The sequence below is a fragment of the Papaver somniferum genome, unplaced genomic scaffold (genome assembly GCF_003573695.1).
Source record: "Papaver somniferum cultivar HN1 unplaced genomic scaffold, ASM357369v1 unplaced-scaffold_21, whole genome shotgun sequence".
In the NCBI taxonomy this organism is placed as follows: domain Eukaryota; kingdom Viridiplantae; phylum Streptophyta; class Magnoliopsida; order Ranunculales; family Papaveraceae; genus Papaver; species Papaver somniferum.
The window spans coordinates 13,860,272-13,932,360 of record NW_020631041.1 but is presented as its reverse complement, the minus strand read 5'-3'; the positions used below and the strand labels follow the sequence as shown (position 1 = coordinate 13,932,360).

General features: G+C 39.7%; 3 protein-coding genes and 1 pseudogene across 3 annotated transcripts; 2 read left to right on the top strand and 2 right to left on the bottom strand.

The window, feature by feature from the left end:
* The first annotated feature begins 12,870 nt into the window (after positions 1 to 12,870).
* On the top strand, positions 12,871 to 13,266 carry LOC113339637. Its single transcript, XM_026584877.1, has one exon. It carries the CDS (start codon positions 12,871 to 12,873, stop codon positions 13,264 to 13,266), a length of 396 nt encoding a protein of 131 aa, XP_026440662.1.
* A 591-nt stretch (positions 13,267 to 13,857) lies between these two features.
* Positions 13,858 to 14,695, bottom strand: LOC113339942. The gene is made up of 2 exons (XM_026585162.1): positions 14,562 to 14,695; positions 13,858 to 14,450 (listed from the first exon to the last, which is right to left on the bottom strand). Exons 1-2 carry the CDS (start codon positions 14,626 to 14,628, stop codon positions 13,885 to 13,887), a joined length of 633 nt encoding a protein of 210 aa, XP_026440947.1. The 5' UTR covers positions 14,629 to 14,695; the 3' UTR covers positions 13,858 to 13,884.
* A 10,881-nt stretch (positions 14,696 to 25,576) lies between these two features.
* LOC113339815 lies at positions 25,577 to 47,248 on the top strand (annotated as a pseudogene).
* Positions 47,249 to 52,911: 5,663 nt separating this feature from the next.
* On the bottom strand, positions 52,912 to 53,708 carry LOC113339960. The gene is made up of 2 exons (XM_026585175.1): positions 53,598 to 53,708; positions 52,912 to 53,489 (listed from the first exon to the last, which is right to left on the bottom strand). The coding sequence occupies exons 1-2, from the start codon at positions 53,659 to 53,661 to the stop codon at positions 53,050 to 53,052; spliced, it is 504 nt and encodes a 167-aa protein (XP_026440960.1). The 5' UTR covers positions 53,662 to 53,708; the 3' UTR covers positions 52,912 to 53,049.
* Between the last annotated feature and the right edge of the window lie 18,381 nt (positions 53,709 to 72,089).

The window sequence follows — 72,089 nt, the reverse complement described above, 5'->3', positions numbered from 1 at the left end:
CTAAATAAACCTTTCATGCCAGGAGTGATGCTAATTTTAGGAAAGGGAACTTGGGTTCAGTTTGCCTATGAAGGAATTCCGGTGTTATGTTTTGTCTGTGGTTTTCCAGGACATGTTTTTCGAGAGTGCCATAACTCCAATGGTTTGAACCAAGTTTTGCAACAGAAAAAATTCATAAACTTTCCCTATTCAAAGCTTAATGCAAAAATGAAGGCAACAAATTCAAGAGGAACACGAGTCAACTGCATGCAGGATTATCGTACTTCTCAGACCCTATTAGGAGAATCTTCTGCATCTGGAGTAGAGATGACAAAGGATCTCAGATCACATATCCACCATGATGCTACAAAGGTACAGAAAGATTTCTCTGAGTCAGGAAAAGAAACTCAGAAGGGAGTATCTCATGAATCGGGGATGACTGAGTTGGAAAATCCTAACAACACGGCTACATTCCCATCTCAGTTATCGGAGGAAATGATTCGACGAGGACTTGCATGGATCACGGTAATCCTAACAACACGGCTACTGCAACAAGCAAAACATCTCAGCCGCCACAAAACAGCAATACAGATTGTGCCAATGCAGTTTCTGCTGTTAAAGCGTCTGAGAAGATAAAGAATGTCAGAACAAGTACCAAGGAGAAGAACCAGCTGCATGCCACGTCAACTCAGCCTGACATGTCATTCTCATAGGCCACGTCAGCCCTACATGACACGTCATCCATGGATGCTACACAACTGTTTAGCCAGTCAGCACAGTATGACAAGTCAGCCAACCCTTCCACGTAGGATATGCCTTCCAAGTCATCACTATCTGCCATGGGGGAAATACCTGGCGCTCCAACCTTGCTGACCACGACTGCAACACCTGAAAATCCTACCTTGCCGTCCATGCTAGCTCTGCTTGTCCAACAGTCCAATGGATCCATATCTAAAGGTGGAACTACCCTGAACCATCCTCATGGCGCAACAAGTTCATAGCCCATTAACAAAGGTAATGGAAAAGCAGCCTCAGAAGATATGGAGCCCAATGAATCTGCATCAGTGGATCAGTTAGTGCAGCCGGTTCAGGACCCGAATCAACAACCAAAATCCAAAAACGGTATCAATTGTATGTTAACTTTCTTTACCCCTAAATATACTAAAGTTCTGTTGAATGAGGTGCAAAACAGGGCATGCATGTCAACTTTCTAGTTCACATGGAGAAAGGCAAACCGGAGGTAACAGTTACAACCACCACTGCACCAGCTTTGAGAACTTACAAGAGAAGAACAATTAGAACTCCTACAAGGCTACTAGAGCATTTGATGCTCCCTAACACTCCAGAATTTGCAGCTCAACCACCACCTGCCAAAGTCCGCAAATTTGCCTCTATATCACAGTTGGAACAACAACAGAATGCTACACTTAGAACCCCAACTTTTGAAATACCAACTGTGAGACAACAAAAGCCAAGGAGTGCAAGAAACATATTTCAACAAGCAAGAACTGTCAAGGCCACTAATCAAAACATTCATGCAAAGGAAACCAAGAAAGTGGAGCGGAACGAAGGACATAACACTAAATCTACTGCAACTTCATCCTCGGCAAATCCAGCTTGGAGACTGTCCATTGATGCAAGGACTATCGCTGAAGCAGCAGAAAAAATTGCGCGTGGTGTTGGCTTTAACCAACACACGCAGAAGCCATGAGATACTTAGATTGGAACTGTCAAGGCGTCCACAATGCCTTGACGGTTTCTAAATTACGTGATTACACACGTAAATTTAGACCTTCTCTTTTGTTCTTGTATGAAACTTTAGCGACTGTGTCACACATGACTTTTTTGAGTACTTCTTTAGTTTTTTTTTTGGTTCTTTTGCTATCACTTGTGAGGGACATAAAGGTGGCCTCTGCTTGATGTGGACATCCCACCTTAATGTCTCAGTTTTAGTAGCTAATCAGAATGTTATCCATGCCTACATCACTCCAACTCAACCTCAGCTCACACCTCCTTGGATGTTTACTGGAACATATGGACCTCCACAACCTGCACCAAGACATGTTCTTTGGCAAATCTTTGATGACTTGATCTCTCCACCAACCATTCCTTGGCTCCTTATGGGAGACTTCAACGGAATTATTGACCAACAAGAAAAGAAAGGAGGCAGGCCCGTCACTAATGGTCAGGTTAGATTGTTCAATAATTTTATAAACTCTCATGGCCTTATTGATTTAGGATTTCAGGGAGACTCTTTCACTTGGACCAACAATCAAATGGATGGTAACTTCATCATGGAAAGGCTAGACAGAGGCCTTGCAACACAACTTTGGCTAGATAATCACCCTCAATCACTTCTCAGACATCTCCCAAGAATTGGATCAGACCATGCTCCACTTCTGCTCAATGAAAAAGCAATTGCAAGAAATTACACAAAACATTTCCGAGTTGAACACTTGTGGTTTCTTTATCCACAAATGAAGGACGTGGTGCTTACAACCTGGCAACAACAATTTTCTCAAGAGGAGGCATCCTATGTAGGACAGAAGCTTCTTACAAGAATGCAAGAAACTGCATTGGCTTTGCAAAAATGGCACAAACAGACTTTTGGGCATCTACCAGATCTTCTTGATGAGTGCCAAATAATGTATATATTTATCCCTTTTTGTTGGCATTTAACTCATCTTTTGTGCATTAATTCTACATTTTATCCCATATTTTGTATTTTCATTGTTTTCAAGAATAAATATTTTTATTAATTAATTTTGCATTTTTAGGTAATAAATAAAGTTCGGATGAGTCGCGGAGCAAAAAAGAGCAGAAAAGTAGTGAAAAGCCGGGAGAAATCACGCAAGGAAGCCGCGAAGAATGGTGCGCACAACCTCATTTTCTACACACAAAAACGCATCCGTTCTCAGCCATCAGATCAGTTCTCAGAAGCATCCGACGGTCGCTCCTTCATAGATCATCAAAATCTGAAGTCTCTGCCAAGCACCACAACGCTGAAATTCCAAGCCTTCAGATTAGATGATAGTTGAATCCAACGGTTGCTCCCTTGCTGTTCATCAAAGTTTGATATCTCCGCCTTACACTACAGCACCTAACCTAATCTAGCACCGTTCGTTTCGTTGTATCCCTTCATCCGACGGTCGCTCCTCGCTTGCCTCCGCATTACCGCCCGATCTACCTACCATCTCCACACCCCACGGCTAAGCATCGCAAGACATCGAAATATGATGGGCCGCCTCACACTCAAACAACCTAACCCTATACCCATCAAACCTAACAGACCTTACCCAAGTCTCATCTTCCTCCTTCGAGCAGTCGAGCTCTGCTCCTGCCATGTCCGCCACCTTACCCTGCCCCGCTCAACCACCACCTCAACCACCACCATCTCCTCTCAAATCAACCAAGCACCATAACCCATCTCCACTACTATCATTACAACCTATCTAGCCACCTAATTTCCCATTTTTATACATGTTTTTCTCAAAACCCTAACGTGTGAAAAATTGGTAAGTTAGGTGAGTTAGGAGAGCAATTGGAGGCGTGGAGAGGTAAAGGAGTACAAATGGAAGCATGGGTCGAGAAGAATTGGGAGTTATCACATCAAATTAGGTAAAATATCTAACCCTAATTTTGACTGATTTGAGGGAAACTTGTAGAACCCTAATTGAGTGTTGTGGACTATAAATAGCCTTGTGGGTGTTGTTGTAAAACTTTATCTCTGGACTAGCCAGTGTATCCCCATGAGGGATGGACTAGCCAGTTCCTCTTGGGTAGATTTTTCTTCCCTGTTCTGTATTTGTAGACTTAATTTTAATTTGCAATTTTAATTCCAAATTCAGTTTTAGTTCATCATGTTTTCAATTCATGTGTTTTCTATCCATGTTTTTCCATGTTCTGTGTATTGTTCAATTTCTCCATTAGTTGTAATGTTAATGTTCCTGTTAATGTGCTTGTTTTCATATTCTGTTGATGTTCCTGTTAAATGTGCATGTTCCTGTTTAATGTTTAGTTTTGTGCTTAATGTTAGTTCACTGTTAGTGCCATGTTTAGCTCAACTGTGTTTCAATTCATTGTCAAGAAGTGATGGAATGTTAGGCTAGAAGCTTTGAAGCATTGTTTTGATTGAGCAATGGGAGAAATTAGTGCTCATAGCAAGCTAATTCTCTTTCCCATTCCATTTGTATGCTTAGGATGCATTGTGTTGATTGAGCATTGGGAGAAATTAGTGCTCATAGCAAGCTAATTCTCTTCCCATTCTATTTGAATGCCTAGAGCCATTGACTTGGCTTTGTTTCTTTTTCTTATTCATTTTCCTTAGCTATCTCCACATCCCTGCCCTTGGCCTTAGGCCTTGGTTTGTATTGTCATCTTTCTTTGCTGTCTAGTATTTGCTTTGTTTAGTTCTTGGCTGTTCTTTTGTTTTCTGTTTTGCTTCCATCTTTGGCCATTGGCCACTGTTTTTCTTCCTCCCATCCTTTTGCCCTGTTATGCTTCCCTGAGCAGCCTGCATTACCCTTCTACTGCTGCCTCCCTTCCACTGCTTGTGCAGCTGCTGTGCAGTACTGCTGTTGCTGCTGCTTTCTTTGCCTTGTGCTGCTGCTGCTGCAACCCTGTTGCTGCTGCTACCTTTTCCCTGTCTGCTGCTGCTCCAAAGCTTGGCTCACAGCAATCCAAAGCCCAGCTCACAGTTCACTTTCCAAGCTAAGGCCTGTCACTGTCAAGCCCAAATCCAAAAGCCAACTGAGCCCAAAGCTCACTTCAACACTGAGCCCAAGTTCAGTTTACTGAAACCAAGCCCAGTTCACAAGTGAACTGTTAAGCCCAGTCCACAGTTCTCTCCAAAAGCCTAGTGTACTGATAGGCTAAAGCTAAAGCCCAGTTCATTCCCAAAAAAACCCACTAAGCCCAAAGCAAATTTAGAGCCCAATAGCAATTTAGAGCCCAAATAGCTAAACACTACAAAACACTCCCAATCTCTGTGGATCGACCCGTACTTGCACGAGCTACAACTGACGACCGTGCACTTGCGGTATTACTGTAGGCCCGCGTTTTATTACGCTTAATTTTCACACTCCTTTGAGGCCTACCAAGTTTTTGGCGCCGCTGCCGGGGATTGGTGCTGTGTTTTTCTTGTTGTTTTATTAGCTATTTTTGCATTTCACTGCATAGCATTTGCATCTGCATCTGCTTCACTTCATTTGCTGTTGGACCTGCTGTTCTGAACCTGTTTTTCCTCTGCTGGGACGCCACCAAGGAAAAGAACCAAAGCCCAACTGGGTTTTTGCAACAATATCAGAGCAGCTGGGCTGTGCTTAAAAGGTAACCCATTTAAGAGAACCCGAATTGTGGGCTTCCAATTTTTTTAATTGTGGGCTTGTAATATTAAAGCCAATTTTTGGGCTTCTCTTATTTTCTGTTGGGTTTGTAATAATTTATTTGTGGGCTTGTTTGTTTAATTTGTGGGCTTGTTTAAATTCTTTCATTGGACTTGTATTTTGGACTCTGGGTTTAAACCCAGCTGAGCTTGTAACCGATTGTGGGCTTGTTTCCACTCAAGAGTGGACCTCGAAACCAAAGTTTTAAAACAAACGTCGGGCCTTAACCAACTGGGCCAAATTAAACTTTCAAAATTAAAACTTAGTGTTTCATGGGCCGCAGCCTTCCTTCCATTCCATTAGAGGACAAACAGTGGGCTTGCTCCCATTCAAAAACCAAATTTTATTTTCTTTTTTAAAAAAAAAAAAAAAAAAAAAAAAAACAAAAATTTCCTTTGCTCCCATTCAAAAACCAAATTTTATTTTCTTTTTCTAAAAAAAAAAAAACAAAAAAAACAAAAAAAAAAAACAAACAAAATTTTCTTTTGCTCCCATTCAAAAACCAAATTTTATTTTCTTTGTTTAAAAAAAAAAAAAAAAAAAAAGTTTTATTTTTCTCCCATTTAAGTCCAATTTTAGTGTTTTGAAACTTTCCATGTCTCTACACTTTTTCTTTTGGGTTGATCCTCAACTCTTTAGACTTTTGGTGTATGGTGATTTTTTTGTATATAATCCAGTAGATAAAATTTCTTAAAAACCCTTTTGTTCCTTTTGTATATATTTTGCTAATCCAATATGATCTCGGCTGAAATATGTTGGATTTTTGCCTTGAATAACGGAGTTTTAATTCTGCTTTCGCCGAAATCGGGTATTCTCTCTCCTTTTACTCTACTCAGCATGTCCCTTTCCATATGTTGCATTTTAATTCTTTCCATATTTTGAAACATTGAGGACAATGTTTAGTTTAGGTTTGGGGGTATAGAGTAGATACCATGATAATTTGCCATAATTGAAAACGAACTCCTTCTTCTTTTTGAAAAAATTGAAAAATTCCAAAAAAATTGAAAAATCAAATTCAAAAAAATTAAAAAATTAGAAAAATCATAAAAATGGAGCTCATTTACCTTGAAATGTTGACTCTTGTGCAAATATGTATTTTTATTAGGAGTCTTAGTCTAGATATTTAGGCACCCTGATTCTAGCACAATTCACATAGTGATAAGAAATTTGCACGCGCACGATCTACCAATACATGTATGGCCTCGATCTTCAAGGTGTTTGATAGGAAGTTACGATTGCCAATCACTTTAGAATACTGAACGAAACTTGACTAGCTTGTTCTTTGGTTGGTTGGGATAGAAGGTGGAGGTTACATCAAGAAAGACAACCATCGAATTTAACTGGGTGCATCAAAAAGGGCTACCTCTTGCAAAGTGTCATGTAATCTTTTGTTTCCTTTTGTATATGTATCAAAAGTGTTTCCTTGTTCTAAAAAAAAAAAAAAAAAATATCAGAAAAATACAAAAAAAACAAGTATTTATCAATTCCATCATCTCTTGTTCCAAAAATAAAAAGAGAGTAGTCAATGTAAATAAGAGTCATGTAAATAGTCATTTTGTTGTTTCATTGTAATAAGCAAGGAGGGTGTATGCCATTGATGTACAACGCGAGTAATTGTGAAATACCTCCAACTCATTCACAATTCTCGTAAAGTCCGGACAGCTAGCTAGATTTCGACCTCAGTTCTTAGCCTGAGAAACTATCTCTTGGTGATTAGTAGTCATAACTTCAGATCTTTCTTTACACATGTGTAGATACACTTTACACTCTTATCACATGTCTTTTTTTTGTTATCAGTGCTAGGATTGTGCCTTCGATAGCTAGATTGACATCACCATTTTGCTGTGAGCTTAAACTGTTTTGCACATGTCACATTTGATGGAATCTGAGCTTATTTTGACCTAGAACTTTGTAGGTACGTTCTAAGCAAACCTTCACGAGACTTCAACTCGTCCACTAGGGACACTTAGTGGTTTAAAAGGCTTAGTGCATACGCTAAATGCATTCGAGAGACCAGCGACAGTGGTATAGTTAGGATTTCCTTAGTTTTGTTTTACTTGAGGACAAGTAAAATTCAGGTTTGGGGGTATTTGATGAGTGCCAAATAATGTATATATTTATCCCTTTTTGTTGGCATTTAACTCATCTTTTGTGCATTAATTCTACATTTTATCCCATATTCTGTATTTTCATTGTTTTCAAGAATAAATATTTTTATTAATTAATTTTGCATTTTTAGGTAATAAATAAAGTTCGGATGAGTCGCGGAGCAAAAAAGAGCAGAAAAGTAGTGAAAAGCCGGGAGAAATCACGCAAGGAAGCCGCGAAGAATGGTGCGCACAACCTCATTTTCTACACACAAAAACGCCTCCGTTCTCAGCCATCAGATCAGTTCTCAGAAGCATCCGACGGTCGCTCCTTCATAGATCATCAAAATCTGAAGTCTCTGCCAAGCACCACAACGCTGAAATTCCAAGCCTTCAGATTAGATGATAGTTGAATCCAACGGTTGCTCCCTTGCTGTTCATCAAAGTTTGATATCTCCGCCTTACACTACAGCACCTAACCTAATCTAGCACCGTTCGTTTCGTTGTATCCCTTCATCCGACGGTCGCTCCTCGCTTGCCTCCGCATTACCACCACCGCCCGATCTACCCACCATCTCCACACCCCACGGCTAAGCATCGCAAGACATCGAATATGATGGGCCGCCTCACACTCAAACAACCTAACCCTAACCCATCAACCTAACAGACCTACCCAAGTCTCATCTTCCTCCTTCGAGCAGTCGAGCTCTGCTCCTGCCATGTCCGCCACCTTACCCTGCCCCGCTCAACCACCACCTCAACCACCACCATCTCCTCTCAAATCAACCAATCACCATAACCCATCTCCACTACCATCATTACAACAACCTATCTAGCCACCTAATTTCCCATTTTATACACGTTTTCTCAAAACCCTAACGTGTGAAAAATTGGTAAGTTAGGTGAGTTAGGAGAGCAATTGGAGGCGTGGAGAGGTAAGGAGTACAAATGGAAGCATGGGTCGAGAAGAATTGGGAGTTATCACATCAAATTAGGTAAAATATCTAACCCTAATTTTGACTGATTTGGGGGAAACTTGTAGAACCCTAATTGAGTGTTGTGGACTATAAATAGCCTTGTGGTGTTGTTGTAAAACTTTATCTCTGGACTAGCCAGTGTATCCCCATGAGGGCTGGACTAGCCAGTTCCTCTTGGGTAGATTTTTCTTCCCTGTTCTGTATTTGTAGACTTAATTTTAATTTGCAATTTAATTCCAAATTCAGTTTTAGTTCATCATGTTTTCAATTCATGTGTTGCTATCCATGTTTTTCCATGTTCTGTGTATTGTTCAATTTCTCCATTAGTTGTAATGTTAATGTTCCTGTTATGTGCTTGTTTTCATATTCTGTTGATGTTCCTGTTAAATGTGCATGTTCCTGTTTAACGTTTAGTTTTGTGCTTAATGTTAGTTCACTGTTAGTGCCATGTTTAGCTCAACTGTGTTTCAATTCATTGTCAAGAAGTGATGGAATGTTAGGCTAGAAGCTTTGAAGCATTGTTTTGATTGAGCAATGGGAGAAATTAGTGCTCATAGCAAGCTAATTCTCTTTCCCATTCCATTTGTATGCTTAGGATGCATTGTGTTGATTGAGCATTGGGAGAAATTAGTGCTCATAGCAAGCTAATTCTCTTCCCATTCTATTTGAATGCCTAGAGCCATTGACTTGGCTTTGTTTCTTTTCTTTCTGATTCATTTTCCTTAGCTATCTCCACATCCCTGCCCTTGGCCTTAGGCCTTGGTTTGTATTGTCATCTTTCTTTGCTGTCTAGTATTTGCTTTGTTTAGTTCTTGGCTGTTCTTTTGTTTTCTGTTTTGCTTCCATCTTTGGCCATTGGCCACTGTTTTTCTTCCTCCCATCCTTTTGCCCTGTTATGCTTCCCTGAGCAGCCTGCATTACCCTTCTACTCTGCTGCCTCCCTTCCACTGCTTGTGCAGCTGCTGTGCAGTACTGCTGTTGCTGCTGCTTTCTTTGCCTTGTGCTGCTGCTGCTGCAACCCTGTTGCTGCTGCTACATTTTCCCTGTCTGCTGCTGCTCCAAAGCTTGGCTCACAGCAATCCAAAGCCCAGCTCACAGTTCACTTTCCAAGCTAAGGCCTGTCACTGTCAAGCCAATCCAAAAGCCAACTGAGCCAAAGCTCACTTCAACACTGAGCCCAAGTTCAGTTTACTGAAACCAAGCCCAGTTCACAAGTGAACTGTTAAGCCCAGTCCACAGTTCTCTCCAAAAGCCTAGTGTACTGATAGGCTAAAGCTAAAGCCCAGTTCATTCCAAAAAAAACCCACTAAGCCCAAAGCAAATTTAGAGCCCAATAGCAATTTAGAGCCCAAATAGCTAAACACTACAAAACACTCCCAATCTCTGTGGATCGACCCGTACTTGCACGAGCTACAACTGACGACCGTGCACTTGCGGTATTACTGTAGGCCCGCGTTTTATTACGCTTAATTTTCACACTCCTTTGAGGCCTACCACTTCTAAAAAAAGCGGAATTTCAAATACAACTGGCTCAGTCCAAATGTGCAACAGCAACAGGCAGGGAACTATTTTTTTGGCTGCAATAGGAAAGAGAGACTAGGAATTCGCACCTCATGCTACTGCACTTCCATGACCAATATTGGAAACAAAGAGCAAGAATTGATTGGTTGAAAAATGGCGACCTCAACACCAAATTTTTCCATACAAAAGCTACAATCAACAACAAAATCAATCATATTCACCAGCTCCAGGATGCAAACCAAAGATGGGTGTAAAACCAAAGACAAATAGTTGTACTAATGATACAGCACTACAAACAACAATACGTGGATGCACCAGCTACGATAGACTTGGAAATGTTTGCCAAAGTTACACCTAGAATCTCACAATTTCACCGCAACCAGTTAATGAAGCCGCCAACCTTTGAGGAAATTCACAAAGCATTGCAAAGTATCGGTTCTGAGAAATCTCCAGGGCCGGATGGTTTTGCAAGTAATTTTTTCAAGACGTTCTGGGATACAACTCAACCTCAAATTTGTGACCTTGTGACCAATTATTTTGAAAATGTGGAACTTGAAAACCCTTTCAACCACACAAATATTACCCTCCTACCAAAATCAGATAACCCGATTTCGGTAAATTATTATAGACCCATTGGCTTGTACAATGTGGTCTATAAGATCATTTCCAAACTGCTGGTAGATAGGTTGAGACCAATTCTCCAATTCCTTGTCAGTCCGTACCAGAGTGCTTTTGTGCCTAATCGAGCAATTCATGATAACATAGCTATATCCACTGAGATTTTTCATCACATCCGATCTTCACCTCCTACAAAAAACCCAAAAATTGCCATGAAACTTGACATCAAGAAAGCCTATGACAGCCTAGATTGGGGTTTTATCAAGAAGATGCTAAACTCACTAGGTTTTCCAGCCAAGTTTGTGGAATAAATCATGCTGTGTATAACTTCAGTAACGTATGCTATCAACATTAATGGTAATCCACAGGGATACATCAAGCCAACAAGGGGACTCAGGTAGGGTGATCCACTGTCACCATACATCTTCATCTTGTGCGCTGAGATCATATCCACCAATTTGGCCATTCTGGAAAATGAGGGAAAACTGAAAGGGTTATGTATTTCGTCAAACAACCCGCCAATTCTTCATTTTATGTATGCAGATGACTTTCTTATTTCTTGTTCAGCGAATCAGGAAACGTGAGACAACTTGAACAAAGTGTTACACAGCTACTCTGCCTCAGCAGGACAAGCAATAAACTTACAGAAATCGGTCATTATACATCACTCAAACACCCCTCCAAGTGTTCAACATTGGCTGACTCAGATGTTCAACATTCCAACAACGGTAAATCCTCCTAAATACTTGGGAGTTGATTTTAAGATTGGACGAAACTCGTCACCAATTTTTGCTCAACTGCTTCAAAGATTGGAAAGGAAAGCGAAAGGGTGGATGGAAAAATGTCTCAACCAGGCGGGAAGATGGTTACTCATAAACTCAAGCCTAATTCCTACAGCCAATCACATTATGCAAACGCAGTTGCTGCCGGTCCATGTTCACCAAAATATAGACAAGATTGCGAGGAATTTTTTTTTGGGTCATGATAAGGCTACAAAGAAGTTGCATATGGTAGGAAAAGAGAAGATTCACCTACCAATAAAACAAGGATCGAGGTTTGGGAATCAGAAATGCCAGGAAAAAATTTTTTGCACTTTTGGGAAAGTGAGTCTGGCAAATTCGTGAAACACCAAACACAATCTGCAACACTCTCTATCGAAGCAAATACTTGGGCATGGAATCGATCTTCAGAAGACTGCAACCTCCACAGGCAAATGCCAGCCCGACATGGAAAAATATTACAAAAATATCCCATTTTGAGAATGAAAGTTCTACTACTATTAAAGAGAAGTGGATACCACTTCATGAAAGTATACCAAACTTGGGACATATGTGCGATAACCTAGTAAGTTCTCTGATGGTACCGCACTCTTTTAATTGGAATACTGAATTGTTGGATAATATTTTCCCCACTAGCATCAGTAGTGCAATACGAGCCATTCATATTCCAAATCCACCTTCCCCGGATAAACCAATTTTGCCTCATGCCAAAAAGGGGCAATACACGGTTAAAAGCGGTTATGCGATGCTTCTCAAAACTACAACCGCAACAACCAACCAATCTCCACAGATGAGTGCAACCAACTTGGAGAAAAATTACAACATTCTTTCGAAAGCAGACTTCCCCCAAAAAATCAGACTTTTTCTCTGGAAAGTCAGCCACAATGGTCTACCAACGTTTGATGCTCTACATTATAGACACATATCCACCTCCAACATGTGTCCTATCTGCAACCAGCATCCAGAAACGGTGCAACACTGCCTTTTTGACTTCCCACGAGCGAGGGAGACTTGGGAAACGATGTGTAGACATGTCAACAGCTTGGCCAGCCAATACAATGTTTACAACAACATTGTCCTACCACCTCACCCGTGGCCAACAATCATTGCTCAGCAACAACATTGCGCTAGAAGCCAATCTGGGAACCAAGGGTTAGGTAGAAGAACAACAATACCAGCTTTGATACAACAACCTGTCAACTTTGAGTCTTTTCTGGAAATGCACACAAGGAAGGAGGATTTCACGTTGGCTTGTTATACAATGTGGAATATTTGGTTAACAAGAAATGTTAAGGTCTACAACAGCATAGTCCAAACACCGAAACAAATATTTTATATAGCCTTACTTCTCAGCCAGGAATACAAATGGGAAGTCCAACACAATATTTGCAACCAACACGCTACACAAAAACAACAACGGGAAAGGTCGACAACGATTTGGGTTCAATGGAAGGCCCCCCAGAACCAATGACTCAAAATCAACACTGATGGAGCGTCCAAAATGAACAATCAAGGAGAACCAGAGATGGCTGGAGCGGGTTGGATCTGCAGAAATGAACATGGTACGTTGATTATGGCTATGGAAACACCACTTGGAAAAACGACAGCAATCGTGGCAGATACATGGGCATTACTACTAGCTGTGAGGATGGCGGCCATCAAAGAATGGAACACCATCCAATTCGAATCAGACTCAACGACGCTGTTAACACTTGTCTCGAAGGACCCCTCTGAGGCACCTTGGATCATACGAACTTTGCTACAAGAAATACAACAACATCTCCGTTTACTGCAGACGTATGTGATAACACACACATATAGGGAAGCGAATCAAGCGGCGGATGGACTTGCAGACTTTGCAGCAAAAAAACAATTACAACACGGGATTGGAATCAGTAACAGAACATCAACCCACATATAGGAGCACACTCATCCTGATTTCCTTAATGTAATTGTTACGAATGACTCGATGGGGACTCGTTACCCAAGAGAAGTTCTTGTTTATTAATAATGAAACTTCTTCTTTTCAAAAAAAAACAACAAGTTCTTAGATCACCAGGTGGCCAACTGCGGTTGGATGGTTGAGAAAGGCCAAGGCCGGGGCCAGGTCAGGTCATTGTCCTCCCTCGCGCCGTGTTTAATCATCCAGAGCTCAAGAAAAGCACATCCGACTGTATTCCAGTGGAAAACATTACCAAGAATAGATCTTTCCCATTCTTGGCTAATCAATTACAGAACTGTCTTCAATAATACTAGTAACTGTCTTATTTTTGTTTAGTTAAAGCTTATATCTTTTATTCCGGTGGTGGAACCAAGTATATGCATCATCGGAAATGCAACGTTGATAGGACCCCGTATTTGGAGTTTCATTTCGAGAATTTGAGGACACAAACTGAAGAAAATATTTAACAATTTCTTTCATTATTTCAAACAATAACAGACCAACAGTAGAAGACAACACACAATGAAACCAAACAAATTTGGAAAATAAATAAAAAATATATGCTGTTAAAAAACCGTCATGCTAATCAATCTGCTCTTAGTTGTAGCTTCCATTGACATTTTTGTTATTTGCTGGATAAGATTTTTCTGGCACCGGGCTATTCGTATATGCTGGAACTTCACCGGATTCGTTGCCTTCGTTCACAGTGGTTTCCCTACCCTTTTCTACCTTACCTTTATTTAGGTCGGCTTCTGTGTGTCTACCGATTTTCACGCCAGCTAAGCCGTTCGCTACCTTCACCCCAGTTTCCTCACCCTCGTATACCTTGCCATTTTGCAAGTCAACCGCTCTAATGCCATCGTCGTTCACGTCTGCTAACCCGTTCCCAATGTTCACTCCAGTGTGCCCATGATTTTCCACTCGACCCTTCTCTGCATTCACAACGAGCGCTCCAGCGTTGTTTTCCTTGGCCAATCCATTCAGGAAACTTGCACTGTCTTTTCCACCCCTAGTTGCCTCACCTTTGTCTAAGTTCACTAGTGTATACCTAGTTTTCTGCACATCCACCATCCCGTGCGCCGCGTTTACCCCAGCTTGCTCCGTCTCGGATGGCCCAGACACAGCGACCACTTGATCGAGTCTTGAAACTCCTAATGCCATCTCTGTGTATACATATATTTTGTCAGCATTTAGTTAGTGATTAGTAAGTTAATCAACTATTGACCAGAAACACAAGAAAAATAAGTGTATGTCCCTGCCCTGCGGTTACTTACGTGCAATAGACAACATAATGAAAGCAGCGAAGGCAATACTGCTAATGACCAAACTTGTTCTTGCCATGATGGTGAATGGATGATGCAAATTGCAATGCAAATCTGTGATTGATATATCTAGAACTATAGCATTCGATTGAAGATGGATGATAATTCAATGCATATACGATATCTATTTATACACATATGTGTACTCGAATCATTTTGATATCCATTTTCATAGTGTAATGCACAACTAATCTTATATAATTTTCAACAGTATCTTTAAAACTGATCTTATATAATTTTTAACAATATCTTTAAAAATATCATATTTGCCTTGACAGCAAATTCTAAGATTCGATACAATGTAAAAAATATATTAAGTATCAACAAACAGTTTGTCTCAATCTTCCCAGTATCTTTGTAAGATAAATAATTGTCCAATTATGTACTGCACGTTACTATTTTTATTTTATTTTTGATCGGGCGGGTTTCCAACTAAGACCACTGATTTCAGTACCCAATAACTTTTCTCCCCTACTACTGCATGCCACCATTGAATAAAAGTTTTTGAAGATTGTTCAGATAGTGAAAGAACCTTCATTGAACCTATTAAGTTAGGACCTAGGCACCACGAATCTCTAACAATGTGAGTACTGGCTATGTTATGTTAGGCGAGGTGCCAAGCCCTTCGCCTAGGCGCCAATGAAAAATTTAGATTTTTTTTTGTTCACATCTACGCGCCTAGGGAGCTTTATTACCTGGGCGCCCTTGGACGACTAGAGCGCCTTTTACAACATAACGTAATGGTCCTCGTGTTAAATACGTAGGATATTAGCACCATGCTAGCATCTCCTAATTTGGTCAATGAAAAGCTTGCCTTGATGCCAAATTAGTACGAAAGAGGAATTATTATTAGGACAGAAATATCAGGAGGGTGCCTGGTTGGGGAAGTAGCCATATATATATACATTGTTATGTAAGTATGTCAACAAAACGAAAGATGACCTTGATCTACTGTGGAAGTAGGCCTGCACACGGTTCGGTTCGGTGCAGTTGTAGCTAAAACCGTTCATCTAACTGTGTTTGATGTGGTTATCACAATTAAAACTGCAGCCGAACTGTTTAGTATTCGGTTCGATTTTTAACCGCACCGATATTATTCGGTTACGGTTCGGTTTTCACCTATACCCTGCATCTGTACATAAATACATTCTGAATTTCTGAATTTCTAATGAACTGATATTACATTCCATACTTAAGTCTTGACAAGATAACCATAGTCTACAGATTAAAAACAGAGTTGAAGTTCACAAACAAGTTGACCAAAGTCTTAAGTCTAAAGATTAACCAAAAAGTTTGATGAAACCAAAGTTAAAAAGCAAGTAGCATAAAGAGTTGCCAGTAAAAGAAAAAGAGTCATCCATTTGATCTTCATTTCTCAAGTAGCAGACCAGTAAAAGATTGCAGTCCATCCATATCTCAAGCCAATCATCCCCTTAATCTTCATCCTTTCCCAAAATGTCTGCAACAAGAATGCAAAGAAGAAATATGCAAATATATTCAATGAAGTCTAATGATAAAAGGTATAAAAACTAACATATAAAAGAAGATAACATTCATTCAAATTTCAAGTCAAAAGAGAAGAGATTCTATTACCATCTTCAATGTTGGAATTGTCATCTGGTACATAGTCACATAGAAAATCAAGAGAGATAGGTTTTTGCAACCATCTTTGCGTACAGAGAAGTGCTTAAACTGTCCTTGTAGATAGCGAGCTTCTCCATGGGGTAAGAATGCGCTTTCCGGTACTGAATGCAGATTCTGATGCAACAGAAGACACTGGTATTGCCAAAATATCCTTCGCCATAAGTGATAGCACCTTGTACTTGGTACTATTAGCCTTCCACCATGACAGAATATCAAACTCCCTGGTAGACGCTTCACAGTCATCAAGCAAATACCTTTCAAGTTCTGACTTTGGATGAGTACTATGAACATTCATTCTTCTCCTTTTCTTCCTTGACTCAAGCATATCCTCAATGTTCTCTTCTTGCACAGAAACAACCATGTCATCAACACCAGCAGCAGCTGTTGACCTAGTACCTAAGACATCAGAACAATCAATAGTAAGTAATGATGATAACAATCTTTATGATAAAAAGCAGATAAGCAATATTAAGTAATGAACTAATGATGATCAATAGTAAGTAATGATGTCACCTTCCTCTGCATTGGTATTTTAATACATGCTGGTGTACTCATCATAAAGTCTTCCCGTATATTGTTTCACAGCCTTCAAAACAGTTGTAACCCTGAAATCATCTTGCTTATATAAACATTCCAGATCAAATTTCAAACCAGATTCTTTATCCCGAGAATCAAGCAACTTAGCAAAATACATAACAGAGTTCATATCTTCATAATCTCCCCAATATGCATTGTACTTCCGAAACAGTTTTTCTGCCATCCTAGAAATATGAGGATCTCGGTTTCCTATAGCTCTAAGACGAACCAATTGTTCATGGATCAATGCCAACTGCCATGGAAATTCATGTGAAGTAACCTGAACTGAAGCCGAGAACTTAACAGTAACATCAAAGAAGATTTTTAAACACTTACAAGACACCTAGCATATGACCAGTTTGCAGCATAGGGAGCATGCTGACGGGGCTTGTTCTTTTTCTTAGTATTCTTCTTTCTAGATACATCTCCCTCACATTCAGATTCACTAGATGAACTAAGATAATAATCTTCATTATCAATTACAACAGTATCATCATCGGTATTAGATAAAGCTTCACTTTCATGTACCTTAATCAACCTACACTAAAATGTAACTTAAACAACCTGCACAAAACCATTACTAACATATAATAAATCCATTAAATTAATAACAAGCTTCCAATCTCTAGCGAGAATCAGTTTTCATATTGAATCAGTTTCAAGTTTCATATTGAATATATATGCTATCAACCTACTAGAATTATAGAAATAAACATAGCAATAGAGCTACGAAAAGTAATTATACCTGCATGTATTGAGCTCTCACTGCTGCTCCTGTCCAATTGATGACACTGGTTTGAAGATACTCAATTGCGACACTATTTGCACTGACATTTTCCAAAGTCACACCAAAAAGATCTTCTATACCCAATCCAGCAAACATTTCTCAAGCATTTTCCCAATCTCCTCTCCAGTATGACCCTTGATCAAGCAAAACATGATGATCCTCTTTTGAAGTTTCCAATGGATATCAATAAAGCGCACTGTCACACACATATAATTGAAGTTGTGTGGAGAGGTTCATGTATCAGTTGTAAGAGAGACTCTTTGTTTACTTTCCTTGAAGTATTTCTTCAACTTCTCTTTCTCATCTTTGTACATAATTAAAAGATCTCTGTAAATGGTCATCCTGCTTGGTACTTTGAATCTAGGTTCCAGCTGTTCATTATATCTTCTAAACCCTTCTCCTTCTACAATTTTAAATGGCAGTTCATCTATGACGACAAACTCAGTCAATCTTCTTCTACACATATCCTTGTCATAACTTACAGCAACCAGCTGTGATGACTGTCCAGGCCTTGGTGGTGGAAACACCAAACTCTTTTGTCCCTTGAGATTCTTGTTGGGATTCTCTGGACATGTGCCTAATGTGTCTTCATGCTGGAAGTTCCATTTCCTCTACTATGTGCTTGCAATTTCTTCTTACAATGCTTACAATGCGCTTTTTCTTCACCGATCCTTATAAAGTCATTCCAAACTTTTGATCTAGTTTTCGCCTTCTTCTTCGGTACAACTTCAGGTGCAGGGTCATGTGTAGCCTGTTGTGTATCTTGTGTTTCTTGAGTAGCATCAACTTGAGGTGTTATAGATAGTGTTACATCAGTAGAACCAGCTGCAGTGGATGGAGAGGGAGATGCATTTGCCATCTTGCAGCTTGATAATGAAGCTGAACTTGATCCAATCATTGCCCTTCCAAAGGTAAACAAGTTAGTTCTTACTTCTTAATACAAGCACACATATTTCTTAAAACAATCAAGTTAGTTCTCATTCTGAACTTGATAATGAAACTGCACTTCATGTGAGTGACATTTCCTGCCATTTAACTCAATTTTAATTAAAAGCAAACAAAAAAAGTTGGAAATGGCTAGCACCTACAAAGTTATTAATACAACAAAATTTGAAAAAATAATTTGGATATCATTTTCATCACATCAAACATGATAAATCTCCACCAAAATCCAAACTATTCATTCAATTTCAGGCACATACCATTAATATCTCAATTACACAAGCAAAATCCAAACTGCTCTTTCAATTTCAGAGTAAACCTGACTAATTCAACACCCATTAAAACCCTTTTTCACACAGTCACAGATCATAAATCACTTCATTAATCAACAAACCTTTTTCAAAACATTTTACATCAACAAACCCTAAGTTCAAAACCAGAACAAGTCAAAATGAAGATTGAACTAGTTAGTAGTTACCTGTAATCAGACTCCTTCCTTTCCTTAACTCAAACTGAATGATAATAGCTTTCAGACTCCTTCCTTGAGTTCCTCCCCTTAACTCAACCAAAACCTAAAATAAAAAACCCATGACTGTAATCAGAAAAATAAGATTTGACAAAATAAATTGATTGATAAACACAAAACAACAAGCAAACGATTTCGATAAAAGAAACCCTAAGTCCTAACAGAAGAATAATTAAAAAAAAACCCTAGAAATTGAAAAACAAACAAATCAATCGAAACGAGAATGAGAAATAGAACATGAGATCTATTTACTTACTAGATAGGGGTTTGAGGATTACTTTATGGAGGTGGTTTGAAAGATCAGGGTGGTGGTTCTATCGTCTACTGGTGGTGGAGGAGACTGAGGTTAAGAGTGAGAGGAACTGAGGAAGAGAAACGAAGAAGAGAAAAGACTGTAGCGATCAGGGTTTCGAAATATATATGGTGTAGGCTTTATCTAGACGGCTAGGATTAATCGGGATAAAAACTAATCGACGGTCCCTATTAAATCGGTTTTTCGGTGCGGTTAGTTAACGGCTATGGGTAGAACCGTGCACCGAACCGTAGATCTAATGTTTATTAAATGAAAACCGTGACCGACTGTTGGATCATCGGTTCGGTGCGGTTAGTGCGGTTTCAGTGCGGTTTGCGGTTTCGGTGCGGTTAGTGTGCAGCCCTATGTGGAAGTGGAGACTCTTTTTTATTCTCTGTACGGTAGACGGATTTTTGATCCTTCATTTTGTCAGTGGCATAGCTAGTGCTTCTCCATAGGTTTGCCAGAATTTCTCCCTTACAATTTGGACGGAAAAAGTACGTTCAAAAGACTGTTATTATTGCTTCGTTGTTACGGCAATCATGCTATATATGAATAACAACCAAAAAAAAAATGGTATCCGGTAGTAAGTAAATAAGAAATTAATAGATTGAATTTCTGGGGATTTGTTGAAACTCATGTTTGCTATCAAGCTACGAATTTGAGGCTTACTAACTGTTTGATGAAATGTTACACAGAAAGAAACAATGGTGTGAGTTATCTTTGCATTAATCGGATTTAAATATAATGGGCAAAAAAAGATGTTTTTCTTTTGGTTTATAAGAATTTGGTCGATGATTATATCAATATTTGGGAGTTAGAACTCTATTGCACAACAAATCACCTTACAATAAGTTCAATTATGAATTCTAGGCTTCTAGCTTGTTAAGTGTCAAGTGTTACAGAATTACATTGTCTTCAGTGCAAAGAAAACTCAACTAAAGAAAAAGTGTGATGGTATTTGTGTTTTGTCAATCAATAGGAAAAGAAAAACTGTAGTTTCTTAAACAGACCAACAGATTTGTAATGGAACAATTTTGGTGAATGGTAAAGGGTGATGGTAATTTTGTATTTCAATGAACATACTACCCATCTTTTTTTTTCTTTTCTTCTGAAACATAGTAGTATCCATTTACACACTCCTAAAACTAAGCATTATAGGAATTGTGGTCTTTAAGGCAACAATATATGTCCATTAGAACTAAATTTTGTTGTTATACACTAAGTTCAAAACCTAAATATTACTTGCATTCACCTCTTTCCTGTTGAATTTACCTCTTCCTGTTGAAAAACTTGTCAAGAACGATTATGGCATCCAATACTCGGATCGGAATGAAAATCACCAATAAATCAAAGTTGTTTTTGTTGTTAATACAGAAGAGCAAGAAGAAAGGTCAAGAATTCTATAACGCTTATTTTTAGGAGTGTGAAAATGGGTACTAATTCATGAACAGTTCAGTAGTTAACAGTTACAATAATTATTATAAATGGGTCATATGACCAAAACCCATAACGTATGGGAATAGTTTTATAGCTTTATGAAACTAGTGTCTGGCGTGATTCGATATGGCTCTTATGTGTTTCCATTTGCGTTTACTAACGTGTGCCCTTTTTGATACCATGTAGCTAGGTTTCATCAGAATCGTATAGTTTGGATGAGAATCTATGTGACATTCTAAACTTTTTTTTTCCATGGTTTAACTGAACTCATTAGACAAATTACGCACTTAGAATTGTTAAAACTCTTATACTCAGTGCTCTTAACTTTTTTTGTTTGCCTCAAAAACAAAAAACAAATATTGTACCTTGCTAGAAAAAATTCTGCCTAGATCAAACCATTGGGTGCCTTAATAGTCCTGTATGCATGATGGACACATGTCTAATAGATGGCATTAGGGGCACCTGGTATATAATTATATTAAAACCGAGAAAAACACGGGATTCAATCTTCTTTCCCTTTCTCTCTTATCTCTCTCTCGTGATTGAAATCTAAGGAACTTAAAGATCGAAAATCTATGGAACTGAAATTATTTTCGAGGGAGCTCTCTTGATATAGGATTAGTTGAGTTTTTGATGTTATTAATAGTTGTTGTTTTATATAATATAGGGGAGAAATTGATGTCATAGCCATTTAGTTTGTGATGAATGGTTTTGTTGATGTGATTTTGAGTTCTGAATGGTATTGAAAGAATGGGTTTCAGCTGGATTACAATTCCTAAAGAGGTAAAGAAGTTTCTGGAGGAACCGAATTCAACCATGAAAAAAAAAAGGCACATCTCGACACCAACGAAACTGCTACCTAAGTGCTTGATAAAATGCCTGAAGGGATAAGAAAGTGGTAAAAGGTTCTTATTGTTTTCACTAAAATACTTCCATGGATTCTTATGTACTCTTTTTTGTTCATTTTCGCATGCAATTTATTCGATGGGGATTGCTAGACAAAATGCTGAGCTTCCTTTGGTTAGTATCGTCAACCTGAGAAATGCCTAGTGGTTTTTGTATTTAAATTTCGTTCTTTTAAATACAATTCCCTGGATAAATACAAGCTATACAGTTTGATAACTAGATTTCTTTAATTTAAGTTACATCCATGAGTATTTTGATGTGGATATGTTTGACGTGCTAGTACCGATACGCCTTTTCTATGTAGGAAAGAGTCTTAATCAGTTATTATACGACATGTTATAAAAGAGAGTATTGGATTTGGTAGATTTCTTTTGAATGCCTAACCAAGTTTCGGGATAAAGGAGGTAGTACTTTTGCTGTAGTTGGTTAGCACTGATAACTAACAATAGACATTATTGGTTAATTTAGGGACTGTCCAGCACCATAGTGTATGGTTAGCTTCATGGGGAGGGAATCCAGGTATTATTTATATTTGATCCGATTGTATCATTTTGTGACAGTTGAGTCTTCAGTGATTGGACTTCTCTGTACAAGGCATTTTCTTCGTAATGTCTTTAATTGTACCACATTTTCTTAAATAGGAAAATGCCACATTGTTTTTGATATGGATTGGATTGCCTTTAATTTGGTAGCGTTGGGCCGAATTAAAGAATGAAATGATGCCTATTGATCGTACTTGCCGTGTTTATGTCCCATTTGTATGATATCTTCTGATGCATAATTGGGTATATCAAATGGTTCCGGTTCATACATTTGTTATGCATAATTGGGTATACATCATTTTAGACCGACAAATGGAATATTTTATTATTGTACATCAATATTTAGTTGCTTACACTAAACAAATTTTGCTTAGAAAGTTGATGACATGATACTGCACTTGAGACCTTGTGCTCGTCATTCTTTAGTAAGAGGAGCTTGTAGTTCGAGCTTGTAGTTCTTACCGTTACCTTGTCCTACCAAATGTGGTAGTACTCGTTGAATTATGTCAGTAAATAAGCATGCTTAGGGTGGTCTCATTGGTTTTCATTGCAAATCTTTATTACAAGGAAATATGATTCCATTGTATAGTGAATTTATGTTGTTGCCCTGGCTCCCGGATTGAGACTAACTTGAAAGAAGGCGTAGCTAGATTGAAAACGAGCCACTGATTTCAAAATAGATTCTTAGATTATTTTGTACTGATAGATAACATCATTTGGAAATGATACGGGTCTGAGTATGGACAGTGAAGTACTTAATGAGTTTTAATAAGGAATTGTTGATAAATGTACAGAAGTGAAGTTGCACCCATTGTTGGGTATATTTCGATATTGTTTGTTGTTGGAGTATGGTATTTTTAGTGAGACATTTAAACTTAGTTCTTTACCATTATGTGTCGTAGTCGGATTCCCGAGACGTATTCCCAAAATGTATTCCCTAATCGCTAAATCTATTAAGGGGGATAGATAGATGTATTCCTTGCAATTTTGCATCATCTACAGATGCAGTTTCACTGGTCGCGTTTTCATTTCATTTTGAAGGCGGTGTATGAGTTGCTTACAAATTTTGGTGGCATTGTGGGACTTGTCTATAAGGCATCATTGTATGGTGAGAACATTTTCTATATCCATTTTTCTTTAGTTAGCAGTATGTGTTCTTTATTTTTGAATGCTCCGTGGTTCAGTCAGCTTGCGAGCACTTAATAGAGATCTGGTATTTTAGAATATAATGAAGTACAAATGGAACCAAAAATGTATGATAAAACTGTTCGTTTCATTGATCTCGTATTTTGATACACAGGTCCCTTCTTTTGTTATATTTAAGTATGTGTCTCTTGATTTTATGGAATGGTTATGGAAATGATTACAACCTCTAACGGGGATTTTGTTGCTTAAATGTATATGTGTGTCACTGTAGGTGTAGCCTTGACCGCTCCGGGTGCTAAAGCAATAGTGTATAATGTTTTCAGTATAGGGTTCTTGTAAAATTATTAGTACGACGTCTCCTTCCTTTTGGTTCTCTTTACATAGAAAGGAAGTGTCAATTTAGATTGCATTGTACTCCACGGAGTAGTACGAGCTGAAAATAAGAATACATTCACGGAGTAAAGTTCCATTATTTGCTTCTCGATAATAGTTGGTGTCTCATAATCTTCTTTTCTGCTATAGGGTCTTTGTTAACAACTCCAAGTTAGTATAGACTTATACATTGAAGGTGCTTTAGATTCCTTGGACACAATGGTATTCTTTCTATAGTAAAATACTCCATAAATATAGTATACTTAAACTTGCTCGCTGAATGGTAAATGTTAGATTCTAGTTAGCTTCCATTTGATGTCTTGGGCTAGACATGATCATTTGGATAATCTTCTGGTTAAACCTAAATGTGTGGGACATGATTCATTTTTTTTGTATTTATTTACGTGTTGTAGTGTTCGACATATTTTGAGTACCTTCGGCGAAATTGTGTATCATTATATGCACTGCAATTGGAATATGTTTACTTGATATTGTCCAGTAAGAGATAGTTGCTACTGTTGGGAGTAGTTCATACTATCTAAACAAAGGATGACGAACTACGGTCGTGCTTGATCCCTTCGAGCTACGGAGAGGGTACGTAGGTAGCCGCTATGCGGTTCAGCATAAATCCACAAGGTTGTTCATATCATCTGAAAAGAGTTGGTTACTGCTTTGCAGTTTATACCATCTATTTAGAGATGATTCCGACCCTTGCAGATTATATAATGTTTGTTAGAGGTGGTTGCAGCGCTGGTTGTTCATACTACCTAGCGAGAAATGATTATTACCATCTGAGGTAAATCATACATCTGATAATTGTATAACCTGTGAGACAAGAGATGATTATTACCGTTCGAGGTAATTCATATCATCTGTTTCGGCTCATAAGTTAAACAATGGTTTTTACCCTACGTGATAACTCATCTGAGAGGTGGTTGTTGTCTTGTAAAGGAAATTCATACCATTTAACGAGGGATGGTTACTGTAGAGCAGTTCATACCATCTACTAGGCCTCAATTGGCACCCCCACCACCGGTGGATGAACCGTCTGCATGGTGAGATTGTTAAGCCTAAGTGGCAACTCTTGTTAGGCCTAAGTGGCAACCCTTGTCAGGCCCACTGGGGCACCCCACTTGGGTGGCTACCCGAAAGACCATTTCCACTGGCCGACGGTGGCTGGTATCCAGAACTACCCTGACATTGGCACTGGGAATCCCTCACCCGTCTGATACGGTGTGTGCTGTCAGGCCCACTGGGCACCCCACCACCTTGGTGGCTACTCGGAAGACCATTGGCACTGGCCGGTGGTGGCTGGTATCCAGAACTACCCTGATAATTCTGATATATACTTGACCGTTGAATGAGGTTTTTGTTCAGCAGAATCTCAGTCTCTGAACCTTGGTGTTTGCTTGGAGATGATAGTCACTTATCAATTGCACAAGAGTTTGCCTGCTCAAAAAGCAGTTTGGCATGAATCGGTGAACATTTGCTCGGTAAAATCGAATTGGTCTGAAAAATTTGAAAGTCTTCTTTCTCGAGTGGTGTATCAGAGAGTCGGAGCTCTCCAAGTGGGTCCTAACCCGACCCGCAGGAAGCTAAAATTCTCTGATCCATCACAATCTATGCCTTCTTAGACTTTATCAGGTGAGGTCTCATTAAATAAGATATATACTTTCATAAACTCTTTCTGAATTGTGATTCATGTGTATTTGTGTTTCTATATGAAAAAATGGTTTTGAGGTTTTCTTTCTCTGTCTAACAAGTTTTTTCCATGTGTACTTTGAACCAGAGCGAATGAGTACCCAGATTGTTGCTCATGCGGATACCAAAATACGAACTGACACGTGGACATAGGGTAGACACGAGAATCCTGCCGAAAGATCTTATACCGTACCCCGAAAAATTTTCGTCTGTGACTTGTCAAATCAAGTCAGAATCGACATGGTTGACTAGTCAGCGAAGTAAAAGTCATATGCGAGATAGTATCTCACAACGAAATAATCTACTAGAAGGACACGAGCTACGAAGAATTAATGAAGTACCCCACAAGATACCAACCACGAAGCTGAGGCATGCGAACTAAGCTAACTTGGCAGAAAAGATAACTTGCGAAGTAAATGTATTGGGGAGAAAGAAAAGAGACAGGTGTCCCGATAATCCCATGTGAAGATGGCGAAAGAAGGGGAAAAACTTTATGAAAAATGGACTGGGCGAAGTATAAAGCACCCTCGAAAGAATTTGGCGAAGTAAAATGAGTTGTATCCCATTAGAATTGATTAGATTATAAATAGAGGTCCTTGGACAAGGCATGAGGGATCGGATTTTGGAGAGAGAAGAGAGCTTAGTGTAGAGAGTGAGATTATGGTTTCCTGGTGTTCAAGAACTTGTATTTTGTTTCCTTAGAATTCATCAATAAAGATTTCTTAGTTCATATTACTTAAGCATGTCTTAGATCTTGATTGTTTTCCTTTTTGGGTTGACTAATGCATTTCCAGTGGTTACATTTTGGCGTCCAGAAATAGGGAACTTAGATTGGGGATTCATCCTCATCTAAGAGTTTGAGAGAAAGAAAACCATTCAGAGACCGTAATAGCTAGAGATCCAGGCGAGTTGTTTAGTGTAGAAAAAATTTAGTAGCTTACCCATGTCTGAAATCTAAGATCCAAAAGAGAAAGTTGGAGAGGCAGCGAACGAAAAATAAAATTCAACCGAGACCGAACGATGGAAGGAAAAGCAAGACAAGCAAAACCCCTAGTGGTGGTGAGAATGAGCAAGCGGTTGGAGGCCCGGAAGGAAGGAGAGAAAGGAGAGGCATCCGTAACAGATGAAAGACGAGAAGTCGTAAGGCGAGGAAAAGGGAAGCCGAGCGTAGAAGAATAATCCATGGTGGAACCTATCCGAATTGTGAAAGCCGGGGCTATTACGGAAAGGGAAACGAGACGAGAAAAGGCGGAGGATAGCGGTGGTGATAAGGACATGATATCGAAAGAACCAAATAGGACACTTCATCGAGAAAAGAGGCAAGAAATAATGACAAAACGAGGCGGTCAAACGAAACAAGAGGAATACGAACGTGGCAACAAAATGGAGGTCGGAATGTCACAAGAAGAAAACGATAATTCGGGAACGATAACAACTTCGTCTCGGAAAAGGATTTTTTATCGGGAAGAAAATCCTTATGAGGATTACGAGCAAGAAGACAAACAAGGATTGCAGAAAATAAGGATGCTAGAAGGATACAACCGGGAAATAGATCTAAGGAGGATGCTAGTGGAGGCGAGATATGAAAATCATAAGCTAAGATACGAAGAGGAAAAGAGATGCGAGGATGAAAATAAACGCAAGGGGCGAGAAAGAGATATTGACGAAGTAGTAAGAGGAATCATGGACCACGAGATCTTACATGATCTACAAAGATTGAGAACTCAGATGGGGAACTCGCGAAGGAAAGATAGGTCGCAATGGAGGGAGGAGAAAGTCATGATGACCGCTATGATACGTGCGGGGATAAAAACAGCACACCCGGAGGAGGGCAGAAGCGGATTGCCCGAAAGAAGTAAAAGACATTGCAAAAGGGTCGAAAGACCCGAAGTGATGAAGCCGGAGGACACCAGCATGAGAATTCAAAGCCAACGAAGCAAGGAGTAAGCGCATGGAAAAGGTTAGGACTCTCAAAGCTTAACACGACTGTGGAAAGGATATGGGAAGAAGTGATACTGACCGAGGAAATCCCAATACCACCAAATTCGGGAAGAGAACCAGCCCTTGGGAATAAGAGTCACGAGTTTGTAGATATCATAGCTTTCACGGGCATCACACAAATAATTGCAGGAGCGTCAGGAAGATTTTACTTCGCCTTATAGGACAAGGGAAGTTCGCGCATTACGTAGAGAAACGGGAATTACCACCACCACCACAGCATTATGGGGACCTGACAGAACGACATCAAGTCAAAGCAAGCCAGGGGGAGTTGTTTGGATGTAATCTTGTAGTGCATTCGAAGGAAAATTTCCTCAACTTTCAAGATAATGTGCTCTCAAGGATACACAAAGTATATTATGAAGGGAACAAGATATTGCCGGTGGAAAAAGAAGATCCATTAGAAGAATGGCAAAAGAGAGACATATCATTTTCGGCGCAGGAAGCACCAAAAGGAGGAACTCAACATATGGACTCATTGGTCATCACCATAACAGATTGTAAGCATTCGTTAGGGGTAGAAATCCTATGTGGTAAAGAAAGAGCATGTGCCGTGGATAAGATCTTGATAGAAATGGAGAGTTCAGTAGATGTACTTTTTTTATCATGTGTTCAGAGCTTTGGGGTACGAGGATTCTGACCTGGAACCTTCGGCATATACACTATACAGATTCAATGGAGTGGCGACGAAGAAAAAGGCGAGATACGCGTGAGGATCTATGCAGGAGAATTGGAAACGACGGCTACGGTGTATGTAGTGGACGGGGAGTCACCCTATAACGCCCTCATGGGTAGACCGTGGATCCATGGAAGAAAAGGAGTTGCGTCGACTTACCATCAATTTTTGCGGTTTCCCATGCCTAGCGGAATCAGAGAAATACGTGGAAATAGTGTGGACGCGGAGGAATGCAACCAGAAGGACATTAAGAATTACGAAGGAAGATTGGAAAGAAAGAAGGAGTGAAAGAGAAAAATACTTGAGTCGAAAAAGGAGGAAGATTAAAGGGTATACGTGGCGAAAGCTAGAGAAGAATGGGCAATACCCAGCGAGATACCTGAAGAGGAGGGAAAGCCTGCGAAATCAGTAAAGGAACCAACACCATTAGGAGAACCGGACTTAAACTTCGCCGCAGTAGAACCAACAAAGGAAATAAACTTAGGGAGTGGCGACGAACCCAAGATCCTAAAAATCGGGACGAAAATAGAAGAAGAAGAAGAAGGAGCGAGATTAGTTGGATTGTTAAAAGAATACAATGACATATTTTCGTGGAGCATGGAGGAAATGCCGGGGATTGATCCACGAGTGGCGTGTCATAGATTGGAACTAGACACGACAATCAAGCCGATAAGGCAACGAATAAGGAATATCGCAACGACTTATCATGAAAAAATTGATAAGGAGCTCCAGAAGATGATGGATGCAGGGATCATCAGGCCAGCAAAATATCCAGATTGGATTGAAAACATGGTAGTCATGCCCAAGAATAATGGTGGTATAAGGATATGTATTGACTTTAGCGACCTGAACACCGCATGCCCCAAAGATAGCTTTCCCTTGTCAAACATCCCACAAATGGTAGAATCAACATCTGGATACAAAAGGTTGTCATCTATGGATGAATATTGTGGATACAATCAAATTCCGTTGGCTGAGGAAGACCAGGAGCATACAACTTTCTTCCCTCCCCGAGGACTATATTGCTACACAAGAATGCCATTTGGACTAAAAAACGCAGGGGGAACTTACCAACGGATGGTGGAGAAAATATTTGAAAAATGGGTACAAAGGAAGTTGGAAGTTTATGTAGATGACATGCTTGTTAAAACAAAGGATTCGGGGATCATGTGGAGGATTTGAAAGAAATCTTTGAGCAGATGAGAAAGTACAAAATGAAGATGAATCCAATAAAATGCATTTTTGGGGTTGAGTCGGCGAAGTTCTTGGGCTACATAGTTTCACGAAAAGGCATAGAAGTTGATCCAGCAAAAGTCCAAGCCATATTAGAAATTCCCTCACTCGCCACCATCAAGGATGTGCAGAAGTTAAATGGACAGTTGGCAGCACTGGGAAGGTTCATCTCGTGTCATCGGATAAATGTAAACACTTCTTTGACATTTTGAAGAAGGGAAAAAAATTTGCGTGGACTCAATAATGTGAAGATGCACTAAAGGGTATAAAATATCACCTCATTAAATTGTCAATCCTACAGAAACCAGAACCTGGGGAGGAGTTATTGATTTGTCTCGCGGCAACATCAAATGATCTTAGTGCAGTCCTACTACGGAGTGACGAATGGGTAGAAAAACCAATCTTTTACGTCAGCAAAACCTTCAACTCCACAGAGAAGAATTATCCAAAGGTTGAGAAATTAATACTAGCATTGTTTTATGCATCGCAAAAGCTACAAACTTATTTCCAAACCCACAAAATAAAGGTCTTTACAAGAATTCCCATAGAGTTTGTCTTGAAAAACTCGAAGAGAGTCGGGAGATTAGAAAGATGGAATACCCAGATCGACCAGTTTGGGTTAAAGTATGAAGTACAAACTTCTACAAAGTCACACATAATCGCATAGTTTCTTGCTGAATTTCCTTCAGAAGAAGATGATGGCATAGAAAAAATGATGGATGTAGACGAAATCCGTCCAGACCCTAAGGATTTACTGAAGGAAAGTCATCCCAGGAGGTGGGAAATATTCGTCGATGGAGCCTTAAACAGTTGTGAAGGAGGAGTAGGGATAGTATTCACTTCGCCCACAGGAACTAGGATAGTATTCTTCTTTCGGCTGGAGTACAAGGCAACAAATAATGAAACTGAGCACGAAGCAGTGGTACAATCTCTAAGGATTGCAATAGAAATGGGGTTAGATGAAGTAAGAATTACCATTGACTCGCAACTAGTGGTTCGTCAAATCGAAGGAAGATATAATGTAGTTTATCCGGTGATGCAAAGGTATCGACAACTCGTGAAGGAATATTCAATGAATATACGAAGCATTATTTGGAGAAACATAGGCCGAGACAATAACAGACATGCGGACGCCCTTTCTTTTATAACTTCAATGATTGAGGATCCAAAAATCGGCCATATCATGATTGAGTGCTTAATGCAACCCTCAGTAAGCAGAGAGGAAAGGGAGCCTAAGGTGATGATCATAGAATAAGGGAATAGGGAAATAGATAATGATGACTGGCGAGCCCCAATCTATAATTACTTGATGAAAGGTCCACAAATTACGAGGTGCGTGAAGGAATCCTCTACAGGAGATCGTACTTGGGTCCGATGATGAGATGCTTGTCTCAGAAAGAGGGTATAGAAATCATGAAGTCAATACACTATGGAGACGCTGGTAACCATAGCAGAACCAGGTCACTAGCTTTAAAGACCGGGACACAAGGGTACTTTTGGCTGTACATGCACAAAGACGCGAAGGATATCTCCACGAGGTGTGAAACCTGTCAAAGATTCTGGAAAATATTACATGCACCATCCACAAGCTTAAATTCTGTGTTGAGTGTATGGCCCTTCGCCATGTGGGTAATAGATATCGTGGGACCATTTTTTACCGGGACAAAGCAAAGGAGATATCTGATAGTGGCAACAAATTATTTCACGAAATGGGTGGAAGCCAAAGCCTTACAACACACGCTAGATGGTGACGTATATGATTTCATTCTTGAGAACATTATTTGTAGATTTGGTATACCAGTCTTGATCATTTCAGACAATGGGAAGCAATTCGAAAGAGAGAATGTGAGGATGTTATTCAACGCATTTAAAATTCAATCCGGAAAGTCGACTCTGTTATACCCACATAGCAACGGGAAAGCGGAGGCAACAAATAAGACACTGGCAACCACGTTGAAGAAAAAACTGGAAGGTCATCATAAGGGATGGTGTGAACAAATCCCAAACGTGTTATGGTCATATAGAACCACTATGCGAGATGCAACGGGAATGTCACCCTTCTAATTGACATATGGAGCTGAGGCAGTGTTTCCTGCCGAAATCATCCTTCCAACCATGAAAAGAAAAGTATGGGAGAAAGGGATAAACTCGAATTTGATTCTAACAAAGTTAGACGACCTAAAGGAAATTGCATTACAACATATGAAAAATTACCATCAGAGGCTGTCAAGGGAGTATAACAAAAGGGTAAAACCCCGAAGCTTCGTACCCCGAGAGATCGTGCTGCGAGAAATATCCCCATATCAAAGAGGATCAGGAGGGAAGCTAGAACCAACGTGGAAAGGCCCTTATATCGTAAAAAGAGTGGTTGATAATGGGGCATACGAATTGGCAGATTGTGAAGGGAAGGATACCGACGAAGAGGGAAAGGTAATATATGGCGAGATCGAGAGGCAAGACCGGAAATTAGATCATCCCTGGAATCCCGTGTATATCAAGAAATATTATCCATGAATGTAATTTATGATGTTGAAAAGACAATCAATGTTTAGTTGAATGGAGTTTATTAATAAAACATATCTTCAATGATCAACTTAGATATGAGCAAGCACTTTGAAATATGCGAATAAAACCCACGAGATAACAAAAGAGAAATAAGACCTCACATTAGGAGGCGAATAAGTCTCACGAAATAAGCAGTTTCTAGGGAAACTTAAAACCTTCGCCTAGGAAGGATGATAATCCACGGCATGCACCCTAGTTCGCATGGAAATGCAAGAGGCAAGACCTAACGCATGTCGTAAACAACTCTCAGAGAAAAAGTTAGGGGCAATGGTAAGACCTATCCTCCGAGGGTCCCTTTTATGATGGCCTTCGGTAAGGGGTGCAGAAACATGCCCAAGGCGCCGACGTATTCGGTTGAGCTGCGGGTTCCTGGGACGTCTGGAGCGTTACCGGCCATGTCCATATGGCAAGTTTTGGCTAAGATGCACCCGATCCCAAATAAAACTCACTTAGGGTGTGACTTCGTAATCCCAAGACATATCGACGAAGGTGATAAGAAGTCACGAAAACAACTGAATGTCGTAATAACTGGATGAGAGGAGACCAACATGCAAGTTAGGGGTAACCTCTTTGAAGGGGAAATCAGGAGGGATATAAAGGGATGGCACACTCCATATTAGGGAGTTGTGTGACTAAAAAAGACGGCAATGTCATGGGACTAACATTCATGGGAATGTCTAAACCTGTCGCATTATCGCGAGATTAAACAAAATAGATGTTAAGACGAGGTAGATGGATTATTATTCTTGTGGGTAATAAGCGCCTGATACTTCGTCGAATTAATATCCTTCAGAAAGGATGAGGAAAAATAAGAACTTAATTAGGAGGAATAAGAAGACCTCGTAGAGCCACGAGGAAAACGCAAAGTGAAAGTGAAATTCGACTCTATCTTGATCAGCTAATGCTCAACAAGAGCAAGAGGCAAGTATATACTTTTATATTTTATGTTCTTATTTAGCATTATCCTCACAAGATTCAGCGTATCTCCAAGTATATACTTGGTACAAAGGTCAATATAGTGAAAGCAAAGGCACAAGGTAAGAACAAGTATACAAAGGCACAAAGTAGATGAAAGCGTATTATTAAGGCAAAGGCACGAGGTACATACAAACACAAAGATACGTGATACACTATTTACACATAAACAAGATGATATATACTTGAAACATTCTGCCCCATAAGCTTGGGAACACCCGGCCAAGATAAAGCTAAAAAGTTACAAACATCAACAAAATAAAAGAGGAAATATAAAATCAATAAGGGTCATGCATTATCTAATCATCATCATCTTCATGATCTTCGTCAGTTTCAGTATCCTTGTCGGAAGAAATTGAATCATTAACAGCGGAATCATCATCTTCACGATCCTCGTCAGTTTCTGTATCTTCATCAGCAGGAATCGGTTCGTTAACAATAAAAGCTGGTTCCTTGAAAACGGGTTCAGGTTCATCATCAGAAAATACTTCAAGATCCAGAGAGACTCGAGGAATGCCTTGAGAATCACAAAACTTGTTAAAGAGTCTGACCTTCTCGTTCTGAGCGTTTCTGCGAAGTCGTTTCGCAATTAAGGTTGCATCTTTCACCATTTGATCAAGATCTTCATTCAAACCTCGAACATCTTCTTGAAGAATGGAGATCTTGTCGGAAAGATTGTTTTTCTCGCAGGATAGAAGAGATACTTGGTCCTTGAGCCCTTGCTTAGACCCTGAAGAAGCAAAGAAATCGAACGGGTGAGTTACTTTTGAGAATAGGGTGACACCTCGAATGGATAGGAAGGAGAAACTCACGGAGAAGTGCAGACGAAGTTTCCTTCTCCTCCACGAGTTGTTTCTGAAGTTCAAGGATACGAGCACTTGACTTCTTCATTAGCGCCCGAGTTTCCCGAAGTTCCACGAGATGGGCCATGCTGCGATTTTGTTCCTTAAAGATGGAAGGCACCCTTGAGAATTTCGCGAAGTATTACAAAAAAGAATAGAGGAAAATTCAGGTCAAACTTATAAAATTTACCAAGCCAATTATCGCAGAATGCTGCTGCAGAGAGAGATTAAAAGAGGCATTCAGAAAGAAAGATTGGTCTTCAGCTAAGAATTCGTCAAAACTAAAGGAATTCAGTAGCCGCAGATCTTAGTGAGGGATTCCACGAGTTGTGACTAAAATCTCTCTTAAGAATTTCATGTCAGGAAGATATTCGGGATTTTCTGCCTCATTATCCCTCTGACCGCCTGTTGATGCATGATGGTTTTTGAACAAAGGGTAAAATCGTAAAACCTCACGTATAGCATGATGTCACCAGTGACACTAGCACATTTATTAGAACATTTAACGCGCTTATATAAAAATCACCTGGGTACCCTTTTTCAAATACTAAATTAGGGTTTCGATGCGCGAAACCCTACATTTACACATACCGCGCAACCATTACGCAAAAAGTATGGTAAACATGCCAAATGCACGCATCGTGCAATCATTGCGCAGAACATAGCAATTACACGTACCGTGCAATCACTGCGCAAAAGCATGGCAATCATTCCACTCACACATGTCACGCAACATGCCAAATGCACGAACAGTGCCAACGTCGCGCAAAACATAGCAATTACACGTACCGTGCAATCATTGTGCAAAAGCATGGAAAACATGCCAAATGCACGCACCGTGCACTCATCACACAAAACATAGCAATTGCATGTACCATGCAATCATTGTGCAAAACATGGCAACCATGCCATAACTACAAATAACGCGCAACCATTGCGCTAAATATGGCAACCACGCCAAACCGCAAAGCAACGCAATCATCACGTTAACCATGCCAAAAATCCAAAAACGCACCACCATTGCACAAAATGGCAACCATGCCAAAAGCGCGCGCCATTGCCACATGCCATGTGACCCTTGAAACCTGGCATGCCAAGCCGTGCAACCTAGGGCAAAAGCCGCCATTGGCACATGCGGTGCAACCCTTGAAACCTGGCATGCCAAGCCGTGCAACCTAGGGCCAAAGCCTCCACACGCGCCATTGGCATATGTCGTGCAACCCTTCCAACCTGGCATGCCAAGCCATGCAACATAGGGCCAAATCCGCCACACACACCATTGGCACATGCCGTGCAACCCTTGCAACCTGGCATGCCAAGCCGTGCAACCTAGGGCGAAAACCGCCAGACTCGCCATTGGCACATGTCGTGCAACCCTTGCAACCTGGCATGCCAAGCCGTGCAACCTAGGGCGAAAGCCTCCAGACGCTCCATTGGCACATGCCGTGCAACCCCTGCGACCTGGCATGCCAAGCCGTGCAGCCTAGGGCCAAAGCCGCCACACGCGCCATTGGCACATGCCGTGCAACCCTTGCAACCTGGCATGCCAAGCCGTGCAACCTAGGGCCAAAGCCGCCACACGCGCCATTGGCACATGCCGTGCAACCTTTGCAACCTGGCATGCCAAGCCATGCAACCTAGAGCCAAAGCCGCCACACGCGTCATTGGCACATGCCGTGCAACCCTTGCAACCTGGCATGCAAGCCGTGCAACCTAGGGCCAAGGCATACCACACATGCCATTGGCACATGCCGTGCAACACGTGCACTTTCGCATTTCCACTTGCACCCAACGTGAAACCTAGGGCCAAGGCATACCACACATGCCATTGGCACATTCTATGCAACACTTGCACTTCGACACTTCCACTTGCACCCGACGTGCAACCCAGGGTCGAGGCATGCCACACATACCATTGGCACATGCCGTGCAACCCTTGCACTTTGGCATGCCGCGCCTACCTCAAAGGCCACAATTCCTCTTATGCAAAATCTCAACCGTCGAAGGTCGCCTTTGAGCCGGCAAGTCTCTCAAGCTCAACTTATCGAACACCAACGACATGCTACATGTTTTCCACGAAAAACACTCGAGACATCAAAATGTATGTCACAAATTGGGGATGCTCATTAGGGTTTTGGTTTGGCGGTCTACAACGTGTGGCATACACAAATGCCCGTTTCATGAAAGTGTAATAAGAATAAAGCGGTTAGTAAATGCAAGAAGTAATGGTGAAACGCTCTTTCATTATGGAACATCAATTCCATCAAATTCCATCAATACCAGGCGTTACCACCTCTTCCCATTTAACTCATCCGTTTATTTTCTTACGGGGCCAGAGTACGTTTCACTTGGACTTATATAAATAAGTTTTACCTATTTCCACCAAGACACAAGTTTTTGGTCAGGGAGAAATACAACACTCAGATAGGCAACTCTTGCTATCTTTCTCAAAGCTTTCATCTTCGGATACAAGTCAAGTACTAATCTTCCAGAACTACTATGGTCTCCACACTCTCTTCGCTTCCCTCCCTAAACCATCCCTTCTCCTCCTCTTTGTGACCGAAGAAAATCCGGAACGACCATTTCTTGGTTTAGGCCAGATTTGTATAAATTGATCTCTCGAATCTAAAGTATTCCCGTGCAGTACATTTGTTTAGGGTTTAGATTTGTTTGTCACCCACTCACCGAAATTACCAAAATCAGCAGAAACAGTTTTTTCCCATAAACAATTGGCGACCACAGTGGGAGATCAATCTCTCAGTTCCAAAGTGGACTTGCGGTTTCCAGCATTGCCTTTATAGTTCTATTCTTTCAGCATGGTAGATCTAAGGTCTGGATCCGAGACAAACTCTGAAAGCACCAATATGGAAACTGCTCCTGGCGCTGATGGTTCTTCCAACGACACTGCTACATCACTTGCTGACCTTGGAAACACGGAAGGCGCCCCTTCAAGCGTTACACCACCAGTCACCAGAGCCAGGGCCTCATCCACTCAGAATGCTCCTACGCAATCCTCTAACCCAAGAGGTATGGAAGGTGCTCCTTCAAGCATTACACCACCAGTCACCAGAGCTCAAGCCGCCGCTACTGTCCCTAACGTTTCAGCAAGCACGTCACCTCCAACTACCGCCCGAACAACGTCTACTCCACCACCAGGGCGAGAAACCAGAGGAGAAAGACCTTATGTCACCATCGCCGATCTGATGAAGAGACAAGAAGTTCTTGCTAGAGCCCAGACAGACATGGTTTCGACCCAGAAAGAGGTGCTTGTTTTTCTCAAGGCCCTAACAGAGCGGCTGCCATGGGAGTCACGCCAGCCGGGATCAAGGACTAACACTCCCAACAACCCTGAGGCCAGCACCTCAACACTGCGGGAACTGCGCCGACCAGAGTCAAGGACAGACACTTCCAATAGCCCTGGGCCGGCACCTCAGCAGAGCGCACTGACACAGGCGAAGAAATTCGTGTTGGAGCCTCAATAGCAAGAAATCATCCGTCCAATTTTGTCACACGAGAAGACTTGGAGCGGCTTCTCCAAACCCGAATCAAAAACGACGAGACGGATACACATCAACACCAACCTCCTTACCCAATGGAGATACAAAGAACTTCCCTCCCAAGAGGGTACTCGCTTCAGTTCGTTTTGTATGATGGAACCGGTAATGCACGAGAACATATCTCATGATTCCTGGAGGCCTTGGGCGAAGACGAGTACAACCACGTTCTCCGCTTAAGGGAGTTTTCGAAATCGCTTATCGGAAGAGCATACACGTGGTAGATTAGTATCACACCAGGAAGCATCCGCAATTGGGGTGAAATGGTTACGTCATTCTACATGAAGTATTTGTTCGTGTCTGAACAAGTCACTCTCTCAGATCTAGGGAGGATGTTCCAACAAAATAACGAGCATCCAAATGAGTTCGTCAAGAGATTCAGGATCCAAGCACTGGACTGCCACGATCCGAATGTGACCGAACAACAATTAGTGAATTCATGCATCAATGGCATGACTCCCATCTACCGCGCCTTACTGGAGAACCTACGATTCCAGACGTTCTCCGAACTCCATCAAGCTGCCAAACGATCAGCCATGACACCTCTGGCTTTATTAGAAAGAACCATACCATCCAGAGGTGAAGATGTGTGCAAAGTCCGGAGAAGCGTGGGCCTCCTTAACAAGCCGTACAACACTGGCCCCTCCTCTGTAAGCGTGGTGGACGAAAGAGGGAAGAGGAAAGCCCCGATGATGGATCAACATCCTAAACGCACAGCCCCGACACGACGGGAAGCTCCACCGCAGAAAGCTGCGACTAAGGCTCCCGAATCTCATCATGAAACAAGAGAGGATGATCTGGCTTCCCGTTTCCAATCGAGGAAGTAATCGAACTTATAGAAGCATGGGTTCAAGATGATGTCATCAGACTGCCGCCTCTCAGACGCCCACCAACTTAGGCCGAGATGGCAAACCCCAAATACTGCCACTACCACAGGTTCGTCCATCACCCGACTAGAGACTGCAACAAGCTGAAGCAAATTTTCAAGGAAAAGGTAGAAGCAGGAGAGCTTCGTCTAGGGAACGAAGGAGTACATAGAGACCCGCTTCCCGTAAGGAATTGCGGAATCTCTGGGTTCTCCGTACATGAAACAGTACAGTCCATGATGCAGCACATATGCGAAATCCTCTACTTCTCCAGGGTACATCGCCAAGACATTTTTGTGGCCCTCAACTGCATAGTTTCTGGAAACGTCTTTTTCCTGCTACAGTAGCCGCACCAAAAGCACAAGTCTTCCCCGAGGATGCTACTGAGAAGCGCAACTGGGGACTGCTAACCATAGTCCATTTGAAGTGCACCGAATTCAGCAACACACTAATCGATGCGGCACTCAGAATTCAACGTTGTTACTTTCAAGACCCTGAAAGCACCAGGAATAACAAAGAAAAAGGTTGTCCGTTCTCCATCAATTATCAGGGACCTTGAGGGAAGAAGCCTAAATGCACCTGGCTACGTCAATCTCGAAACCAGCGTAGGAAATACTGCGACACATGGAAGGTTCCACATTGTCAAAGAATTGAGTTACGACATGGTCCAGGGACGCCCGTGGATACTCGACAATAAAAAAAAACTAGGAACATCCCCTCTACCCATGACAACGCCCGAAATGGTATTTAACAAATGGACGTTGTCTCACGAACTCCGAACCCAAGTAAGTCTGACTGAACAACCCTCTATACAATCAGTCACTCCTCGTCGTAACCCGTCATGGGGACTCGGCGCGATTATCGAGCACGATGCTGTCAAGATGTGTGAATGGAACGCTGGGCCCTTCAAGCACTTCACCAAGGACTTGAAAATTGCCCTCGAAGAAGACGAAAGAAGAAAACGAGCAATCGTACAACAACCAAACCCGTTCCAGATCGGAGATATAGTGGTCAGGGCTACCTCATTTCAAGTCGAAAAGATGATAGTGGATATGGCGGTTCGAAAGAACCCTCCTAAAGGAAAGGAAGATGAACCATATCTGGTGGCTGACATCCTTTTAGGCGGTTATTGCAAGGTCATCAACACGGAGAAATTGGAAGGTGTGGTGGTTCACTCACGATGGCTCGAACCCTTCAGCACCTGAAATGTCATATTGCCTCTCCCTCCGACATCCACTCTTTGACATTTCCTCCAGCAATTTCCCTTTCCACCACTATAATTGTATTCCCCCGAGATAAATGCACCACTTGCATTTTTCCAGCAGGGTTCCAGTTTTTCTATTATTAAGCAATCTTATCTTTCCCCTCCAGTAAAATTTTCGAATCTCAATTTTTTTTTTTTTTACCCGTTCAAACCTAATCAGAAATCAGAACAAGAAGACCATTTTCAATCAAATGGAAGCTCCAAAAAAAAAAAACAGAAAGGAAAACAATCCTTTCCGATAGAAGTCTCCGGTTTATAAGTTTTATTCAATACAAATCCACAAGAGGTACACTGATCAGCAAAATACCAAATTCAGCATGAGTACAATAAAAAGGGGATTTGAAAGACATCAAAACGACTATGCAAAAACAAGAAGAAGTAAAAAGAAGAAAACTATTCTCCGACAGAAGCTCGAATCCCTGACGCTCCTATCAGGGCTTCTTCAAACACTTTCCCAAGTAATCCCTCGGGAAGCAAAGATTCCATAAGGAAGATGTGTCAACAGCAACAGCCTCCATGTCCCACCTGGACACCGTCTCAGTAGCGACGATATCCGACCTATTCCTAGCTTCCACTCCAGCAGTTGACTCGATGTACGCCACCATGATTCCCCCAGCATCACCAACAAAGTTTTCGCCGTACGTCCCAGAGGTTTTCTCAGCAGCCTTTTGAGGAGGGTTCCCTGACTCATCCATGTCGGAATCCGTAGAAGTCTGGGCATTCGCATGTGCCTCGCATGGGTAGATCAAAGGAATATCCTGGATGATTGCTCTGATTTCGCAAAACAGAGACCCGATCCTGTCCAATGACTCCTCATGGGAAGAAGATCGGTCTTCACCAATCCCGGAACATCTCTCCAAAGATCTGGAGGTGCCACCGTTACTAGGAGACGCCATCACGATATCGGGAGAAGAACGAATCTTACCTTACCTGCACCAACAAACAACTAGAAAGAGGGAGATGACGCAATTTCACCAGCAGTATATATACACAAACCCTAAAAAGGGGAAAGGGAGAGTAACGCGCTTTCATGGACGTAACGTTTCCAGATTTTTTTATAAAAGAGGAAGAATTCTCTGCTAAAGCCACGCATGAAGAAAGGCATCCGGGCCCGCAATATCCATCCTCGCCACTTCCAAAACGCGCGCACTTTCCTTGCAAGTGCCGGCCTTACCAACGCTCAGCGCTAATCTTGCCAATCTGGGCTTTCCGTTTGCCAACACCATGCTATGTCAATTGGCCCACACCCATTCCAAGATTATTGGTGCTGACAAGTACCTTCCATGTCAAGTCTATGCTAGCATCTCCGCCTCGCGTTCCAAAGCCTAGCCCCAAAAACACCTAGTCATACTGGGATTTGTGCAAAGCTGTCAGATACGAGGTTTGTGGATTCTTACTTATATCTGGAAAAAGGTCAGACAAATCTCCTCGGCCCTCTTTCACGACTTACTGTCTCAATTCCATCCTCGTATCTCACCATCTTATGCTTACCTCGCAACAAGGCCCCTGTTCCAAGCTAAGCAGGGGACTAATGTTGATGGTGGTTTTTGAACAAAGGGTAAAACCGTAAAACCTCACGTATAGCATGACGTCACCAGTGACACTAGTACATTTATTAGAACATTTAACGCGCTTATGTAAAAATCACCAGGGTTCCCTTTTTCAAATACTAAATTAGGGTTTTGATGCGCGAAACCCTAGATTCACACATACCGCGCAACCATTACGCAAAAAGCATGGCAAACATTCCAAATGCACGCACCGTGCAATCATCGCGCAGAACATAGCAATTGCACATACCGTGCAATCACCGTGCAAAAGAATGGCAATCATGCCACTCACACATGTCACGCAACATGCCAAATGCACGTACCGTGCAAACGTCGCGCAAAACATAGCAATTGCACATACCGTGCAATCATTGCGCAAAAGCATGGCAAACATGCCAAATGCACGCACCGTGCACTCATCACACAAAACATAGCAATTTCATGTACCATGCAATCATTGTGCAAAATATGGCAACCATGCCAAAACTACAAATAACGCGCAACCGTTGCGCTAAATATGGAAACCACGCCAAACCGCAAAGCAACGCGCAATCATCACGTTAACAATGCCAAAAATCCAAAAACGCACCACCATTGCACAAAATGGCAACCATGCCAAAAGCGCGCGCCATTGGCACATGCCATGCAACCCTTGCAACCTGGCATGCCAAGCCGTCCAACCTAGGGCCAAAGCCGCATTTGGCACAAGTCGTGCAACCCTTGCAACCTAGCATGCCAAGCTGTGAAACCTGGGGCCAAAGACGCCACACGCGCCATTGGCACATGCCGTGCAACCCTTGCAACCTGGCATGCCAAGCCGTGCAACCTAGGGTCAAAGCCACCACACGCGCCATTGGCACATGTCGTGCAACCTGGCATGCGAAGCCGTGCAACCTAGGACAAAATCCGCCACACGCGCCATTGGCACATGCCGTGCAACCCTTGCAACCTGACATGCCAAGCCGTTCAACCTTGGGCCAAATCCGCCACACGCGCGATTGGCACAGGCCGTGTAACCCTTGCAACCTGGCATGCCAAGCCGTGCAGCCTAGGGCCAAAGCCGCCACACGCGCCATTGGCACATGCCGTACAACCCTTGCAACCTGGCATGCCAAGACGTAAAGCCTAGGTCCAAAGCCGCCACACACGCCATTGGCACATGCCGTGCAACCCTTGCAACCTGTCATTCCAAGTCGTGCAGCCTAGGGCCAAAGCCGCCACATGCGCCATTGGCACATGCCGTGCAACCCTTCCAACCTGGCATGCCAATCCGTGCAACCTAGGGAAAATCCGCCACACGCGCCATTGGCACATGCCGTGCAACCTGGCATGCAAAGCCATGCAACCTAGGGCCAAAACCGTCACACGCGCCATTGGCACATGCCGTGCAACCCTTGCAACCTGGCATGCAAGTCGTGCAACCTAGGGCCAAGGCATACCACACATGCCATTGGCATATGCCGTGCAACACTTGCACTTTGGCATTTCCACTTGCACCCGACGTGCAACCTAGGGCCAAGGCATACCACACATGCCATGCAACACTTGCACTTTGATACTTCCACTTGCACCCTACGTGCAACCCAGGGCCGAGGCATGCCACACATGCCATTGGAACATGCCGTGCAACCCTTGCACTTTGGAATGTCGCGCCTACCTCAATGGCCACGATTCCTCTTATGCAAACTCTCAACCGCCGAAGGTCGCCACTGAGCCGGCAAGTCTCTCAAGATCAACTTATAGAACAACAGCGACATGCTACATGTTTTCCACGAAAAACACTCGAGACATCAAAATGTATGTCACAAACTGGTTTTGTTTTGGCGGTTGACAGCGTGCGGCATACACAAATTCCCGTTTCAAGAAAGTGTAATAAGAATAAAATGGTTAGTAAATGCAGGAAGTAATGGTGAAACTCTCTTTCATTATGGAACATCAATTCCATCAATACCAGGCGTTACCACCTCTTCCCATTTAACTCATCCGTTTCTTTTCTTACGGGGCCAGAGTACGTTTCACTTGGACTTGTATAAATAGGTTTTACCTATTTCCACAAAGACACAAGTTTTGGGTTAGGGAGAAATACAACACTCAGAAAGGCAACTCTTGCTAGATTTCTCAAAGCTTTCATCTTCTGATACAAGTCAAGTACTACTCTTCCAGAACTGCTCTGGTCTCAACACTCTCTTCGCTTCCCTCCCTAAACCATCCTTTATCCTCCTCTTTGTGACCGAATCAAATCCGGAACGACCATTTCTTGGTTTAGGCCAGATTTGTATAGATCGTATCTCGAATCTAAAGTACTCTCGTGAAGTACATTTGTTTAGGGTTTAGATTTGTTTCTCACCCACTCACCGAAATTACCAAAATCAGCAGAAACGGTTTTTGCCCATAAGCACCGCCCTTAGACGAAGTGGGTATAGACGAAGGAGTAGCTAAGCTGCTTGACTGATGCTGGCGAGGCGGATCAAGTAGAGGAATGTCTGACGAGGAAGAAGGGACTTGGGTCAAGACGTCTACATCCGAGGCACGTCGATGCTGTGGGGCACGAGATGTGGTAGAATCGTCCTGAAATCCACAAAATTAAGAGATGTTGCGAGAAAAAGAATGTAAAGTTAAGAAAGAAAGAGATACCTGACCAGTGACAGAAGGAACCTCGGGATGTTGACGTTTCCTTAGATTCTTGGTAGGACCACCCGTTGCTTGACGCTCGCTCTCCTGAAAAATGGGAAGTTAGAAATTAACAAGGTAAAATGATCAGAAGAGGGGCCATGAGATACATACATGTGATGGAACTGGTTTCTTGGAGCAGTTATTTAACATACCAGGTGGGGTAAGTGGATACTGAGACACGAACAAAGACGTTAGGGAACAATAAAAGTTGGGCATCTTATCCCAGCGAAGTCTACCCGGATCATACGCTGCGAGGTGAGCATGCTCAGGGAGAGGACCAGTACGAGCAATACCATTCTCTTCGAAACCCCATACCAGAGGACCTTCGGCTACTAAAGGAAACATCATCCAATCCTCGTCGTTAGAAAAATGAAGGTACCTGTTTCTTTTCATACCAATCAGATCAACATCCAATAGAAGGGCTTTAGACGGGTCAGCCAAAGACTTGCGAGAAATCTTGACACCTCACTCCTGATAAGCTCTTGTGGTCATATCCTGACCAGCGTAATTCGCGGAGAAGGTATCAATATTATAATCTGCGGGAACGAAATCATTCACCAAGAGTGGAATCTGGAAGGACCGCCATTAGACCTTATGAGGAACTCATTAGCAATACGAATAGTATTTCCAGACAATTGGTAAACTCCTCGCTGAAGCTTAGCTAGGATTTCATAAAAAAGGGGGTTCTTTGGGTCATACAAAGGAAAAGAAAGGCCCGCTTTCAATTGACCGACAGAGATCAACATCTTTGTGGAGGACCAAATTCCCATTCGAATCCATCGGTAGTTTAGTTCCATGGATTTGGTTGCAGTAATCGGGGGAGAGACAGTAGAATCAATTGCCGGAGATAGGGTAATGCCCAACTTCGTAAGATCGGATTTAAAATCTTCATAAGTCGAAGACGTAGTGGGATTGGGGACTTTTTTGGGAGCCATTAAAGAAGAATGAAAGGAAACCTAAACTTACAGGAGGAATAAAATAGGAAATAAGAAGGTAAAATTCGAAAGGTATATATGAAAGAACATGGTATTTATAGAGGTGATTGGTCAAACCGTACTACCAACGATCGAAGAATATGAATCGGTAATCAGCGGTTACACGAGGAAAAGGACCACGTGGAGAGCACTGATGGGGAGGAGTGGCAGTTATCTAACTCCAGACGGTTCTTATTCCCCTCTCACCACGATCGAGTAGAATAAGAAAAGACAAAATGTGGATACCAAAATACGAACCGACACGTGGACATAGGGAAGACACGAGAATCCTGCCGAAAGATCTTATACCGTACCCCGAAAATCTTCGTTTGTGACTTGTCAAATCAAGTCAGAATCGCCATGGTTGACTAGTCGGCGAAGTAAAAGTCATATGCGAGATAGTATCTCACGACTAAGTAATCTACTATAAGGACACGAGCTACGAAGAATCAATGAAGTACCCCACAAGATACCAACCACGAAGTTGAGGCAGGCGAAATAAGCTAACTTGGCAGAAAAGATAACTTGCAAAGTAAATGTATTAGGGAGCAAGAAAAGTGACAAGTGTCCCGACAATCCCATGTGAAGATGGCGAAAGAAGGGGAAAAACTTTATGGAAAATGGACTGGGGGAAGTATAAAGCACCCCCGAAAGAATTTGGCGAAGTAAAATGAGCTATATCCCATTATGATTGATTATCCTATAATAAAGATCCTTGGGCAAGGCGTGAGGGATCGGATTTTGGAGAGAGAAGAGAGCTTAGTGTAGAGAGTGAGATTAGGGTTTCCTGGAGTTCAAGAACTTGTATTTTGTTTCCTTAGAATTCATCAATAAAGATTTCTTAGTTCATATTACTTAAACATGTCTTAGATCTTGATTGTTTTCCTTTTTGGGTGTACTACTGGATTTCCAGTAGTTACAACTCGTATCTTGGTGAAGGTACTGCACGTTCTCTTGATACGTTAAATGTCCTAGATCCTTCATCTGGCTTTGATTTGTATCTAAGGAATGGTATATCCTCATTCTCATTTGAAACAGGCGCTTATGGCAATGCCAGCTCCAGATTTTAGCCTTTGTCTATTCTTGATTCCATAAAGAGTGGTGTGATTTTTGTCCTTCTACTCTAGACATGTGTTAAAGTTACCACTTACCTGTGCCGTTATAGTTTGGAATGAGAGGATAACATAATAAGCTCCTGCCAATCTCATTTACTTTGATAGAGGTTGCTCGAGGAACAGTTGTAAAGAAAACTTCACACCATGGCTCCTTTTTGAAGTATTTGGTTTTTGTTGTTATTTGAATGACCGGCTCTCTTGTTTCTGTCACTAGCAAATGGAGGAGCAGTTCATGACTTTGATTGTGCTTTCTAATTATTTGGAGGTATGTCTCTCGTATAATTGTACACAGAGATGCATGATCATATCTTATGGGTTTATTAATCATTAATTTACTGTTTTTACTATTTTCAGACTGCAAGATTCCGTCAGTTTTGGGATGAGGCGGCGAAGAACCATAGCATAGTCGAAGTTGTGTTAGGTTCGGTTCGGTTCTTACGTATACGATATGCCTGTCTTGTTTTGTCATGCATCTTTAAAAGGTTGCATCATTCACATTGTTAAGTGACCAGTTTTCTGGAATAAAAGAGACTCGATTTATATCTAAACTAGGATTAGGCTAGGTGAGTTTGGATCCTACCAAGCTGATTCAGTAAATTAGTGTCCGCTTTAATTGCATTGTTTAGGGAGAACAAAGCAACCAACTTTGTAGAGACTGTCACGCTGCTTCACTCGGCTAAATACAAGAGTTAGTCGCCAATATATGTGAACTTTTGTACCCTTGAATCTGGATGATACCTGTGGTGCATGATACCTGTCCACTTTAATTTTTGTTTAGGGAGAACAGAGCAACTACTTTGTGTTAGAATACGGGCATCCAACTCAAAACCAATTGGCAATGAGTGGAGTGGCCCACAGAGTTATAAACCGCAGGAACTTAAATTGCCCATACAATATGGGACTAATAATCTCAACACGCCCCCTCACGTGTAGCCTCGTTGGGTCTAACACATGGACAATAAATCGAGTGACGCCGAGTAAAGGCGCGGTCAAATGACTCGTCGCAAATATCCTGCTCTGATACCATGTTAGAATACGGGCATCCAACTCAAAACCAATTGGCAAGCAATCCAAATTTATGCGATTCATGCTCTCTCCCTGACGTATCAAAAGGTTCCTAGGACTGTACTTGCGGAGGTATGCATTTTATTTATTTTTACAATCTCAGAAAGAATCTTTTTTGTTCGTGCCAATATTCACTCTGCAAATATGATATTTGTTATTTTTACAGGCCATCAACATTGAAGGTCCCGCATTCGACAAGTTCTTAGAGCACCAGGTAGCCAACTACGGTTGGGTTGTTGAGAAGAGCCAAGGCCGGGGTCAGGTCATTGTCTTCCCTCGCACTGAGTTTAATCATCCAGAGCTCAAGAAATGCTCATCTCCATTGGAAATCATTACCAAGATCTTTCCCATTCTTGGCTAATCACCCCACCTCCAGCTATAATAGTTTGTCGTGATATCATCTACATTTTCTGCCGATGGCTGCAGCAAAATTTTGAGATTGACGGTGTCGAATGTCTTTTATTTGTAGGTACTTCAACTAGAGATGTAAAGCGTGCCGGCCCGGCTCAGCCCGACACACGAAGTCGCGTGCTTCACGTGCCATGTGTCGTGCTGTGCTGTGCCAACGATTCAAATATGTTGTGCCCTGCTGTGCTTTACTAGTCAAAAGCTAGGCACAACACAGCCCACGGGCACAACACATGAATAAACGTGTTGTGCAGTGCCGTGCTGGCACATGTGCTATAAACAATTTGAAATCACTTAATGTATACATTAAGTCGGACATTATCACGAGAATTTAAATAGACAACACATCATTTGAAATTATTTCAAGTAAAATTAACAAGTTTATTCAATAAAAAAAAATAGCCCATCAAATATAAAATTGGATTATTGTCATGTAAATTAATGTTCTAGTCAAATATAGCTGATGACATTATAACAACGATATTGAAATATATTTTCCAAATATTAAGGTATTATATGTATGGTTATAAATAAGCCAACATAAAATGTCAACAATTAGCTAGAATAATGACTCTTTTATGAAATATACACAAATTGTGATGTATTATGCCTTGTTATATGGTGTGTTTGTGCATGCTATGACGTACTTTCTTAACGCACTGTACCGGGTTGGACCACGTGCTTATCCGTGCCGCGTGCTTTGCTGTGCTACTTTGCCGATTAGGCTAACCAGCACAACCCACGAAACTAACGTGCTAGGCCGTACTGGGCTAAATCACGTGCTGAGCTGGACTTGACTCAGATTTCAACGTGATGTGTTGGGCTGTGCTCGTGCTGGCACAACCCAATTTACACCTATAACTTCAACCATACTAGTATTATCTCTTTTATTTTTGTTTAGTTACAGCTTACGCATCATTTAGAGTGTATCGTTGATAGTGAAAACTGGCCTATAGTTTATAGGATTTTTATTGGTGCTTCTCGTTTGTCCTTTGTTTGATGATTTTTGGTAAGCACTATGGATAGTGAAAACTGGCCTACAGTTTAGAATGAAAATGCTTTAAGCTTGAAGCAAGGATTTCTCTTTACTCAAATATCTTGCAAGTTTTAAAAATTTCTGCAAAGTTGGAAAAATTAACTGAGCTTGGAAATGCACTTGCTCGGTTTTCTAAACTTTTTGCTAAGAAACACACGCCATTGCATTAACAAATAAGAGAGTTGCAGATTACATTTAAGTTTACCTTCCTAAATAGAGAGTTCAGAAAATTAGGAAGAGAGAACCAAAGACCCTTAAGACTGTTTTCCCTAGCCCGACGTGCAAGTCGGTCTGCTAGGGGTTATTCAACCGCTTTATATACATAACTTCAAAGGACACCGAACTAGAAAGTAAATTCCGACAAAGTTCTAAAAGATCTAAACTTCTCCAATCCGCGCTTGAACTGCGACCATTCACAAATTCTACCAGTTGGAGACAATCACTAACAAACACCACTTTAGGAAGATTCATCTTTCTGCCCAAGAGATAGCCAAAATTAGAGCAACAGCTTCAGCTCCTACTGCATCTTGAATCAACCCAAAGTCTGATCTGGCCCTTCCTACTCTTCCTGCAACATCACACCAAATAACACTAATGCCCATTTTAAAATCTTTGAAAGAACCATCGACAAACATAAAATGGTCCACATCAGACCCTGAACACGAACACAATTCAAAGAACAAGTTTGCGGAGCAATATAAGAACAGATCATTCTCTTGATATTCAAAATAATCATGTTCCAATCAACAGAAACACACTTGAAAACCACATCACACCTCAATTTCCAGACACACCACATAACAATAGCAGCAACATTAGGCCAGGAAACATTAAAGGGGGATATTCCCAAGTTAGAGTCATGCCAGTAGAGGAAAATATCATCAATGCACTCAAAATTTGTTTGTACTATATGCTGAAAAGAAAGCCCAAACCAAATATGAGATACCACGGGACAGTTTATAAAAAGATGCATAATAGTTTCTTCATGCGTGTAGCAGAGAGGACAAGTCACATCCACATTTTGATTATAAAACTGCATTAGAGAATTAACAGGCAGCATATATGCAAAGATTTTCCACATAAAAAACTTAATTTTCGGTAAACATTCAATACCCCAAACCTTCCTCCAGAAAGCAGAATCCTCAGTAGAAGAGGAATCATTCATGTAGATTCTATAAGCTGATTTAATAGTGAACTTACCAGTACTGGTATGAGCCCACATAATAGAGTCAGACTGAGACAGATTAATCCTAATAGGCCTAATCCTATTAACCTCATCAGGCGAGAATAATTGATTCAAAAGTGCAACATTCCAATAGTTATGAGAATAATCAAGGACTTCAGAAACAAAAACATAATTAGTGCTACTAGAATGCAATGGAACTGGAGGATTAAACTTCCCTGGGATCTAGACTGCATTCCAAATAGGAGTGAGAGCCCCATTATTGATTTTAACTACTAAGTTAGCCTTAATGAATTGCAGGTCATTAACAATACCTTTCCATATCCAAGAAGAAGAATCAACCGCCTTATCAATTTCTAACAGATTCTGGTTAGGGAAGTACTTGTCTTTAAGAAAAGAAAAAAACAAATTATTCTGATTTTTCAAAAATCTCCAACCCAGTTTACAAATGAACACCCTATTAGTAGCAAAAAGATTTCTAATTCCTAATCCACCATTTAACTTTGATTTTCCTATATCACCCCGTGAACGAAAATAGGCAGCATAAAATGTCTCCTTTCAATGGCCAAAACTGAAAGGAGACACTTATAATATGTCTCCTTTCAATGGCCAAAACTGATCATAAAATTAGCTATGGTGCAAGGGCAGCAATACTCCTTAATATTGTCAGTAAATAAAGGAATTGACGGCATAAATTGAAGAAAATTACTTGACAATATCTTTGATTATTTAAATACCAAAAATTGAACACAGGCCAGCAATATAAAAAACTACACACATATAGCAAACAAATTTGAAAAGTGAAAACTAATGTGAGACCCATTTTTTCACTTTTCCCCACTCTCAAATCCACCAACGGAGAAAGTCATGCGCGCACCCATTTTTCATACAAAAATTCTCACGGGCCCATTTTTTTCGAGAAAATGTATTTTTTATCGGTGATGTTATTTTCTCTTCATGCCCGAACTATTCTTTTATTATGGGAGAAACGAAGATGTTGGTTTTCTTTCAACTGAGTAGCTGAGGTTTTTCTAGGTTTCATCGATTTGAACACTTGATTCTTATCCATCTTATACATTCTTATAAGAATATAATGGTTTCTCAATCATTTAATACCCATGGGTTGCTGTTAACTTGGCCATTTTCGTTTGGATTTTTTTTAGTTCGAGAAAGCCCTAATTTGATGCTTGAACTGAATCTCGTATTATAGTTTTAGCACAAAATGTCTGATTCAAATAGTTTAAGAACCAGCAAAAAAGTGTACCCTCTCTCTAACAAAGGTGTTATTTTTCTTCTTTCTTCAATAATCAAAACCCATAATTTTGAATCATTTCTTTTCTACGATATTCCGCAATTTTAATTTTAGTGCATCCCTACGCAAGTTGCAGTGTTAGCTTCTCTATCTGATGGAGTGTACTTGAAGAATTTGGAGTTTCAATAGATCATACTGATAAAACTACAGAGAATGTCCGTACTAAATTGAAACTATTTTTGATTTTCCTTCCGTTTGCTGAGATTTGAACTTAAAGAGTTTGGTGCGAAAAAAAGTGGGATTTTTTAAAAATTGAATCATAATCTATGTTTTTATAAGGTAATTTAGTGTGTTGTACTATGAATTTGTGAGAAAGGTATTGGCCGGGTCTTGAAAATTGGGATAATAATACGTGAAACCATTGTATTTTTTTTGAAGGTTCTGAAGTGGGGTGGTCCAGCGAGAATCTCGTATCACGCATAAGATGATCACGCTAGCATGCCTTGGGAAAACACAAAATTGGTTAAAAAGACCAAAATCAACAATTCCTGGGTGAAATGGACAGTTAGATTTTGATATTGGTTAAATAGCCAAAAATGTAAAAATAGGCAGGATGTAACCAATTTCATCGTGCCTATTTTCAAATATTTTTTTTATTTTTAATTTAAACAGGATGTATCCAGTTTCATCCTTACTATTTTTTAAATTTAAGCTAGTTAGAAACCAGTTTCATCCTTACTATTTTTTTTTTGCCATTTCACCTAAACTATTTTTTACCCGTCCATTTGAACCGTGATTTAAAAATATTTGGACAAATGACCCATTTTCCGTTGGGAAAACTAGGCGTTATGATAATCAATCCGAAAGCCACAAGGAAACATTAATTGATGAAGTAACTGTAATGAGCTCACTTTGGTATAGTTTGAGACTCATGAATATTAATTTTCAGAGATTCTAATGGGCAGTATTTATTGTCATGGTAATGCTCATCCCTGTTAGGTCTACTTCAGTGCGAACAAGTTGAACTCTGATAACAATAAGTTAAGATGGAAAGGCAAAAGATGATACTATATTGACTAATTTAGTTTGTTGACGGGATGGTCCAGCTTATGTCAGCTTATGTCAATCGGTGATTCAAGAGGAGGAATTGCTGATATTGGTGAAGAATTAATGGAGAGGAAGAACAAGAAATTGGTGATGTTCAAGGATTCTCGAAATAGGGCTTGTGGTGGATCTGAAATGGAAGAATTTCTGCTGCTATTAATATGAGAAGGGGATCTGAGGTGGTGATGCAGTGTGTAACTGGTGTTGGTTGGATGGATTGTGTGCAGTATTGCAAAAATGGAGGTGTGAATAGTGATGCATAACAGGTTATGCATCTACAAAATTTCTTGCATAACTTGTTATGCATTCTCGGAATTGGTTGCATAACACGTTCTGCAATTATTTATTTTTTATTTTTTTTTGCATAACCTGTTATGCAGTCCAGAAACCGGTTGCATAACACGTTATGCAGCTAACAATTGCATAACGGTTGCATAACATGTTATTCAGTCATAAAATGGATGCATAACCTGTTATGCATTCGAAAATATGACTGCATAATGCATTATGCATCGATAAAATTGTTACACAATCTTTTATGCATCGAGAAAATAGATGCATAACCTGATATGCATCCGTAAATATTGGATGCATACTGTATTATGCATTAATTTTTGTATGGACGCACTAAAATCAACCAAAACAATGGTTACATAACTTGTTATAGATGCATAACTTTGATATCCAAATGCATAATTTGTTATGCAGTGGAGAAAATGGTTGCATAATTCGTTATGCGTCTGCAGAATGTGTTATGCATCTTTTTTGGTGGCTGCATAATAGTTATGTATCAAGTTTTCGAAAAATTTTCCTAAAATGATGATCACCTCCGATTTTTTCGTGAAAAACAAAAATTTGATATTCTTGTTTGTACTCGTTGCGTAACTCTCTTAAAAAGATTTCCAACGACATAAAATTTGTAAAATTCCAAAGCGCGGATTTTTAGATATGTTATATCCAAGTTGTGTTGCCAATTATACCCCTCATGCATAACCCGTCATACAGACATTTTTAATAATTTCATATAATTATGGGTGTCAAGTACCTAAAATTAATTGGGCCTTACAATGAAAATATTATTTTTTTATGGCCTGCGCCTAAGTTTCCCATTTGAAAAATAAATCAAAAATACAAATATCAAAGCGAACAGCTCCATATATTTGGAGGCAAACGTTAATAAAAAACACTCCTTCCTTGTGGGCTCTTAGTTATAGTTTCCACTGGTATTTTTGGTCATGGGCTTTGCTGGGTAAGAATTGTCCGTCTCTGGAGAATTCTTATTTGCGGGAACTCCACCTTTTTTGGAGTCGACCCTTGTGTGTTCACCCTCACCAATCCATTTGCGGCATTTACCTCCGTTTTCGCTTTTTCATTTACCTGACCTTTTTCATAGTCGACTACTAAATACCCCCCTCTGTCCAAGCCAGCTACGCCTGCCACATTCCCTCCAGTGTTCCCGTCTATTTTCGCTTGACCCTTCTCTGAATCCACACCTACTACTCCGACTAAGTATGCATTTGCTGACCCCTTTGCGGCACCTAGCACAGTTTTTCCTTCATCCTTGACTCCGTGCTTGTTAGCTGCAAAAGTCCCATCCCGGTCTGCGTTAGCCGCCTTCAATGGCCCATGTGCATCCACCACTTGACCGACTTTTGAAACTCCTAATGCCATCTCTGTATATACATGTGTTTGGACTGTATTTAGTTAGTACGTACTTAGAAAGTTTATCAGTTACAAATGCAAGAAAAACAGGAAAAAGAAGTATGTGGGCGACTACTTACGTGCAATAGACAACATAATGAAACCAGTGAAGGCAATGCTGATGAGAAAACTTGTTCTTGCCATGATGGTGAATGGATGATCGATGATCAATACAACAAAAATTTGTGATTGATATAAATATTATTATGAGAACTATAACATTTGAATGAAGGTGATAATTCAATGGACATACGACGTCTATTTAATTTATACACATGTATGCTTGAATCATTTTGATGCCCATTTAATGATTCAAATAATTTAACGTTAATCGATCTCATAACGTGTAATACACGATTATTATTATTTCACAATATCATTTTGCCATAACAGCGATTAATAAGATTTGATCCAATATAAAAAGAAATTCGAACAAATTTTTACTAGGATTTCTAGGTAGGAGACAGATCATTATAAGACAGACATCATTAATAGATAGTTCATGCAAAGCACGATCTCCGTATATTATTAGTTTGACTAAATTAAATTAGTTACAATCATCAAGTTCATTTGTAAGAGGGAAATGTTCATGTACTGAATGTTTTATCCCTTTTATGTAACGAATTGAAAATTTAAGATAGTCCAGATAACAAAAGTGCCTTCCACTTCTAAAATATATGTGGGTTCAAAAAGCGCAGTGTAGACCGGACTGAGTCGACCCTTGTTTGTTCATCCTTTTTGACACCCACCGGTCCACTTGCGGCATTTACCTTGGTTTCCCCCCTTCATTTACCTGACCATTTTTCAAGTCGACTACTAAATCCTCACTCTTTAGTCTTTTCATGCCTGCTATGCATACCACGTACATTCCCTCCAGTGTTCCCATTTATTTTCGCTTGACCTTTCTTTAAATTCACTCCTACTTCTCCAATTAAGTTTGCATTTGCCAACTCGTTTGAGGCATTTACCCCTGTTGTTTCCTTGGTCGTTGACCACCCCGTCATGCATGTCAGTCTCTCAAGTCCCAGCTCGCTCTACGTTAGCCGTTTCATAAGGCCCAGATGCACCCACGGCTTGATCGAGTCTTGAAACTCCTAATGCCATCTCTGTGTATACATGTGTTTCCAGTATTTAGTTAGTACGTACTTCGTAAATTTATCAACTACTTTTTTACAACAGGAAAAAAGAAGTGTGCGCGCGGTACTTGCGTGCAATAGATAACATAATGAAGCCAATGCTGATGACCAAACTTGTTCTTCCCGTGATGGTGAAGGGATGGTGAATACAAATTTGTGATTGAAATTATGTTATTATCAAGAACTATAGATTCCATTGAAGATGATAACTCAATGCAAATGATTAAACGTTAACCCCATCACGTGTAATACACGACTAGACTATTTAGCAATATCAGATTGCCTTAACTGCAATTAAGAAGATTTATTCCAATATAAAAAGAGATTCGAAGTTTCGAATAAACTCATATCTTGGTTAAGACAGATAAGAACTTAGATAGCAGTAATGGATAGTTCATGCAAAACATTATGACCATATTATTTTTGGAAACAATATTAATTAATTGTTGTTTTAGGATTTTTAACTAAATAAATTTAATTTTGTTTTCTTTGTGAATGAAACTTATTAGTCCCACGTTGTGGAGTTTCCGTTTTTTAGTAGTTTTAAGAGACTATATAAACCTTTTAGTCCCACATCGGGGAGTTCATCTTCTTAAGTTTTTTTTGTCAATTATATTAAACAAATTCACTACATTTGTAAAATCTATGGGAAAGGGGTTGCTCTATATTTCGGAGGGACCCCCAAAGGGAAAATATTTTATAGAGTTTCTTAAGCGTTCGCGATTTTCCTTAACGGTTTTTTCGGAGTTGCCAAGCTCAAGTTTGAGCATCTACTACATATGCTAGTAGTAGGTGTAGTAGGGTGTTTTATCCTGGAGATATCCGTCCTGTGAGGGTTATAGCATCACTCTTGAGTGTAGCGGGGCGCTAATGTCTTAAGGGAAACGTGTTGAACACGTGACTCACTCTGTTTTTTCTAAAGTTTTGCCTTGTTGATGTTGCGGGGATTTGGGGAGCTCGTTTGTTTCATCAAATCTATCACTTCCATTATAAAGGAGCTAAGTATCAATAACTTTTTCTTATTTGATTTTTTTTTCCTTATTTTTGATTATTGCACCCAACAATCTTAAGACATTATAGTTTGTAATAATCATGGATATTAATTATGGAGTGAAAAACAAAAAAATGAATTTTTGGTCAGCCTTAGAGTTTCAAGTTTATCTCTCAACCTAGAAGGAATTTCGATGAACCCTTTTGACACAACGTAGTAGACATCCTGATAGTTACCCACGTAAAATTTCAGAATTTTTGGAATTGTAAAGGTATTTTTTTGATATTTTACAAAGCAGAGAAACGTTCCTGAAAAATTCCGACGGGCAGAAATTTGTTGTTAACTAAAGTAGTTTTTATGGGGTAACCATGAGTTTTTTAAAATGGTGATTCAAACGAAATTTGTAGATCTAGATGTTATCGTTCAAAAATCTTATATTATTTTACTATTCGGAACTAAGGTTTGTGAGATGTGGTGTCTTAGGTGATTGGTAAATTACCTTGTCTGTGGTCAGAGTATAAACGAGGATTGTGACATGAAATTGAAAAGGAACATGGCTACCAGGCGCATGTGGATGAACACAAGTCTTCCAAAGCTGACAAAGGCGAGAACATCAAATACAACTTACGCGTAGTCTTCATAGGAAAGGTATGTTTCATAAAACTGAATCCGATATTACTTTAATTAAGGGTAATTGTTATGTTTGTAAAATTCCTGACCATACGACAGTAAAATGCAGACAACATAAAACCTTAATAAGTTGAAAGTTAATGCTAATTTAGTTTAAATAAATTAAAACGAGTTCATTGACATGATGTCGGAAGTTATTTTAATAACCAATGTGAGAGACTGGTGGGTGGACTCTGGAGCCACTAAGTATGTTTGTTGAAACAGAGACCTGTTCACCTCTTATCAGAGGATAAGGGATGTCGAGAAACTCGATATGAGTAACTCATCTGCGACAGAGGTTGCATAAAAGGGAAAGGTCGAGCATAAGCTCATATATGTAATATTCTCACACTAAATGAAGTTTTCATGTTCCGAGCATATGCAAGAATCTTGTATCTTTTTCTCTTGAAGATGGTAAAAGATTGAAGATCTTAATTAAATGTGGAAAACTTGTTATAACTAAGGGCAGCGATTTTTTAGGCAGCAGTTATAGGACTTAGTGTCTATATAAGCTTAAAGGAAAATCTGATGAAGTGAACTTAATTGATTCTTGTGCTTTCTTTTGTGTGTCTTTGAATGTTTTGCATGGTAGACTTGGAACCATAAAATTATAAGTCAATGCATAAACTTCCTAGCATAGGTTGCGTACCCAAATTTAGTTTGGATCTTGAACACAAAAGTAAAATAAATATGATATAAAATCTTTTAACACAAATATTCAGAGTAATTCTAAGCCCTTAGAATTAATTCAGTTAGGCCTAGTTGACATGAGTTCAACCCAAAACCTCTGTGGTAAAAGATGGTTTATAAATTTCGTAGATGATTGTACGAGGTACTATCTTGTATACTTGCTTAGGGATATGGATGATGCCTAAGAAGCCTTAAGATGTATAAACTTGAAGTTGAAAACCAATTGGAAGCTTTGAACATAATAATTGTATCCTTAAGGAGTTAAGAATTACCATGTTGATTAGTTCAGGATTACCTGCGGCCTTGTGGGGGGAGGCAGTCCTCTTAACTAGTATATCCTGAACAGAGTACCCTTTTAAGGATCAGATGAGTATGGAAACGTATATGACCTTCTTATGAATGCGTCAAAGTGTGGGGGTGTTTGACTCAGATTGTAATTCCTCTTCCTCAAAGAACTAGATTGAAAGCAAAAATGTTGATTGTGTCTTCATATAGGGTATGCTGAGTATACTATATATTTTTGGTTGTATGTTCTGATTTTTTCTGACTTTGGTGTGAATATTATTACGGAATCTAGGGATGCTGAGTTCTTTGAACATGTTTATTCTAAACCTATATCTCATTAGAGATGTGTTGTTGATCCCCTAGATTTATTTTCAAATAATCAGAACTTATTTTAAAGGAAGATGAAGTTGATGTTGAGCCTAAGAGAAGTAAAACAATTGGACTTGAGAGTTCTTATAAAACAAACTTCATAACATGCCTAACTTAGTATGAGCCCCATATTTGTAAAGAATCTTTGATATCTACTAAAACCCCATTCTGGTAAGAAGATTCATTTAGTGAAATGGACTCAGTCCGTCGGAACCAGACTTGGGAGCTTGCTAGTTTACCTCCAGGGAGTAAGACCATGGGATGTAAATGAGTCTTTAAGAGGAAACGATAGGTAGATGGAACTGTGGAAAAATATTAAGCTAAGGTGGTAGCTAAAGGCTATAAACTAAAAGAAGGTGTAGATTCCTTGATTCTTATTCACTTGTGACGAGAATCACTTCTGTTGAGATGCTAATTGATATTGCTGCCATAAACAACTTGGAGATACATCAGATGGATGTTAAGACAGATTTTCTAAAACCATGAATTAGATAAAGAAATTTACATAGACCAACCTGAGGAATTTGTAGTGAAAGGTTATAAAGACAAAGTTTGTAAATTGAACGAATCTTTGTATGGTTTTCAAATAAGCACGTAAACAATGACATGGAAAATTTGATCATGTGATAATGTGTAGTGGATTTAAGTTAATGAATCTGACAAGTATATTTATAAGTAACTTGTTAAGGATGCCTGTGTGATTGTATGCTTGTATGTTAATGATATGCTTATACTTGATACAAATATAGATGTGATTAATTCCACTAAAAAAAACATGCGCTGAATGAGAACGTTGACTTGAAAGACTTAGGCCCTGTTGATGTAATCTTAGGGATGAGGATTAGAAGATAATCTAGCATTTATAGTCTTAGCCGTTCTCATTATGTTGAATTTTTTGCTTAAGAGATACAATCAGTGTGATTGTAAGCCTTCTTGTACTCCATACGATTATTCTTGTAGACTCAAGAAATTTAAGGATAGTGGATTATCTTAACTTGAATACTCAAGAGTTATAGGATGTCTGGTGAATTTAATGAACTATAAGTGTCCAGACATTGCCTATAGTGTGAGTAAATTAAGTAGATATACTTTTTGTCTAGAGCAAAAGCATTGGGATGCACTTAGTAGAGTATTACGGTACCTAAAATACTCTATTACCTTTTGTTTGGTTTATGAAAGGTATCTTGCTGTCCTTGAGGGACTTTGTGATGCAAATTGGATAGTTGACTCAGAGGAGTCTTAAGTCTACGAGTGGATATGTTTTCACTCTAGCAGGAAGGTTTTTTTTTGGAAGATTTCCAAACATACGTATATTGCTCAATTCATTATGTAATCTGAGAGTATTGCGTTAGATAAAGCACGAGAGGGGGCCGAGTGCCTAAGATGCTTTTTAGAAGACATTCCTCTCTGGCATAGGCATGTGCCAGCTATATCTATATATTGTGTTAGCCAAGCTATAATAGCTAAAGCGAAAAATAACTAATCTCAATCGGCGTTATTTCCATTGATTGGATAAAGTCCAAGGAGAATATCGCACAACCTTTGATGAAAGGTTTATCCAAAGAGATAGTTAAAAATGCATCGAGGGGATGGGGATTAAGCTCATAAATTAAACTTTCCATGAAGGATACTCAACCTTGCTGACTGGAGATCCCAAGATCAAGGTTTCGAATGAGACAACTAATTCGTGGTGGGTAAAGGTAAACACTATCAGAAAATTTCATTCTCTGTCCCTTCCCTATGATGTACAGGTGATATTGTGACTGCATGTGAAGGATGACTTTTAAGAAGTCTTAATGAGTTCTATAGTTTCAATTTAAGATTGAAGTGGGGTGTAACAGTAACACTCTTGATGGAAACTCACCTATCTGAATGAGGAAGTGGGTCCGCTTCCTATGAGAATATGAGCTTTGATTCTCTAGAGCATTCTGAGAAACAGGATATGTCCACGGCCAAATTGGACAAAATGGCACGAGCTTGGAAGCACCCTTGGAGATATCATCCGTGGTTGTTATCGCGAATTACATAAAACGCTAGCAGTTCAAGACATAGTTCACTGTCTCTAGCAACTAATTTCGGTAATATATCACTAAGCAAAGGTTCAAGACCTCATGGACACCTCTGCCTAAAATGGTATTTCCTGCGTGTTTTTTTATGTGATTTTCGTTTTAATGGTTTTGGTATTACTGGAACTTAGGACCTAAGGGTTCACTAGTTCATGCTTTTTCACTTTGGTGAAAGGAACCTTTAGTCTCACTTGTGAGGAACTAAAGATGAAAGCTCTCTATAGTATATGATTTTTGCAATCCGTAGTATGACCCTGGGGTCAACACACTACTGTGTAAGGGAGAGGATGTAAAAAGGACTAGTATGGTTTCAACACTTGCACGATCTGTATATCTGTTCAGTATGTTTGGGTCGTGAGATTGAGATGTTGATTTACCAAGATCTATCTGTACTTTCATGTTTTATTGAGGTTTTCATTAATGTGGGGGATTGTTGGAAACAATATTAATTAATTATTGCTCTAAGGTTTTTAACTAAATAAATTTAATTTTGTTTTCTTTGTGAATGAAACTTATTAGTTCTACATTGTGGAGTTTCCGTTTTTTAGTAGTTTTAAGAGACTATATAAACCCTTTAGTCCCACATCGGGGAGTTCCTCTTCTTAAGTTGTTTTTCTCAATTATATAAACAAATTCACTACTTTTGTAAAATCTATAGGAAAGGGGTTGCTCTATATTTTAGAGGGACCCCTAAAAGGAAAATATTTTATAGTGTTTCTTAATCGTTCGCGATTTTCCTTAACGGTTTTTTCGGAGTTGCCAAGCTCATGTTTGAGCATTTACTACATATGCTAGTAGTAGGTGTAGTAGGGTGTTTTGTCCTGGAGATATCCGTCTTGTGAGGGCTATAGCATTACTCTTGAGTTTAGCCGGGCGCTAATGTCTTAAGGGCAACGTGTTGAACACGTGACTCACTCTGTTTTTTCCAAAGTTTTGCCTTGTTGCTGTTGCGGGGATTTGGGGAGCTCGTCTGTTTCATCAAATCAATCACTTCCACTGTAAAGGAGCTAAGTATCAATAACTTTTTCTTATTTTTTTTTTTTTTTTGATTATTGCACCCAACAATTATTAATTTGACTAATAAGTTACCAGTTTGTAATCCATTCTTCCCAATTCTTTGTAAGAAGGTTCATGTACTGTACCTTTCTGTATAACAAACACTTTTGAAGATAGTCCAGGAGGATACCAGTCGTTCCATGGTTCGAGTGTTTTTTACTCGTAATATTTCATTCATTTTTTCTTCTCAATATACGGTTTTTTATTCATGGTACCCTCGGAATCTGAGTAAATAGTAAGGCATGGTCGTAGACAGAATTTATCTTGCAGTCGTTCTCTCAAAACATGGGTTTTTTTTTAAACAGAATAAGACACTCAAATTTCTAGCGAGTTTTAAGATTCGTAACTGGGTTAGAACTTAGAACAATTAAACTGAGCTTGAAAAGGCGTTGTCTCATTTTTTTTTCAGTCCAATTACTATCTGATCTGATAAATTACACTGCCTCTGACGAAATTAGCTATGGTGCAAATGCAGTATATATTCCTCCTTAATGTTGTCGGGAAATGATATTACTGAGGACATAAAATGAAGAAACTTTATAACAATCTCTTTGATTATTTAAACCAATAATAGGACAACAACAGCAAACACACCACACAAAACGAACAGCTCCATATATGTGGAAGCTTTACAGTAAAGAAAAATGTGCTTCAAAAACAAAACAAAAAAACATAAAAAACGTGAAGGAAGATGTTACCGGAACCCACACAAAACCCTCCTTCCTAACTTCTCTTAGTTATAGCTTCCATTGGTCTTTTCGGTTGCAGGGACTTCTTTATTTGCTGGATAAGAATTTTCTGGGACTGAAACATTCTTTTTATTTGTTGGAACTTCAAAGGATGCCTTTGTGTTTCCACCATCTCTTTTCAAAACCACCTCTCCATTTGCGGCTTTTACCTTATTTTCCCCTCCTTCATTTACCTGACGATTTTTCAAGTCGGCTACTATATGCCCATCTCTTTCCACGCCTGCTAATTTGCCAACCGCACTCTCGCCACTGCCATTAATTTTCACTTGACCGTTTTTTAAATTCGCACCTACAACTCCAACTAAGTTTGCATTTGCTAACCCCTTTGCGGCATTTACCCTGGTTGTTCCTTCGTCCTTGGCCGCCCCATCCCGCGTTACTATATTCCCAGATCGCTCTATTTTAGCCGTCTCGTGTGTACCAGATGCGCTCACCACTTTATCATATCTTAGAACTCCTGATGCCATATCTGTGAATACATGTGTTAGTGCGCACTTCGTAAGTGCATCAACTACATATGCAAGAAAAACAAGAAAAAAGGAACTGTGTGCGCGATACTTACGTGCAATAGACAACATAATGAAACCAGTGAAGGCAATGCTGAAGACCAAACTTGTTCTTGCCATGATGATGAATGCGGATGATGCAATAAAAATTTGTGATTGAATTCTATTATCGAGAACTATAACATTTGATTGATGATGATAATTCAATGCAAATACGACGTCTATTTATGTTGGAATATTTTCAACGCCGCTAACCAAAGGGGGGTCCTGACGTTTCGTGAATAGAAACCTGTTGGCGAATAAAAAAAACCTATTCCCAACAGGTGCAAAACCCTTTATAAATAGCTTCTCCCAGTTTCGTTTAACATATAAGAAAAATCAATCTGTTTTCTCTGTTTCAAAAAGCATCATCAGAAATCAGAAATCTCTTTGTGTGTTCTTGATTGAATCAAGGGGTACAAACCTTGAATTCAGTTTTCGTTGCAGGGCTTTCATTGTATCCTGAAGGCAATATTTCGCATACCTGTTGTAATCGCCAATTGTTATTGGGAGGGTAGAAATATTTGTCTAAAAGAAATTTATACAAGCCTTGAAAGTTTTGGAGTGCAACACTTTCTTCTCTGTGTCATTCATCCTTTGTGAAACCCATTTTTTTCCAACAGTTTTTAGACAAATAATTTCTGGCAATGGAGGGTGAATCTTCGAATTCGAATGCTACTGCTCAATCTCTGCAAGTGATGAACCAAACCTTTACTCGATTGGAACGTTTTGATGGTGAAGGTTTTACCCGTTGGCAAGAGACTGTGAAGTTTTTCCTGATCACCATCAAGTTGTGGTACATACTTGAAGATGGATTGGAGGAAATTCCTGCTGCAACTGACAATGACACTGAGGAATTGAAGGCTAGACGAAAGCAGCGCCAGGAAGATGATTTCATGTGTCGTGGTCATATTTTGAATGCTCTGGACAAACATGTGTACAATGCACATCGGAGTATTGGGACTGCAAAGGGATTGTGGACTGCGCTTGACAACAAATACAAGATTTCTGAAGCAAGCAACAAGAAATTCCTGATTTGCAATTTCATGGATTTTAAGATGGTTGACAGTAAGTCAATCATTGCCCAGGTCAGTGAACTTTTACTCATAGTTAATCATCTTAAGGATGCTGGAATTGATCTTGTTTCTGCGTTTGTTGTTGGGGTTATTATTTCTCGTCTCCCCCCTTCTTGGAATGGTTATTAGAAGAAACTTAAGCATGCTGAGACTGACTATGATTTAGAGGCCTTACAACGTCATCTTCGCATAGAAGAGGACTCTCGTAAGCGAGAACTTAAGGATAGTCCACATTCTGAAAACCATTCTAAAGTGAATAGCGTAGAAGAATCTAAAACACCGAATTCTTTGAAACCTAAGAATGATACTCAGTTTAAGAAGCATCCCAACAAGAAGAGTAAGAAGAAGGGCGCTGGCGGCCCTTGATACTTCTGTGACAAACCCGGCCATTTTGCTCGTGACTGTCGTCTCAAAAAGAAACAACAGCAGAACCAGAAAAAGGAGGCAAATATGGTCGATGACAAACTTGTGATCGTGGTGCAAGCCGCCAATGCTGTTGCTGAAACTGGGGGTGGATGGTGGTACGACAATGGTGCAACCATCCATATCTGTAAGGATAGAAATCTTTACAAGACATACGAACCGGTTAGTGGAGAAGGAAACGATGTTGTCTCCGCAAACGGTCAACGCAGCAAAGTTATTGGGAAAGGCACTGTTGAACTCTCGTTTACTTCGGGAAAGACTGTGACTCTTACTAATGTTTTACATGTCCCTGACATCGTGAAGAACCTTGTTTCCGGCGACCTTGTTATGAAGGCTGGATTCAAGACGACCTATGAGTCTAATAAGTTTGTGTTGTCCAAAAATGGTGTGTTTGTTGGACAAGGATATGCTTGTAATGGGATGATTAAGCTTAATTTAATAAATAATGGTTCTGCTTATATTGTTGACTCTGTTAATTTATGGCATGGTAGATTAGGGCATGTGAATTATGGTTCTCTTAGAAACATGAATCGATTAGGCTTGATTTCTGATTGCAATTTTGATCATGCTTCTAAATGTGAAATATGTGTGCAAGCAAAGATAACTAGAATTTCCCATAAGTCTGTAGTATGAAATTCTTCCTTACTTGAATTAGTACATAGTGATGTGGGTGATTTGCATGGTTCTGCCACTCGTGGTGGAAATAAGTATTATGTCACTTTTATAGAAGATAGTACTAGATATGCTTATACATATTTAATGAAATCTAAGGATGAAGTCTTTGATAAATTTAGGATTTATAAAGCAGAAGTAGAGACACAATTAGAGCACAAAATTAAGATTTTACGTTCTGATCGTGGTGGTGAATACTTTCCTACTGAATTTAATTCCTTTTGTCAAGAGCATGGTTTAGTTCATCAACGTACTGCACCTTACACACCTCAACAAAATGGTATGGCTGAAAGGAAAAATAGAACTTTGATTGATATGGTTAATTGCATGCTTATAAGTTCTGGTTTGCCTAATTCTTTGTGGGGTGAAGCTATGTTGTCTGCATGTTATATTTTGAATAGAATTCCTTTGAAAAAGAAGAGTGTTTCTCCTTATGAGTTGTGGTTTAAGAGGAAACCAAACTTGAGAAGACTTAAAGTCTGGGGTTGTTTAGCATATGTTCGAAAGCCTGATCCCAAAAGACCAAAGTTGGGAAACAGGGCTTATAAATGTGCTTTTGTGGGATACTCTCTTAATAGTATCACCTACAGATTTATAAACCTTGACACTTTTGAGATTATAGAATCTGTAGATGTGGAATTCTTTGAGAACTTAAATAGGAACAGTTCTCAAATGCAACCCATGGAGAATCCATTGTTACCTGATCTAGAACCTATGGAGATTGATAACAATGATGAAAATCCCTCTCCTACTCATGACAATGATATTTCAGTGCCTACTGAAGATATCGAACCTAGAAGGAGTAAGAGAGGAAGGATTGAGAAAAAGCCTGATCCAAACTTTATTTATTACCTTGTAGAGGCAAATAAGAATAGAATTCTTAGTGTTAACCAGTATGTTATGCATACTGATGATGACCCTAAAACTTATGCTGAAGCCATGAGTTCTAGAGATGCAAATTTCTGGAAAGAAGCCATCAATGATGAAAAGCATTCGCTTTTGACTAACGGGACTTGGGTATTAGTAAATTTACCTCCTGGTGCTAAAGCAATAGGAAGTAAATGGATATTCAAGAGAAAGTTGAGAGCTGATGGTGAAGTTGATAAGTTTAAGGCAAGGCTAGTTGCCAAGGGTTATAAACAAAGACATGGTATTGATTACTTTGATACATATGCTCCTGTTGCCCGCATCTCATCCATTCGTTGCTTGATTGCACTTGCTTCTATTCATAAGTTGGTTGTGCATCAAATGGATGTCAAAACTGCTTTTCTAAATGGGGATTTAGAAGAAGAGATATATATGGAACAACCTGAAGGTTTCATATTACCAGGCCAAGAGAAGAAAGTTTGCAAGTTAGTGAAATCTCTCTATGGTTTGAAGCAAGCCCCTATGCAATGGCATGAGAAGTTTGATAAAGTAGTTTTGTCATATGGTTTTGTGGTGAATGATGCGGACAAATGTATCTATAGTAAGCATGATAGTTCTGGTTGTGTGATTCTCTGTTTGTATGTTGATGATATGTTAATCTTTGGGTCTGACATATCTGTTGTGGAAGAAACAAAGAAGTTTCTTAGTTCTAACTTTGATATGAAGGATTTAGGAGAGGCTGATGTAATCTTGGGAATTAAGATCCTAAGAAAGGGAGATGAGTTGGTTTTAACTCAATCTCATTATATTGAGAAATTTCTCAAGAAATATGGTCACTTTGATGACAATCCAGCACCTACTCCTTTAGACCATACTATCAAGTTAATGAAGAACACCGGCCGTACTCATGCTCAACTTGAGTATTCTAGTGTTATTGGGAGTCTTATGTACGCTATGCATTGCACAAGACCGGACATAGCCCAAGCCGTGGGAATATTATGTCGTTTCTCAAGTAATCCAGGATATGAACACTGGAAAGCAGTTTCAAGAGTTATGGCTTACTTGAAAGGAACAATAAATTTTGGTTTGCATTACCAAGGCTATCCCGCTGCACTAGAGGGGTACAGCGATGCTAACTGGAACAATGTAGAATCAAATTCCAAGTCAACTTCTGGATGGATTTTTACATTAGGGGGTGCTGCTGTGTCTTGGAGTTCCAAGAAGCAGACTTGTATTTCTGATTCAACAATGTTGTCAGAATTGATAGCTTTAACTGATGCATGTAAGGAGGCAGATTGGCTTAGAAACCTACTTATGGAAATTCCTTTTTGGAAGAAGCCAACTCCGGCGGTCTTGATTAATTGTGATAATCAAGCTACAATCTATAATGTCTCTAATAAGACTTATAATGGAAAGTCTAGACATGCAAGTCTTAGACACTACATTGTTAGGCAACTACTCAAGAGGGGAGTAGTTACGGTTAACTTTATTGAATCAAAGAGGAATTTGGCAGACCCATTTACGAAAAGTCTACCAAGTTCAGTGGTTTCAATAAAAAGGAAAGAAATGGGACTAAGGTCTGTGAAGGAAGTTTGATCTCCCATAGCAGAAACCCAACCTATGTTTTGAAAAGGATAAACAAGGTTCAATGTGGTACCAACAAGTTATGGAAGTAGATTATGGAGCACTAATATAAAAACTTCCCATTTATTATTAGTGCTGGTTTCTGCAAGAAAATAGGATGGATGTAAATCCTTAATGAGTCTATGATTAGTAAAAGGTGTATCGCAGAAACACCTTCGAGACTTACCTATATGAGTATGGAAATAAGGCCGTTTCCTAAGAGAAGAAGACCGTTCTCTAAAGAAGACTCATGAACAAGGATATAAGCACATGGCCATTAACGTTCTTGGCTACAGAACACATGATTTTATGAAATCAATATGTGTGGAGACTCCGGTTTTATCATAAGGGGTACTTGGTTCAAGACTGGTTTCACCATAGAACCTCGATAAGGCTTTGAGTTTCTTACACTAAGTGAAGGTTCAAATCCAAAAGATACCTATCATTTATGTGTTGATTTCAACGATGATGCTTAGTCTCAATTGTGCTTGAACTACGTTGGCTTGATCCCACTCGGGTACGTAGGCAGTCACTTCGGTGATGCAGTCACTCTGATTTAAAAGTTTTAACTTTGTTTTATGGTTTTTGAAAATAGGGGGAGAATGTTGGAATATTTTCAACGCCGCTAACCAAAGGGGGGTCCTGACGTTTCGTGAATAGAAACCTGTTGGCGAATAAAAAAAACCTATTCCCAACAGGTGCAAAACCCTTTATAAATAGCTTCTCCCAGTTTCGTTTAACATATAAGAAAAATCAATCTGTTTTCTCTGTTTCAAAAAGCATCATCAGAAATCAGAAATCTCTTTGTGTGTTCTTGATTGAATCAAGGGGTACAAACCTTGAATTCAGTTTTCGTTGCAGGGCTTTCATTGTATCCTGAAGGCAATATTTCGCATACCTGTTGTAATCGCCAATTGTTATTGGGAGGGTAGAAATATTTGTCTAAAAGAAATTTATACAAGCCTTGAAAGTTTTGGAGTGCAACACTTTCTTCTCTGTGTCATTCATCCTTTGTGAAACCCATTTTTTTCCAACAATTTATACACATGTAATTGAATCATTTTGAGGTCCATTTAATGATTCAAATAATTTAACGTTAATCTCATAACGTGCAATACACGATTAATCTTATTTCACAATATCATTTTGCCTTAACAGCCATTAAGAAGATTTGATCCAATATAAAAAGAGATTCGAACAAATTTTTACTAGGATTTCTAGGTAGGAGACCGATCATTATAAGACTGACATCATTAATAGATGTAGTTCATGCAAAGCATGATGACCATATATTATTAGTTTGACTAAAACACGATTACTTACGAGCAATAGAAAACACAATGAAACCAGTGAAGGTATGTTGATGACCAAACTCGTACTTGCCATGATGGTGAATGGATGATCGATCAATGCAACACAAATTTGTGATTGATATATATTACTATGGACAACTATAACATTTGATTGAAGATCATAATTCAATCCAAGTGTATCTTAGCCATGAAAGGGCCTTCAACCTCTAAAAAAATCGTTTCTAAAAAAAAATCATAATTCAATGCTCTTTGGTAAAAGATTTAACTGGCGTTAGCAGGTTGGTTCATACCAACTGACCAATCGTACTGAGTCTCCTAAGGACCTCGGCACCCCAAATCTCTAGTAAATGGTAACATTGTATAAACGAGAATAAGTGAGCGACATATGATGACTCATATGTGAATGTCGGAAAAGAATAGTGAAAAACAATCTTAGGGTCTTTTCAAAATAAATTAATTAATTATTGCTCCAATGCGGTTCGAACTCTTGACCTAATAAGCTGGGGGGAGTCAACCCATTGTAACGGTTTGCACTTGCATCCCTGTCCAGTTGGTTTCAAAGCCTATTTTAACCTAGCATTTTTAGGGGCCACTTTTGTTATTCCCATCTATTGAAGAGTGTTAAGGGGTGTCTTGAAAATAGAAATTGTCTATGTTGTCCTTCACCTTTATGCCAAACCTAAACCTATATCCTTTAATTTCATATTCTCCTCTTCTTCTTTTTTCCACTCATCAACCTTTTTTTCATGGTTTTAATTTTGATTGAAACCAAAGACGTCGATCAAACCAATTTTATGATTGATTGTTTAAAATTAAAACCCAAAATTCATTAACCTTAAAGTTGAAACTTAGAACATCAAAAAAGAAAATTCGAGCTAAATAAACAAAATGAATAGATGACAGTAGTTGTGATCCAAAATTAGGATTTGATTGCTTGAAATCAAAAATTTGATCGGAAAATTTTCTAAGATTTACAGTAGAAGGAACACAATCGGTAGATAACAATCAATTTATCTACCGATTATGGTTGATGTTCTTGGATTTGCAGTAGCAGAAACATAATCGGTAGATAATAATCTATTTTACCTACCGATTATGGTTGGTGTTCTTCATTTCTAAAGAACATCAACCATAATCGGTAAGTAAATTAACTGTTATCTACCGATTGTGTTTCTGCTACTGCTTCAAATTTTTTGTACTAAAATTAAACACAATCGGTAGACAATGAACATAATTGACTACCGATTATGTCAGTATCAAAATTCAAAAACTGAAGGATTTTGGAAAAATCTCATTTCGGGGACAACACATATTCGGATATTAAATTAACACAATTAACTACCTCTTATGGTAGTACTAAGACTCGAAAACTGAATATATTCAGAGGTTAAAGTAACGCCATTTACTACCGATTATGGTAGTACCAAAGTTCGAAAATTTTAGGATTTCGGCTAAATCTCATTTTGGGACCAATATACATTCGGAAGTTAAATTAACTACCGATTATAGAAATACTAAAATTCGAAAACTGAATATATTCGGAGGTTAAAGTAACACCATTTACTACCGATTATGGTAGTACCAAAGTTCGAAAATTTTAGGATTTTGGAAAAATCTCATTTTGGGACCAATATACATTCGGAAGTTAAATTAACTACCAATTATAGAAATACTAAAATTCAAAAACTGAATATATTCGGAGGTTAAAGTAACACCATTTACTACCGATTATGGTAGTACCAAAGTTCGAAAATTTTAGGATTTTGGCAAAATCTCATTTTGGGACCAATACACATTAGGAAGTTAAATTAACACAATTAACTACCGATTATGGTGTACTAAAATTCGAAAATCGAATATATTCGGAAGTTAAGATAACACCATTTACTACCGATTATAGTAGTACCAAAGTTCGAAAATTTTAGGATTTTGGAAAAATCTCATTTTGGGGCCAATATACATTCGGAAGTTAAATTAATTACCGATTATAGAAATACTAAAATTCGAAAACTGAATATATTCGGAGGTTAGAGTAACACCATTTACTACCGATTATGGTAGTACCAAAGTTCAAAAATTATAGGATTTTGGAAAAGTCTCATTTTGGGGCCGATATACATTCGGAAGTTAAATTAACACAATTTACTACCGATTATGTTAGCACCAAAATTCGGAAATGTAAGCAAAAAAAAAAAAAAAAAAAAATCTCGTAACACTAACTAAATATACACTAACTACCGAATTCCTATTTAACCTCCGATTATTGAAGGGAAATTTTCCCATTACGGAAACAAAAGATAAGGGGTGAACTCAAATTAGGTTTGGCTGACCTTTTTTGTTTTTATTGTTGGCCCCTAATTCCTTTTGGGTGGCCCCTAAAAATGCTAGGTATTTTAAGTCCAGATAGACAATTTTTTTTACAAATAAGCCTATTTTTGCAGTTTTGCACCCTTAAAAAAGATTTTTATACCCCATAGCAAATTTTGCACCCCCATCCCATGATTTTTGGCTCCGCCCCTTCTTGGTCACTTTCCAGTTTACTAGCGGCTATAGACGAACCGCGATAAAACCACCTATCACAGAATTTCTAGATTTGTGGTCCCCAATGGGCCAGCCCCTCAGAAGTTTAGCAGAGGCCGACCGATATTGTGTCTTGATGTTTTTTTTTGTGGTTTTTGGCTCAATCCATGAAGACTTTATATGTTTTGTCTTTCTATTTATTTTTTTGTTAATAAATATTTTCTTTTCAACTTGTTGGGACATCAAAAAAATAATTTTTCTATATTTTTGGAGAGACAGAAAAAAAAATTGATTTTCCTAAACTTTTATGATTTTTCTCGAAGGTTTTTTCTTAGTTGTCAAACTTAACTTGATCATCTACGACAACTGCTAGTAAAAGGTGTAGGAGGGCGTTTTATTCGTGGAGTGATAGGTGACGAAAACACCTTTATATTTATCTATTGTTTATGCTTTCTTTGCTACTTTTCGGATGAATTATGTATCTTATGTTTGATTTTGAGTATTTTAGGTGTTTTGGAGTCATTGAAGCAAAAAGAAGTGGAACTCGCTCAAATCTTGGATTTCTTCTCATCTTGTTGAAGAGAACGAAAAGACGAAGCCAACGACGAAGGAATGAGATCTCTTCGACGTCATACCAGAAAGTTACGAGCAAAAGCAACGATGAAGCTTGTCAGTTTCGTAGAACTGACCGTACAAGAAGAGATATGCTGAGATTGCTCAGGTGCCCCTTATCCAATTGCTGAGCGTTTATAGTAATTTTGTGTATTACATACCCCTAAGCCAGATCGGGAATGTCATTCTTCATTACAGTCCATTTACATTACAGAACTGAGAGAGAGAGATGGCGGCTTCGTTAATGTTCACAGAAATTCAGGGAGGAGCTAGATGCTGGGATGATTAAGGAAACATGGATTCGATCTGTACGAAGAAGAATCTGAGTCTGCTGTTAATAAGAGTTGTTAATGGAAATTGGTTCTTGGGATAAGGAAGAGAAGAAGACCTAAATGAATCTGTGATGTTCTAGGTTTACAAGTTAGGGTTTTGTTGGGAAGATGATGAAGAATTGACGGTCTGCTGTCGAACTGACGAGATTGAGCAGAATCAGAAGATGGGTTAAACTCGAATTCGAGTTTGGAATGATTGTTGTTGTTGGTTAAGGGATGAACGGAATTTGAGATTCAGAGTTTGACAAGGGAATCAGAGAGATGAGTTTTGATTCGTACAGCAATTTGGTTGAGTACCTGAGCTAAGAAGAACCAGGGTTTGAGTTGAGCAGTTATTGAATCTGACATGGTTGAGTCCCTGCAGGAGTGTTGTTCTTGCAACACCTGGTGTTGCTGCTGCAATTGAGAGACAACTGCTAGTGGATTTGAGCTGAATAAAGGGTTTGAATGAGTGTGAGCCTGAGGCAGTGATGAATGCAGTTGTAGACGGAGATGGTTCTGGTGCGGTGATCTGGGCTCGAAGCAAATGAGATGATTTAGAACTGGTGATTGTTGCGGCAGGATTTGCGATGAGTTGC

What these genes read in the sequence shown, in the direction of transcription:
- LOC113339942 (XM_026585162.1), bottom strand. Translation starts at nt 14,628, where the DNA reads ATGGCAAGAACAAGTTTGGTCATTAGCAGTATTGCCTTCGCTGCTTTC. An exon ending in CATTATGTTGTCTATTGCAC is followed by an intron (nt 14,451 to 14,561) that starts GTAAGTAACCGC and finishes ATGTATACACAG; the next exon opens with AGATGGCATTAGGAGTTTCA.
- LOC113339637 (XM_026584877.1), top strand. Translation starts at nt 12,871, where the DNA reads ATGGCTGGAGCGGGTTGGATCTGCAGAAATGAACATGGTACGTTGATT.
- LOC113339960 (XM_026585175.1), bottom strand. Translation starts at nt 53,661, where the DNA reads ATGGCAAGAACAAGTTTTCTCATCAGCATTGCCTTCACTGGTTTCATT. An exon ending in CATTATGTTGTCTATTGCAC is followed by an intron (nt 53,490 to 53,597) that starts GTAAGTAGTCGC and finishes ATGTATATACAG; the next exon opens with AGATGGCATTAGGAGTTTCA.